The sequence below is a fragment of the Bombus terrestris genome, chromosome 6 (genome assembly GCF_910591885.1).
Source record: "Bombus terrestris chromosome 6, iyBomTerr1.2, whole genome shotgun sequence".
NCBI classification, from domain to species: domain Eukaryota; kingdom Metazoa; phylum Arthropoda; class Insecta; order Hymenoptera; family Apidae; genus Bombus; species Bombus terrestris.
This window is the reverse complement of record NC_063274.1, coordinates 19,026,038-19,098,126: the sequence shown is the minus strand read 5'-3', so window position 1 is coordinate 19,098,126 and position 72,089 is coordinate 19,026,038.

Below are 72,089 nucleotides of genomic sequence, written 5' to 3'. Positions count from 1 at the left end.
TATCGTAATACTACATAACGTTGTACGTTATATCGTTATAGTATATAACGTTATACGTTATATCGATATAGTATATAACGTTATACGTTATAACGATATAGTTTCTAACGTTTTACGTTATATCGATATAGTATATAACGTTATACGTTATATCGATATAGTATATAACGTTAAACGTTATATCTATATAGTATATAACGTTATACGTTATATCGTTATAGTACATAACGTTATACGTTATATCGTTATCGTATATAACGTTATACGTTATATCGCTATCGTATATAACATTATACGTTATATCGTTATAGTATATAACGTTTTACGTTATATCGTTATGGTATATAACGTTATGCGTTATATCGTTATCGTATATAACGTTATACGTTATATCGATATAGTATATAACGTTAAACGTTATATCGATATAGTATATAACGTAATACGTTATATCGTAATACTACATAACGTTATACGTTATATCGTAATACTACATAACGTTATACGTTATATCGTTATAGTATATAACGTTTTACGTTATATCGTTATCGTATATAACGTTATGCGTTATATCGTTATCGTATATAACGTTATACGTTATATCGATATCGTATATAACGTTTTACGTTATACCGTTATAGTATATAACGTTATACGTTATATCGTTATAGTACATAACGTTATACGTTATATCGTTATAGTACATAATGTAATACGATATATCGTTATCGTATATAACGTTTTACGTTATATCGTTATAGTTCATAACGTTATACGTTATATCGTAATACTACATAACGTTATACGTTATATCGTAATACTACATAACGTTATACGTTATATCGTTATCGTATATAACGTTATACGTTATATCGTTATAGCATATCACGTTATACGTTATAACGATATAGCTTATAACGTTATACGTTATATCGTTATCGTATATAACGTTTTACGTTATATCGTTATAGTATATAACGTTATACATTATATCCATATAGTATATAACGTTATACGTTATAACGATATAGTTTATAACGTTATACGTTATATCGTTATCGTATATAACGTTATACGTTATATCGTTATCGTATATAACGTTATACGTTATATCGCTATCGTATATAACATTATACGTTATATCGTTATAGTATATAACGTTTTACGTTATATCGTTATGGTATATAACGTTATGCGTTATATCGTTATCGTATATAACGTTATACGTTATATCGATATAGTATATAACGTTAAACGTTATATCGATATAGTATATAACGTTATACGTTATATCGTAATACTACATAACGTTATACGTTATATCGTAATACTACATAACGTTATACGTTATATCGTTATAGTATATAACGTTTTACGTTATATCGTTATCGTATATACCGTTATGCGTTATATCGTTATCGTATATAACGTTATACGTTATATCGATATCGTATATAACGTTTTACGTTATACCGTTATAGTATATAACGTTATACGTTATATCGTTATAGTACATAACGTTATACGTTATATCGTTATAGTACATAATGTTATACGATATATCGTTATCGTATATAACGTTTTACGTTATATCGTTATAGTACATAACGTTATACGTTATATCGTTATCGTATATAACGTTATACGTTATATCGCTATCGTATATAACGTTATACGTTATATCGTTATAGCATATCACGTTATACGTTATAACGATATAGCTTATAACGTTATACGTTATATCGTTATCGTATATAACGTTTTACGTTATATCGTTATAGTATATAACGTTATACATTATATCCATATAGTATATAACGTTATACGTTATAACGATATAGTTTATAACGTTATACGTTATATCGTTATCGTATATAACGTTATACGTTATATCGTTATCGTATATAACGTTTTACGTTATATCGTAATACTACATAACGTTGTACGTTATATCGTTATAGTATATAACGTTATACGTTATATCGATATAGTATATAACGTTATACGTTATATCGCTATCGTATATAACATTATACGTTATATCGTTATAGTATATAACGTTATACGTTATATCGTTATAGTACATAACGTTATACGTTATATCGTTATCGTATATAACGTTATACGTTATATCGCTATCGTATATAACGTTATACGTTATATCGTTATCGTATATAACGTTATACGTTATATCGATATAGTATATAACGTTATACGTTATATCGATATAGTATATAACGTTAAACGTTATATCGATATAGTATATAACGTTATACGTTATATCGTTATAGTACATAACGTTATACGTTATATCGTTATCGTATATAACGTTATACGTTATATCGCTATCGTATATAACGTTATACGTTATATCGTTATAGTATATAACGTTTTACGTTATATCGTTATGGTATATAACGTTATGCGTTATATCGTTATCGTATATAACGTTATACGTTATATCGATATAGTATATAACGTTAAACGTTATATCGATATAGTATATAACGTTATACGTTATATCGTTATAGTACATAACGTTATACGTTATATCGTTATCGTATATAACGTTATACGTTATATCGCTATCGTATATAACGTTATCCGTTATATCGTTATCGTATATAACGTTTTACGTTATATCGTTATGGTATATAACGTTATGCGTTATATCGTTATCGTATATAACGTTATACGTTATATCGATATAGTATATAACGTTAAACGTTATATCGATATAGTATATAACGTTATACGTTATATCGTAATACTACATAACGTTATACGTTATATCGTAATACTACATAACGTTATACGTTATATCGTTATAGTATATAACGTTATACGTTATATCGATATAGTATAGAACGTTAAACGTTATATCGTTATAGTATATAACGTTATACGTTATATCGATATAGTATATAACGTTATACGTTATATCGCTATCGTATATAACATTATACGTTATATCGTTATAGTATATAACGTTATACGTTATATCGTTATAGTACATAACGTTATACGTTATATCGTTATCGTATATAACGTTATACGTTATATCGCTATCGTATATAACATTATACGTTATATCGTTATAGTATATAACGTTTTACGTTATATCGTTATGGTATATAACGTTATGCGTTATATCGTTATCGTATATAACGTTATACGTTATATCGATATAGTATATAACGTTAAACGTTATATCGATATAGTATATAACGTTATACGTTATATCGTAATACTACATAACGTTATACGTTATATCGTAATACTACATAACGTTATACGTTATATCGTAATACTACATAACGTTATACGTTATATCGTTATAGTATATAACGTTTTACGTTATATCGTTATCGTATATAACGTTATGCGTTATATCGTTATCGTATATAACGTTATACGTTATATCGATATCGTATATAACGTTTTACGTTATACCGTTATAGTATATAACGTTATACGTTATATCGTTATAGTACATAACGTTATACGTTATATCGTTATAGTACATAATGTTATACGATATATCGTTATCGTATATAACGTTTTACGTTATATCGTTATAGTTCATAACGTTATACGTTATATCGATATAGTATATAACGTTAAACGTTATATCGATATAGTATATAACGTTATACGTTATATCGATATAGTATATAACGTTAAACGTTATATCGATATAGTATATAACGTTATACGTTATATCGTAATACTACATAACGTTATACGTTATATCGTAATACTACATAACGTTATACGTTATATCGTTATAGTATATAACGTTTTACGTTATATCGTTATCGTATATAACGTTATGCGTTATATCGTTATCGTATATAACGTTATACGTTATATCGATATCGTATATAACGTTTTACGTTATACCGTTATAGTATATAACGTTATACGTTATATCGTTATAGTACATAACGTTATACGTTATATCGTTATAGTACATAATGTTATACGATATATCGTTATCGTATATAACGTTTTACGTTATATCGTTATAGTTCATAACGTTATACGTTATATCGATATAGTATATAACGTTAAACGTTATATCGATATAGTATATAACGTTATACGTTATATCGTTATCGTATATAACGTTATACGTTATATCGATATCGTATATAACGTTTTACGTTATATCGTTATAGTACATAATGTTATACGATATATCGTTATCGTATATAACGTTTTACGTTATATCGTTATAGTTCATAACGTTATACGTTATATCGATATAGTATATAACGTTATACGTTATATCGTTATCGTATATAACGTTATACGTTATATCGCTATCGTATATAACGTTATCCGTTATATCGTTATCGTATATAACGTTTTACGTTATATCGTTATAGTTCATAACGTTATACGTTATATCGATATAGTATATAACGTTAAACGTTATATCGTTATCGTATATAACGTTATACGTTATATCGCTATCGTATATAACATTATACGTTATATCGTTATAGTATATAACGTTTTACGTTATATCGTTATGGTATATAACGTTATGCGTTATATCGTTATCGTATATAACGTTATACGTTATATCGATATAGTATATAACGTTAAACGTTATATCGATATAGTATATAACGTTATACGTTATATCGTAATACTACATAACGTTATACGTTATATCGTAATACTACATAACGTTATACGTTATATCGTTATAGTATATAACGTTATACGTTATATCGATATAGTATAGAACGTTAAACGTTATATCGATATAGTATATAACGTTATACGTTATATCGTTATAGTACGTAACGTTATACGTTATATCGTTATCGTATATAACGTTATACGTTATATCGCTATCGTATATAACGTTATACGTTATATCGTTATAGTATATAACGTTATACGTTATATGGATATAGCATATAACGTTATACGTTATATCGTAATACTACATAACGTTATACGTTATATCGTAATACTACATAACGTTATACGTTATATCGTAATACTACATAACGTTATACGTTATATCGTAATACTACATAACGTTATACGTTATATCGTAATACTACATAACGTTGTACGTTATATCGTTATAGTATATAACGTTATACGTTATATCGATATAGTATATAACGTTATACGTTATATCGCTATCGTATATAACATTATACGTTATATCGTTATAGTATATAACGTTATACGTTATATCGTTATAGTACATAACGTTATACGTTATATCGTTATCGTATATAACGTTATACGTTATATCGCTATCGTATATAACATTATACGTTATATCGTTATAGTATATAACGTTTTACGTTATATCGTTATGGTATATAACGTTATGCGTTATATCGTTATCGTATATAACGTTATACGTTATATCGATATAGTATATAACGTTAAACGTTATATCGATATAGTATATAACGTTATACGTTATATCGTAATACTACATAACGTTATACGTTATATCGTAATACTACATAACGTTATACGTTATATCGTTATAGTATATAACGTTTTACGTTATATCGTTATCGTATATAACGTTATGCGTTATATCGTTATCGTATATAACGTTATACGTTATATCGATATCGTATATAACGTTTTACGTTATACCGTTATAGTATATAACGTTATACGTTATATCGTTATAGTACATAACGTTATACGTTATATCGTTATAGTACATAATGTTATACGATATATCGTTATCGTATATAACGTTTTACGTTATATCGTTATAGTTCATAACGTTATACGTTATATCGATATAGTATATAACGTTAAACGTTATATCGATATAGTATATAACGTTATACGTTATATCGCTATAGTACATAACGTTATACGTTATATCGTTATCGTATATAACGTTATACGTTATATCGCTATCGTATATAACGTTATACGTTATATCGTTATAGTATATAACGTTTTACGTTATATCGTTATGGTATATAACGTTATGCGTTATATCGTTATCGTATATAACGTTATACGTTATATCGATATAGTATATAACGTTAAACGTTATATCGATATAGTATATAACGTTATACGTTATATCGTTAAAGTACATAACGTTATACGTTATATCGTTATAGTACATAACGTTATACGTTATATGGATATAGCATATAACGTTATACGTTATATCGTTATACTATATAACGTTATACGTTATATCGTAATACTACATAACGTTATACGTTATATCGTTATCGTATATAACGTTATACGTTATATCGTTATACTATATAACGTTATACGTTATATCGATATAGTATATAACGTTATACGTTATATGGATAGAGCATATAACGTTATACGTTATAACGATATAGTTTATAACGTTATACGTTACATCGTTATCGTATATAACGTTATACGTTATATCGTTATCGTATATAACGTTTTACGTTATATCGTTATAGTATATAACGTTTTACGTTATATCGTTATGGTATATAACGTTATGCGTTATATCGTAATACTACATAACGTTATACGTTATAACGATATAGTTTATAACGTTATACGTTATATCGTTATCGTATATAACGTTATACGTTATATCGTTATAGTACATAATGTTATACGATATATCGTTATCGTATATAACGTTTTACGTTATATCGCTATCGTATATAACGTTTTACGTTATATCGTTATAGTATATAACGTTTTACGTTATATCGTTATGGTATATAACGTTATGCGTTATATCGTAATACTACATAACGTTATACGTTATAACGATATAGTTTATAACGTTATACGTTATATCGTTATCGTATATAACGTTATACGTTATATCGCTATCGTATATAACATTATACGTTATATCGTTATAGTATATAACGTTTTACGTTATATCGTTATGGTATATAACGTTATGCGTTATTTCGTTATCGTATATAACGTTATACGTTATATCGATATAGTATATAACGTTAAACGTTATATCGATATAGTATATAACGTTATACGTTATATCGTAATACTACATAACGTTATACGTTATATCGTAATACTACATAACGTTATACGTTATATCGTTATAGTATATAACGTTATACGTTATATCGATATAGTATAGAACGTTAAACGTTATATCGATATAGTATATAACGTTATACGTTATATCGTTATAGTACGTAACGTTATACGTTATATCGTTATCGTATATAACATTATACGTTATATCGCTATCGTATATAACGTTATACGTTATATCGTTATCGTATATAACGTTATACGGTATATCGTTATAGTATATAACGTTATACGTTATATCGTAATACTACATAACGTTATACGTTATATCGTAATACTACATAACGTTATACGTTATAACGATATAGTTTATAACGTTATACGTTATATCGTTATCGTATATAACGTTATACGTTATATCGTTATAGTACATAATGTTATACGATATATCGTTATCGTATATAACGTTTTACGTTATATCGTTATAGTACATAATGTTATACGATATATCGTTATCGTATATAACGTTTTACGTTATATCGTTATAGTTCATAACGTTATACGTTATATCGTTATCGTATATAACGTTATACGTTATATGGATATAGCATATAACGTTATACGTTATATCGTAATACTACATAACGTTATACGTTATATCGTAATACTACATAACGTTATACGTTATATCGTAATACTACATAACGTTATACGTTATATCGTAATACTACATAACGTTATACGTTATATAGTTATAGTATATAACGTTATACGTTATATCGATATAGTATATAACGTTATACGTTATAACGATATAGTTTATAACGTTTTACGTTATATCGATATAGTATATAACGTTATACGTTATATCGATATAGTATATAACGTTAAACGTTATATCGATATAGTATATAACGTTATACGTTATATCGTTATAGTACATAACGTTATACGTTATATCGTTATCGTATATAACGTTATACGTTATATCGCTATCGTATATAACGTTATCCGTTATATCGTAATACTACATAACGTTATACGTTATATCGTAATACTACATAACGTTATACGTTATATCGTAATACTACATAACGTTGTACGTTATATCGTTATGGTATATAACGTTATACGTTATATGGATATAGCATATAACGTTATACGTTATATCGTTATACTATATAACGTTATACGTTAGATCGTAATACTACATAACGTTATACGTTATATCGTTATACTATATAACGTTATACGTTATATCGTTACAGTATATAACGTTATACGTTATATCGTTATAGCATATAACGTTATACGTTATATCGATATAGTATATAACGTTATACGTTATATGGATAGAGCATATAACGTTATACGTTATAACGATATAGTTTATAACGTTATACGTTACATCGTTATCGTATATAACGTTATACGTTATATCGTTATCGTATATAACGTTTTACGTTATATCGTTATAGTATATAACGTTTTACGTTATATCGTTATGGTATATAACGTTATGCGTTATATCGTTATCGTATATAACGTTATACGTTATATCGTTATCGTATATAACGTTATGCGTTATATCGTTATCGTATATAACGTTATACGTTATATCGTTATCGTATATAACGTTTTACGTTATATCGTTATAGTATATAACGTTTTACGTTATATCGTTATGGTATATAACGTTATGCGTTATATCGTTATAGTATATAACGTTATACGTTATATCGATATAGTATATAACGTTATACGTTATAGCGATATAGTTTATAACGTTTTACGTTATATCGATATAGTATATAACGTTATACGTTATATCGATATAGTATATAACGTTAAACGTTATATCTATATAGTATATAACGTTATACGTTATATCGTTATAGTACATAACGTTATACGTTATATCGATATAGTATATAACGTTAAACGTTATATCGATATAGTATATAACGTTATACGTTATATCGTAATACTACATAACGTTATACGTTATATCGTAATACTACATAACGTTATACGTTATATCGTTATAGTATATAACGTTATACGTTATATCGATATAGTATAGAACGTTAAACGTTATATCGATATAGTATATAACGTTATACGTTATATCGTTATAGTACGTAACGTTATACGTTATATCGTTATCGTATATAACGTTATACGTTATATCGCTATCGTACATAACGTTATACGTTATATCGTTATCGTATATAACGTTATACGGTATATCGTTATAGTATATAACGTTATACGTTATATCGTAATACTACATAACGTTATACGTTATATCGTAATACTACATAACGTTATACGTTATAACGATATAGTTTATAACGTTATACGTTATATCGTTATCGTATATAACGTTATACGTTATATCGTTATAGTACATAATGTTATACGATATATCGTTATCGTATATAACGTTTTACGTTATATCGTTATAGTACATAATGTTATACGATATATCGTTATCGTATATAACGTTTTACGTTATATCGTTATAGTTCATAACGTTATACGTTATATCGTTATCGTATATAACGTTATACGTTATATGGATATAGCATATAACGTTATACGTTATATCGTAATACTACATAACGTTATACGTTATATCGTAATACTACATAACGTTATACGTTATATCGTAATACTACATAACGTTATACGTTATATCGTTATCGTATATAACGTTATACGTTATATCGTAATACTACATAACGTTATACGTTATATCGTAATACTACATAACGTTATACGTTATATCGTTATAGTATATAACGTTATACGTTATATCGATATAGTATATAACGTTATACGTTATAACGATATAGTTTATAACGTTATACGTTATATCGATATCGTATATAACGTTATACGTTATATCGATATAGTATATAACGTTAAACGTTATATCGATATAGTATATAACGTTATACGTTATATCGTTATAGTACATAACGTTATACGTTATATCGTTATCATATATAACGTTATACGTTATATCGCTATCGTATATAACGTTATACGTTATATCGTTATAGTATATAACGTTTTACGTTATATCGTTATGGTATATAACGTTATGCGTTATATCGTTATCGTATATAACGTTATACGTTATATCGATATAGTATATAACGTTAAACGTTATATCGATATAGTATATAACGTTATACGTTATATCGTAATACTACATAACGTTATACGTTATATCGTAATACTACATAACGTTATACGTTATATCGTTATAGTATATAACGTTATACGTTATATCGATATAGTATATAACGTTGAACGTTATATCGATATAGTATATAACGTTATACGTTATATCGTTATAGTACGTAACGTTATACGTTATATCGTTATCGTATATAACGTTATACGTTATATCGCTATCGTATATAACGTTATACGTTATATCGTTATCGTATATAACGTTATACGGTATATCGTTATAGTATATAACGTTATACGTTATATCGTAATACTACATAACGTTATACGTTATATCGTAATACTACATAACGTTATACGTTATAACGATATAGTTTATAACGTTATACGTTATATCGTTATCGTATATAACGTTATACGTTATATCGTTATAGTACATAATGTTATACGATATATCGTTATCGTATATAACGTTTTACGTTATATCGTTATAGTACATAATGTTATACGATATATCGTTATCGTATATAACGTTTTACGTTATATCGTTATAGTACATAATGTTATACGATATATCGTTATCGTATATAACGTTTTACGTTATATCGTTATGGTATATAATGTTATGCGCTATATCGTTATCGTATATAACGTTATACGTCATATCGTAATACTACATAACGTTATACGTTATATCGTAATACTACATAACGTTATACGTTATATCGTAATACTACATAACGTTATACGTTATATCGTTATAGTATATAACGTTATACGTTATATCGATATAGTATATAACGTTATACGTTATAACGATATAGTTTATAACGTTTTACGTTATATCGATATAGTATATAACGTTATACGTTATATCGATATAGTATATAACGTTAAACGTTATATCGATATAGTATATAACGTTATACGTTATATCGTTATAGTACATAACGTTATACGTTATATCGTTATCATATATAACGTTATACGTTATATCGCTATCGTATATAACGTTATACGTTATATCGTTATAGTATATAACGTTTTACGTTATATCGTTATGGTATATAACGTTATGCGTTATATCGTTATCGTATATAACGTTATACGTTATATCGATATAGTATATAACGTTGAACGTTATATCGATATAGTATATAACGTTATACGTTATATCGCTATCGTATATAACATTATACGTTATATCGTTATAGTATATAACGTTTTACGTTATATCGTTATGGTATATAACGTTATGCGTTATATCGTTATCGTATATAACGTTATACGTTATATCGATATAGTATATAACGTTAAACGTTATATCGATATAGTATATAACGTTATACGTTATATCGTAATACTACATAACGTTATACGTTATATCGTAATACTACATAACGTTATACGTTATATCGTTATAGTATATAACGTTATACGTTATATCGATATAGTATAGAACGTTAAACGTTATATCGATATAGTATATAACGTTATACGTTATATCGTTATAGTACGTAACGTTATACGTTATATCGTTATCGTATATAACGTTATACGTTATATCGCTATCGTATATAACGTTATACGTTATATCGTTATCGTATATAACGTTATACGGTATATCGTTATAGTATATAACGTTATACGTTATATCGTAATACTACATAACGTTATACGTTATATCGTAATACTACATAACGTTATACGTTATAACGATATAGTTTATAACGTTATACGTTATATCGTTATCGTATATAACGTTATACGTTATATCGTTATAGTACATAATGTTATACGATATATCGTTATCGTATATAACGTTTTACGTTATATCGTTATAGTACATAATGTTATACGATATATCGTTATCGTATATAACGTTTTACGTTATATCGTTATAGTACATAATGTTATACGATATATCGTTATCGTATATAACGTTTTACGTTATATCGTTATGGTATATAATGTTATGCGCTATATCGTTATCGTATATAACGTTATACGTCATATCGTAATACTACATAACGTTATACGTTATATCGTAATACTACATAACGTTATACGTTATATCGTTATAGTATATAACGTTTTACGTTATATCGTTATGGTATATAACGTTATGCGTTATATCGCTATCGTATATAACGTTATACGTTATATCGTTATCGTATATAACGTTATACGTTATATCGATATCGTATATAACGTATAACGTTATATCGATATCGTATATAACGTTTTACGTTATATCGTTAGAGTATATAACGTTATACGTTATATCGTTATAGTACATAACGATATACGTTATATCGTTATGGTATATAATGTTATGCGTTATATCGTTATCGTATATAACGTTATACGTCATATCGTAATACTACATTACGTTATACGTTATATCGTAATACTACATAACGTTATACGTTATATCGTTACAGTATATAACGTTTTACGTTATATCGTTATCGTATATAACGTTATGCGTTATATCGTTATCGTATATAACGTTATACGTTATATCGATATCGTATATAACGTTTTACGTTATACCGTTATAGTATATAACGTTATACGTTATATCGTTATAGTACATAACGTTATACGTTATATCGTTATAGTACATAATGTTATACGATATATCGTTATCGTATATAACGTTTTACGTTATATCGTTATAGTTCATAACGTTATACGTTATATCGATATAGTATATAACGTTAAACGTTATATCGATATAGTATATAACGTTATACGTTATATCGCTATAGTACATAACGTTATACGTTATATCGTTATCGTATATAACGTTATACGTTATATCGATATCGTATATAACGTTTTACGTTATACCGTTATAGTATATAACGTTATACGTTATATCGTTATAGTACATAACGTTTTACGTTATATCGTTATAGTTCATAACGTTATACGTTATATCGATATAGTATATAACGTTAAACGTTATATCGATATAGTATATAACGTTATACGTTATATCGCTATAGTACATAACGTTATACGTTATATCGTTATCGTATATAACGTTTTACGTTATATCGTAATACTACATAACGTTAAACGTTATATCGTTATCGTATATAACGTTTTACGTTATATCGTTATGGTATATAATGTTATGCGCTATATCGTTATCGTATATAACGTTATACGTCATATCGTAATACTACATAACGTTATACGTTATATCGTAATACTACATAACGTTATACGTTATATCGTTATAGTATATAACGTTTTACGTTATATCGTTATGGTATATAACGTTATGCGTTATATCGCTATCGTATATAACGTTATACGTTATATCGTTATCGTATATAACGTTATACGTTATATCGATATCGTATATAACGTTTTACGTTATATCGATATCGTATATAACGTTTTACGTTATATCGTTAGAGTATATAACGTTATACGTTATATCGTTATAGTACATAACGATATACGTTATATCGTTATGGTATATAATGTTATGCGTTATATCGTTATCGTATATAACGTTATACGTCATATCGTAATACTACATTACGTTATACGTTATATCGTAATACTACATAACGTTATACGTTATATCGTTACAGTATATAACGTTTTACGTTATATCGTTATCGTATATAACGTTATGCGTTATATCGTTATCGTATATAACGTTATACGTTATATCGATATCGTATATAACGTTTTACGTTATACCGTTATAGTATATAACGTTATACGTTATATCGTTATAGTACATAACGTTATACGTTATATCGTTATAGTACATAATGTTATACGATATATCGTTATCGTATATAACGTTTTACGTTATATCGTTATAGTTCATAACGTTATACGTTATATCGATATAGTATATAACGTTATACGTTATATCGTTATAGTATATAACGTTATACGTTATATCGATATAGTATAGAACGTTAAACGTTATATCGATATAGTATATAACGTTATACGTTATATCGTTATAGTACGTAACGTTATACGTTATATCGTTATCGTATATAACGTTATACGTTATATCGCTATCGTACATAACGTTATACGTTATATCGTTATCGTATATAACGTTATACGGTATATCGTTATAGTATATAACGTTATACGTTATATCGTAATACTACATAACGTTATACGTTATATCGTAATACTACATAACGTTATACGTTATAACGATATAGTTTATAACGTTATACGTTATATCGTTATCGTATATAACGTTATACGTTATATCGTTATAGTACATAATGTTATACGATATATCGTTATCGTATATAACGTTTTACGTTATATCGTTATAGTACATAATGTTATACGATATATCGTTATCGTATATAACGTTTTACGTTATATCGTTATAGTTCATAACGTTATACGTTATATCGTTATCGTATATAACGTTATACGTTATATGGATATAGCATATAACGTTATACGTTATATCGTAATACTACATAACGTTATACGTTATATCGTAATACTACATAACGTTATACGTTATATCGTAATACTACATAACGTTATACGTTATATCGTTATCGTATATAACGTTATACGTTATATCGTAATACTACATAACGTTATACGTTATATCGTAATACTACATAACGTTATACGTTATATCGTTATAGTATATAACGTTATACGTTATATCGATATAGTATATAACGTTATACGTTATAACGATATAGTTTATAACGTTTTACGTTATATCGATATAGTATATAACGTTATACGTTATATCGATATAGTATATAACGTTAAACGTTATATCGATATAGTATATAACGTTATACGTTATATCGTTATAGTACATAACGTTATACGTTATATCGTTATCATATATAACGTTATACGTTATATCGCTATCGTATATAACGTTATACGTTATATCGTTATAGTATATAACGTTTTACGTTATATCGTTATGGTATATAACGTTATGCGTTATATCGTTATCGTATATAACGTTATACGTTATATCGATATAGTATATAACGTTAAACGTTATATCGATATAGTATATAACGTTATACGTTATATCGTAATACTACATAACGTTATACGTTATATCGTAATACTACATAACGTTATACGTTATATCGTTATAGTATATAACGTTATACGTTATATCGATATAGTATATAACGTTGAACGTTATATCGATATAGTATATAACGTTATACGTTATATCGTTATAGTACGTAACGTTATACGTTATATCGTTATCGTATATAACGTTATACGTTATATCGCTATCGTATATAACGTTATACGTTATATCGTTATCGTATATAACGTTATACGGTATATCGTTATAGTATATAACGTTATACGTTATATCGTAATACTACATAACGTTATACGTTATATCGTAATACTACATAACGTTATACGTTATAACGATATAGTTTATAACGTTATACGTTATATCGTTATCGTATATAACGTTATACGTTATATCGTTATAGTACATAATGTTATACGATATATCGTTATCGTATATAACGTTTTACGTTATATCGTTATAGTACATAATGTTATACGATATATCGTTATCGTATATAACGTTTTACGTTATATCGTTATAGTACATAATGTTATACGATATATCGTTATCGTATATAACGTTTTACGTTATATCGTTATGGTATATAATGTTATGCGCTATATCGTTATCGTATATAACGTTATACGTCATATCGTAATACTACATAACGTTATACGTTATATCGTAATACTACATAACGTTATACGTTATATCGTAATACTACATAACGTTATACGTTATATCGTTATAGTATATAACGTTATACGTTATATCGATATAGTATATAACGTTATACGTTATAACGATATAGTTTATAACGTTTTACGTTATATCGATATAGTATATAACGTTATACGTTATATCGATATAGTATATAACGTTAAACGTTATATCGATATAGTATATAACGTTATACGTTATATCGTTATAGTACATAACGTTATACGTTATATCGTTATCATATATAACGTTATACGTTATATCGCTATCGTATATAACGTTATACGTTATATCGTTATAGTATATAACGTTTTACGTTATATCGTTATGGTATATAACGTTATGCGTTATATCGTTATCGTATATAACGTTATACGTTATATCGATATAGTATATAACGTTGAACGTTATATCGATATAGTATATAACGTTATACGTTATATCGCTATCGTATATAACATTATACGTTATATCGTTATAGTATATAACGTTTTACGTTATATCGTTATGGTATATAACGTTATGCGTTATATCGTTATCGTATATAACGTTATACGTTATATCGATATAGTATATAACGTTAAACGTTATATCGATATAGTATATAACGTTATACGTTATATCGTAATACTACATAACGTTATACGTTATATCGTAATACTACATAACGTTATACGTTATATCGTTATAGTATATAACGTTATACGTTATATCGATATAGTATAGAACGTTAAACGTTATATCGATATAGTATATAACGTTATACGTTATATCGTTATAGTACGTAACGTTATACGTTATATCGTTATCGTATATAACGTTATACGTTATATCGCTATCGTATATAACGTTATACGTTATATCGTTATCGTATATAACGTTATACGGTATATCGTTATAGTATATAACGTTATACGTTATATCGTAATACTACATAACGTTATACGTTATATCGTAATACTACATAACGTTATACGTTATAACGATATAGTTTATAACGTTATACGTTATATCGTTATCGTATATAACGTTATACGTTATATCGTTATAGTACATAATGTTATACGATATATCGTTATCGTATATAACGTTTTACGTTATATCGTTATAGTACATAATGTTATACGATATATCGTTATCGTATATAACGTTTTACGTTATATCGTTATAGTACATAATGTTATACGATATATCGTTATCGTATATAACGTTTTACGTTATATCGTTATGGTATATAATGTTATGCGCTATATCGTTATCGTATATAACGTTATACGTCATATCGTAATACTACATAACGTTATACGTTATATCGTAATACTACATAACGTTATACGTTATATCGTTATAGTATATAACGTTTTACGTTATATCGTTATGGTATATAACGTTATGCGTTATATCGCTATCGTATATAACGTTATACGTTATATCGTTATCGTATATAACGTTATACGTTATATCGATATCGTATATAACGTTTTACGTTATATCGATATCGTATATAACGTTTTACGTTATATCGTTAGAGTATATAACGTTATACGTTATATCGTTATAGTACATAACGATATACGTTATATCGTTATGGTATATAATGTTATGCGTTATATCGTTATCGTATATAACGTTATACGTCATATCGTAATACTACATTACGTTATACGTTATATCGTAATACTACATAACGTTATACGTTATATCGTTACAGTATATAACGTTTTACGTTATATCGTTATCGTATATAACGTTATGCGTTATATCGTTATCGTATATAACGTTATACGTTATATCGATATCGTATATAACGTTTTACGTTATACCGTTATAGTATATAACGTTATACGTTATATCGTTATAGTACATAACGTTATACGTTATATCGTTATAGTACATAATGTTATACGATATATCGTTATCGTATATAACGTTTTACGTTATATCGTTATAGTTCATAACGTTATACGTTATATCGATATAGTATATAACGTTAAACGTTATATCGATATAGTATATAACGTTATACGTTATATCGCTATAGTACATAACGTTATACGTTATATCGTTATCGTATATAACGTTATACGTTATATCGCTATCGTATATAACGTTATACGTTATATCGTTATAGTATATAACGTTTTACGTTATATCGTTATGGTATATAACGTTATGCGTTATATCGTTATCGTATATAACGTTATACGTTATATCGATATCGTATATAACGTTTTACGTTATATCGTTATAGTATATAACGTTATACGTTATATCGTTATAGTACATAACGTTATACGTTATATCGTTATCGTATATAACGTTATACGTTATATCGCTATCGTATATCACGTTATCCGTTATATCGTTATCGTATATAACGTTAAACGTTATATCGTTATAGTACATAACGTTATACGTTATATCGTTATAGTATATAACGTTATACGTTATATGGATATAGCATATAACGTTATACGTTATATCGTAATACTACATAACGTTATACGTTATATCGTAATACTACATAACGTTATACGTTATATCGTAATACTACATAACGTTATACGTTATATCGTAATACTACATAACGTTATACGTTATATCGTTATCGTATATAACGTTATACGTTATATCGTTATAGCATATCACGTTATACGTTATAACGATATAGCTTATAACGTTATACGTTATATCGTTATCGTATATAACGTTTTACGTTATATCGTTATAGTATATAACGTTATACATTATATCCATATAGTATATAACGTTATACGTTATAACGATATAGTTTATAACGTTATACGTTATATCGTTATCGTATATAACGTTATACGTTATATCGTTATCGTATATAACGTTTTACGTTATATCGTTATAGTATATAACGTTTTACGTTATATCGTTATGGTATATAATGTTATGCGTTATATCGTTATCGTATATAACGTTATACGTTATATCGTAATACTACATAACGTTATACGTTATATCGTAATACTACATAACGTTATACGTTATATCGTTATCGTATATAACGTTATACGTTATATCGCTATCGTATATAACGTTATACGTTATATCGTAATACTACATAACGTTATACGTTATATCGTTATCGTATATAACGTTATACGTTATATCGATATAGTATATAACGTTATACGTTATATCGTTATAGTATATAACGTTTTACGTTATATCGTTATGGTATATAACGTTATACGTTATATCGCTATCGTATATAACGTTATCCGTTATATCGTTATCGTATATAACGTTATACGTTATATCGTTATAGTACATAACGTTATACGTTATATCGTTATAGTATATAACGTTATACGTTATATGGATATAGCATATAACGTTATACGTTATATCGTAATACTACATAACGTTATACGTTATATCGTAATACTACATAACGTTATACGTTATATCGTAATACTACATAACGTTATACGTTATATCGTAATACTACATAACGTTGTACGTTATATCGTTATAGTATATAACGTTATACGTTATATCGATATAGTATATAACGTTATACGTTATAACGATATAGTTTCTAACGTTTTACGTTATATCGATATAGTATATAACGTTATACGTTATATCGATATAGTATATAACGTTAAACGTTATATCTATATAGTATATAACGTTATACGTTATATACTATAGTACATAACGTTATACGTTATATCGTTATCGTATATAACGTTATACGTTATATCGCTATCGTATATAACATTATACGTTATATCGTTATAGTATATAACGTTTTACGTTATATCGTTATGGTATATAACGTTATGCGTTATATCGTTATCGTATATAACGTTATACGTTATATCGATATAGTATATAACGTTAAACGTTATATCGATATAGTATATAACGTTATACGTTATATCGTAATACTACATAACGTTATACGTTATATCGTAATACTACATAACGTTATACGTTATATCGTTATAGTATATAACGTTATACGTTATATCGATATAGTATAGAACGTTAAACGTTATATCGATATAGTATATAACGTTATACGTTATATCGTTATAGTACGTAACGTTATACGTTATATCGTTATCGTATATAACGTTATACGTTATATCGCTATCGTATATAACGTTATACGTTATATCGTTATCGTATATAACGTTATACGGTATATCGTTATAGTATATAACGTTATACGTTATATCGTAATACTACATAACGTTATACGTTATATCGTAATACTACATAACGTTATACGTTATAACGATATAGTTTATAACGTTATACGTTATATCGTTATCGTATATAACGTTATACGTTATATCGTTATAGTACATAATGTTATACGATATATCGTTATCGTATATAACGTTTTACGTTATATCGTTATAGTACATAATGTTATACGATATATCGTTATCGTATATAACGTTTTACGTTATATCGTTATAGTTCATAACGTTATACGTTATATCGTTATCGTATATAACGTTATACGTTATATGGATATAGCATATAACGTTATACGTTATATCGTAATACTACATAACGTTATACGTTATATCGTAATACTACATAACGTTATACGTTATATCGTAATACTACATAACGTTATACGTTATATCGTAATACTACATAACGTTATACGTTATATCGTTATAGTATATAACGTTATACGTTATATCGATATAGTATATAACGTTATACGTTATAACGATATAGTTTATAACGTTTTACGTTATATCGATATAGTATATAACGTTATACGTTATATCGATATAGTATATAACGTTAAACGTTATATCGATATAGTATATAACGTTATACGTTATATCGTTATAGTACATAACGTTATACGTTATATCGTTATCGTATATAACGTTATACGTTATATCGCTATCGTATATAACGTTATCCGTTATATCGTAATACTACATAACGTTATACGTTATATCGTAATACTACATAACGTTATACGTTACATCGTAATACTACATAACGTTGTACGTTATATCGTTATAGTATATAACGTTATACGTTATATGGATATAGCATATAACGTTATACGTTATATCGTTATACTATATAACGTTATACGTTATATCGTAATACTACATAACGTTATACGTTATATCGTTATCGTATATAACGTTATACGTTATATCGTTATACTACATAACGTTATACGTTATATCGTTACAGTATATAACGTTATACGTTATATGGATATAGCATATAACGTTATACGTTATATCGTTATACTATATAACGTTATACGTTATATCGTAATACTACATAACGTTATACGTTATATCGTTATCGTATATAACGTTATACGTTATATCGTTATACTACATAACGTTATACGTTATATCGTTATCGTATATAACGTTATACGTTATATGGATATAGCATATAACGTTATACGTTATATCGTAATACTACATAACGTTATACGTTATATCGTAATACTACATAACGTTATACGTTATATCGTAATACTACATAACGTTATACGTTATATCGTTATCGTATATAACGTTATACGTTATATGGATATAGCATATAACGTTATACGTTATATCGTAATACTACATAACGTTATACGTTATATCGTAATACTACATAACGTTATACGTTATATCGTAATACTACATAACGTTATACGTTATATCGTAATACTACATAACGTTATACGTTATATCGTTATCGTATATAACGTTATACGTTATATCGTAATACTACATAACGTTATACGTTATATCGTAATACTACATAACGTTATACGTTATATCGTTATAGTATATAACGTTATACGTTATATCGATATAGTATATAACGTTATACGTTATAACGATATAGTTTATAACGTTTTACGTTATATCGATATAGTATATAACGTTATACGTTATATCGATATAGTATATAACGTTAAACGTTATATCGATATAGTATATAACGTTATACGTTATATCGTTATAGTACATAACGTTATACGTTATATCGTTATCATATATAACGTTATACGTTATATCGCTATCGTATATAACGTTATACGTTATATCGTTATAGTATATAACGTTTTACGTTATATCGTTATGGTATATAACGTTATGCGTTATATCGTTATCGTATATAACGTTATACGTTATATCGATATAGTATATAACGTTAAACGTTATATCGATATAGTATATAACGTTATACGTTATATCGTAATACTACATAACGTTATACGTTATATCGTAATACTACATAACGTTATACGTTATATCGTTATAGTACATAACGTTATACGTTATATCGTTATCATATATAACGTTATACGTTATATCGCTATCGTATATAACGTTATACGTTATATCGTTATAGTATATAACGTTTTACGTTATATCGATATAGTATATAACGTTATACGTTATATCGTTATAGTACGTAACGTTATACGTTATATCGTTATCGTATATAACGTTATACGTTATATCGCTATGGTATATAACGTTATGCGTTATATCGTTATCGTATATAACGTTTTACGTTATATCGTTATAGTACATAATGTTATACGATATATCGTTATAGTACATAATGTTATACGATATATCGTTATCGTATATAACGTTTTACGTTATATCGTTATAGTACATAATGTTATACGATATATCGTTATCGTATATAACGTTTTACGTTATATCGTTATGGTATATAATGTTATGCGCTATATCGTTATCGTATATAACGTTATACGTCATATCGTAATACTACATAACGTTATACGTTATATCGTAATACTACATAACGTTATACGTTATATCGTTATAGTATATAACGTTTTACGTTATATCGTTATGGTATATAACGTTATGCGTTATATCGCTATCGTATATAACGTTATACGTTATATCGTTATCGTATATAACGTTATACGTTATATCGATATCGTATATAACGTTTTACGTTATATCGATATCGTATATAACGTTTTACGTTATATCGTTAGAGTATATAACGTTATACGTTATATCGTTATAGTACATAACGATATACGTTATATCGTTATGGTATATAATGTTATGCGTTATATCGTTATCGTATATAACGTTATACGTCATATCGTAATACTACATAACGTTATACGTTATATCGTAATACTACATAACGTTATACGTTATATCGTTACAGTATATAACGTTTTACGTTATATCGTTATCGTATATAACGTTATGCGTTATATCGTTATCGTATATAACGTTATACGTTATATCGATATCGTATATAACGTTTTACGTTATACCGTTATAGTATATAACGTTATACGTTATATCGTTATAGTACATAACGTTATACGTTATATCGTTATAGTACATAATGTTATACGATATATCGTTATCGTATATAACGTTTTACGTTATATCGTTATAGTATATAACGTTATACGTTATATGGATATAGCATATAACGTTATACGTTATATCGTAATACTACATAACGTTATACGTTATATCGTAATACTACATAACGTTATACGTTATATCGTAATACTACATAACGTTATACGTTATATCGTAATACTACATAACGTTATACGTTATATCGTTATAGCATATCACGTTATACGTTATAACGATATAGCTTATAACGTTATACGTTATATCGTTATCGTATATAACGTTATGCGTTATATCGTTATAGCATATCACGTTATACGTTATAACGATATAGCTTATAACGTTATACGTTATATCGTTATCGTATATAACGTTATACGTTATATCGTTATCGTATATAACGTTATACGTTATATCGTTATCGTATATAACGTTTTACGTTATATCGTTATAGTATATAACGTTTTACGTTATATCGTTATGGTATATAATGTTATGCGTTATATCGTTATCGTATATAACGTTATACGTTATATCGTAACACTACATAACGTTATACGTTATATCGTAATACTACATAACGTTATACGTTATATCGTTATAGTATATAACGTTTTACGTTATATCGTTATGGTATATAACGTTATGCGTTATATCGTTATAGTACATAACGTTATACGTTATATCGTTATCGTATATAACGTTATACGTTATATCGCTATCGTATATAACGTTATACGTTATATCGTTATAGTATATAACGTTTTACGTTATATCGTTATGGTATATAACGTTATGCGTTATATCGTTATCGTATATAACGTTATACGTTATATCGATATAGTATATAACGTTAAACGTTATATCGATATAGTATATAACGTTATACGTTATATCGTTATCGTATATAACGTTATGCGTTATATCGTTATCGTATATAACGTTATACGTTATATCGATATCGTATATAACGTTTTACGTTATACCGTTATAGTATATAACGTTATACGTTATATCGTTATAGTACATAACGTTATACGTTATATCGTTATAGTACATAATGTTATACGATATATCGCTATCGTATATAACGTTATCCGTTATATCGTAATACTACATAACGTTATACGTTATATCGTAATACTACATAACGTTATACGTTACATCGTAATACTACATAACGTTGTACGTTATATCGTTATAGTATATAACGTTATACGTTATATGGATATAGCATATAACGTTATACGTTATATCGTTATACTATATAACGTTATACGTTATATCGTAATACTACATAACGTTATACGTTATATCGTTATCGTATATAACGTTATACGTTATATCGTTATACTACATAACGTTATACGTTATATCGTTACAGTATATAACGTTATACGTTATATCGTTATAGCATATAACGTTATACGTTATATCGATATAGTATATAACGTTATACGTTATATGGATAGAGCATATAACGTTATACGTTATAACGATATAGTTTATAACGTTATACGTTACATCGTTATCGTATATAACGTTATACGTTATATCGTTATCGTATATAACGTTTTACGTTATATCGTTATAGTATATAACGATATAACGTTTTACGTTATATCGTTATAGTATACAACGTTTTACGTTATATCGTTATGGTATATAACGTTATGCGTTATATCGTTATCGTATATAACGTTATACGTTATATCGTAATACTACATAACGTTATACGTTATATCGTTATAGTACATAACGTTATACGTTATATCGTTATCGTATATAACGTTATACGTTATATCGCTATCGTATATAACATTATACGTTATATCGTTATAGTATATAACGTTTTACGTTATATCGTTATGGTATATAACGTTATGCGTTATATCGTTATCGTATATAACGTTATACGTTATATCGATATAGTATATAACGTTAAACGTTATATCGATATAGTATATAACGTTATACGTTATATCGTAATACTACATAACGTTCTACGTTATATCGTAATACTACATAACGTTATACGTTATATCGTTATAGTATATAACGTTATACGTTATATCGATATAGTATATAACGTTAAACGTTATATCGATATAGTATATAACGTTATACGTTATATCGTTATAGTACGTAACGTTATACGTTATATCGTTATCGTATATAACGTTATACGTTATATCGCTATCGTATATAACGTTATACGTTATATCGTTATCGTATATAACGTTATACGGTATATCGTTATAGTATATAACGTTATACGTTATATCGTAATACTACATAACGTTATACGTTATATCGTAATACTACATAACGTTATACGTTATAACGATATAGTTTATAACGTTATACGTTATATCGTTATCCTATATAACGTTATACGTTATATCGTTATAGTACATAATGTTATACGATATATCGTTATCGTATATAACGTTTTACGTTATATCGTTATAGTACATAATGTTATACGATATATCGTTATCGTATATAACGTTTTACGTTATATCGTTATAGTTCATAACGTTATACGTTATATCGTTATCGTATATAACGTTATACGTTATATCGTTATAGTTCATAACGTTATACGTTATATCGTTATCGTATATAACGTTATACGTTATATGGATATAGCATATAACGTTATACGTTATATCGTAATACTACATAACGTTATACGTTATATCGTAATACTACATAACGTTATACGTTATATCGTAATACTACATAACGTTATACGTTATATCGTTATCGTATATAACGTTATACGTTATATGGAAATAGCATATAACGTTATACGTTATATCGTAATACTACATAACGTTATACGTTATATCGTAATACTACATAACGTTATACGTTATATCGTAATACTACATAACGTTATACGTTATATCGTAATACTACATAACGTTATACGTTATATCGTTATCGTATATAACGTTATACGTTATATCGTAATACTACATAACGTTATACGTTATATCGTAATACTACATAACGTTATACGTTATATCGTTATAGTATATAACGTTATACGTTATATCGATATAGTATATAACGTTATACGTTATAACGATATAGTTTATAACGTTTTACGTTATATCGATATAGTATATAACGTTATACGTTATATCGATATAGTATATAACGTTAAACGTTATATCGATATAGTATATAACGTTATACGTTATATCGTTATAGTACATAACGTTATACGTTATATCGTTATCATATATAACGTTATACGTTATATCGCTATCGTATATAACGTTATACGTTATATCGTTATAGTATATAACGTTTTACGTTATATCGTTATGGTATATAACGTTATGCGTTATATCGTTATCGTATATAACGTAATACGTTATATCGATATAGTATATAACGTTAAACGTTATATCGATATAGTATATAACGTTATACGTTATATCGTAATACTACATAACGTTATACGTTATATCGTAATACTACATAACGTTATACGTTATATCGTTATAGTATATAACGTTATACGTTATATCGATATAGTATATAACGTTGAACGTTATATCGATATAGTATATAACGTTATACGTTATATCGTTATAGTACATAATGTTATACGATATATCGTTATCGTATATAACGTTTTACGTTATATCGTTATCGTATATAACGTTTTACGTTATATCGTTATAGTACATAATGTTATACGATATATCGTTATAGTACATAATGTTATACGATATATCGTTATCGTATATAACGTTTTACGTTATATCGTTATAGTACATAATGTTATACGATATATCGTTATCGTATATAACGTTTTACGTTATATCGTTATGGTATATAATGTTATGCGCTATATCGTTATCGTATATAACGTTATACGTCATATCGTAATACTACATAACGTTATACGTTATATCGTAATACTACATAACGTTATACGTTATATCGTTATAGTATATAACGTTTTACGTTATATCGTTATGGTATATAACGTTATGCGTTATATCGCTATCGTATATAACGTTATACGTTATATCGTTATCGTATATAACGTTATACGTTATATCGATATCGTATATAACGTTTTACGTTATATCGATATCGTATATAACGTTTTACGTTATATCGTTAGAGTATATAACGTTATACGTTATATCGTTATAGTACATAACGATATACGTTATATCGTTATGGTATATAATGTTATGCGTTATATCGTTATCGTATATAACGTTATACGTCATATCGTAATACTACATAACGTTATACGTTATATCGTAATACTACATAACGTTATACGTTATATCGTTACAGTATATAACGTTTTACGTTATATCGTTATCGTATATAACGTTATGCGTTATATCGTTATCGTATATAACGTTATACGTTATATCGATATCGTATATAACGTTTTACGTTATACCGTTATAGTATATAACGTTATACGTTATATCGTTATAGTACATAACGTTATACGTTATATCGTTATAGTACATAATGTTATACGATATATCGTTATCGTATATAACGTTTTACGTTATATCGTTATAGTATATAACGTTATACGTTATATGGATATAGCATATAACGTTATACGTTATATCGTAATACTACATAACGTTATACGTTATATCGTAATACTACATAACGTTATACGTTATATCGTAATACTACATAACGTTATACGTTATATCGTAATACTACATAACGTTATACGTTATATCGTTATCGTATATAACGTTATACGTTATATCGTTATAGCATATCACGTTATACGTTATAACGATATAGCTTATAACGTTATACGTTATATCGTTATCGTATATAACGTTTTACGTTATATCGTTATAGTATATAACGTTATACATTATATCCATATAGTATATAACGTTATACGTTATAACGATATAGTTTATAACGTTATACGTTATATCGTTATCGTATATAACGTTATACGTTATATCGTTATCGTATATAACGTTTTACGTTATATCGTTATAGTATATAACGTTTTACGTTATATCGTTATGGTATATAATGTTATGCGTTATATCGTTATCGTATATAACGTTATACGTTATATCGTAATACTACATAACGTTATACGTTATATCGTAATACTACATAACGTTATACGTTATATCGTTATAGTATATAACGTTTTACGTTATATCGTTATGGTATATAACGTTATGCGTTATATCGCTATCGTATGTAACGTTATACGTTATATCGTTATCGTATATAACGTTATACGTTATATCGATATAGTATATAACGTTATACGTTATATCGATATAGTATATAACGTTAAACGTTATATCGATATAGTATATAACGTTATACGTTATATCGTTATAGTACATAACGTTATACGTTATATCGTTATCGTATATAACGTTATACGTTATATCGCTATCGTATATAACGTTATACGTTATATCGTTATAGTATATAACGTTTTACGTTATATCGTTATGGTATATAACGTTATGCGTTATATCGTTATCGTATATAACGTTATACGTTATATCGATATAGTATATAACGTTAAACGTTATATCGATATAGTATATAACGTTATACGTTATATCGTTATAGTACATAACGTTATACGTTATATCGTTATCGTATATAACGTTATACGTTATATCGCTATCGTATATAACGTTATCCGTTATATCGTTATCGTATATAACGTTATACGTTATATCGTTATAGTACATAACGTTATACGTTATATCGTTATCATATATAACGTTATACGTTATATCGCTATCGTATATAACGTTATACGTTATATCGTTATAGTATATAACGTTTTACGTTATATCGTTATGGTATATAACGTTATGCGTTATATCGTTATCGTATATAACGTTATACGTTATATCGATATAGTATATAACGTTAAACGTTATATCGATATAGTATATAACGTTATACGTTATATCGTAATACTACATAACGTTATACGTTATATCGTAATACTACATAACGTTATACGTTATATCGTTATAGTATATAACGTTATACGTTATATCGATATAGTATATAACGTTGAACGTTATATCGATATAGTATATAACGTTATACGTTATATCGTTATAGTACGTAACGTTATACGTTATATCGTTATCGTATATAACGTTATACGTTATATCGCTATGGTATATAACGTTATGCGTTATATCGTTATCGTATATAACGTTTTACGTTATATCGTTATAGTACATAATGTTATACGATATATCGTTATAGTACATAATGTTATACGATATATCGTTATCGTATATAACGTTTTACGTTATATCGTTATAGTACATAATGTTATACGATATATCGTTATCGTATATAACGTTTTACGTTATATCGTTATGGTATATAATGTTATGCGCTATATCGTTATCGTATATAACGTTATACGTCATATCGTAATACTACATAACGTTATACGTTATATCGTAATACTACATAACGTTATACGTTATATCGTTATAGTATATAACGTTTTACGTTATATCGTTATGGTATATAACGTTATGCGTTATATCGCTATCGTATATAACGTTATACGTTATATCGTTATCGTATATAACGTTATACGTTATATCGATATCGTATATAACGTTTTACGTTATATCGATATCGTATATAACGTTTTACGTTATATCGTTAGAGTATATAACGTTATACGTTATATCGTTATAGTACATAACGATATACGTTATATCGTTATGGTATATAATGTTATGCGTTATATCGTTATCGTATATAACGTTATACGTCATATCGTAATACTACATAACGTTATACGTTATATCGTAATACTACATAACGTTATACGTTATATCGTTACAGTATATAACGTTTTACGTTATATCGTTATCGTATATAACGTTATGCGTTATATCGTTATCGTATATAACGTTATACGTTATATCGATATCGTATATAACGTTTTACGTTATACCGTTATAGTATATAACGTTATACGTTATATCGTTATAGTACATAACGTTATACGTTATATCGTTATAGTACATAATGTTATACGATATATCGTTATCGTATATAACGTTTTACGTTATATCGTTATAGTATATAACGTTATACGTTATATGGATATAGCATATAACGTTATACGTTATATCGTAATACTACATAACGTTATACGTTATATCGTTATAGTATATAACGTTTTACGTTATATCGTTATGGTATATAACGTTATGCGTTATATCGCTATCGTATATAACGTTATACGTTATATCGTTATCGTATATAACGTTATACGTTATATCGATATCGTATATAACGTTTTACGTTATATCGATATCGTATATAACGTTTTACGTTATATCGTTATGGTATATAACGTTATGCGTTATATCGCTATCGTATATAACGTTATACGTTATATCGTTATCGTATATAACGTTATACGTTATATCGATATCGTATATAACGTTTTACGTTATATCGATATCGTATATAACGTTTTACGTTATATCGTTAGAGTATATAACGTTATACGTTATATCGTTATAGTACATAACGATATACGTTATATCGTTATGGTATATAATGTTATGCGTTATATCGTTATCGTATATAACGTTATACGTCATATCGTAATACTACATAACGTTATACGTTATATCGTAATACTACATAACGTTATACGTTATATCGTTATCGTATATAACGTTATACGTTATATCGTTATAGCATATCACGTTATACGTTATAACGATATAGCTTATAACGTTATACGTTATATCGTTATCGTATATAACGTTTTACGTTATATCGTTATAGTATATAACGTTATACATTATATCCATATAGTATATAACGTTATACGTTATAACGATATAGTTTATAACGTTATACGTTATATCGTTATCGTATATAACGTTATACGTTATATCGTTATCGTATATAACGTTTTACGTTATATCGTTATAGTATATAACGTTTTACGTTATATCGTTATGGTATATAATGTTATGCGTTATATCGTTATCGTATATAACGTTATACGTTATATCGTAATACTACATAACGTTATACGTTATATCGTAATACTACATAACGTTATACGTTATATCGTTATAGTATATAACGTTTTACGTTATATCGTTATGGTATATAACGTTATGCGTTATATCGCTATCGTATGTAACGTTATACGTTATATCGTTATCGTATATAACGTTATACGTTATATCGATATAGTATATAACGTTATACGTTATATCGATATAGTATATAACGTTAAACGTTATATCGATATAGTATATAACGTTATACGTTATATCGTTATAGTACATAACGTTATACGTTATATCGTTATCGTATATAACGTTATACGTTATATCGCTATCGTATATAACGTTATACGTTATATCGTTATAGTATATAACGTTTTACGTTATATCGTTATGGTATATAACGTTATACGTTATATCGTTATCGTATATAACGTTATACGTTATATCGATATAGTATATAACGTTAAACGTTATATCGATATAGTATATAACGTTATACGTTATATCGTTATAGTACATAACGTTATACGTTATATCGTTATCGTATATAACGTTATACGTTATATCGCTATCGTATATAACGTTATCCGTTATATCGTTATCGTATATAACGTTATACGTTATATCGTTATAGTACATAACGTTATACGTTATATCGTTATAGTATATAACGTTATACGTTATATGGATATAGCATATAACGTTATACGTTATATCGTAATACTACATAACGTTATACGTTATATCGTAATACTACATAACGTTATACGTTATATCGTAATACTACATAACGTTATACGTTATATCGTAATACTACATAACGTTATACGTTATATCGTAATACTACATAACGTTATACGTTATATCGTAATACTACATAACGTTGTACGTTATATCGTTATAGTATATAACGTTATACGTTATATCGATATAGTATATAACGTTATACGTTATAACGATATAGTTTCTAACGTTTTACGTTATATCGATATAGTATATAACGTTATACGTTATATCGATATAGTATATAACGTTAAACGTTATATCTATATAGTATATAACGTTATACGTTATATCGTTATAGTACATAACGTTATACGTTATATCGTTATCGTATATAACGTTATACGTTATATCGCTATCGTATATAACATTATACGTTATATCGTTATAGTATATAACGTTTTACGTTATATCGTTATAGTATATAACGTTATACGTTATATCGATATAGTATATAACGTTATACGTTATAACGATATAGTTTCTAACGTTTTACGTTATATCGATATAGTATATAACGTTATACGTTATATCGTTATAGTACGTAACGTTATACGTTATATCGTTATCGTATATAACGTTATACGTTATATCGCTATCGTATATAACGTTATACGTTATATCGCTATCGTATATAACGTTATACGTTATATCGTTATCGTATATAACGTTATACGGTATATCGTTATAGTATATAACGTTATACGTTATATCGTAATACTACATAACGTTATACGTTATATCGTAATACTACATAACGTTATACGTTATAACGATATAGTTTATAACGTTATACGTTATATCGTTATCGTATATAACGTTATACGTTATATCGTTATAGTACATAATGTTATACGATATATCGTTATCGTATATAACGTTTTACGTTATATCGTTATAGTACATAATGTTATACGATATATCGTTATCGTATATAACGTTTTACGTTATATCGTTATAGTTCATAACGTTATACGTTATATCGTTATCGTATATAACGTTATACGTTATATGGATATAGCATATAACGTTATACGTTATATCGTAATACTACATAACGTTATACGTTATATCGTAATACTACATAACGTTATACGTTATATCGTAATACTACATAACGTTATACGTTATATCGTTATCGTATATAACGTTATACGTTATATCGTAATACTACATAACGTTATACGTTATATCGTAATACTACATAACGTTATACGTTATATCGTTATAGTATATAACGTTATACGTTATATCGATATAGTATATAACGTTATACGTTATAACGATATAGTTTATAACGTTTTACGTTATATCGATATAGTATATAACGTTATACGTTATATCGATATAGTATATAACGTTAAACGTTATATCGATATAGTATAAAACGTTATACGTTATATCGTTATAGTACATAACGTTATACGTTATATCGTTATCGTATATAACGTTATACGTTATATCGCTATCGTATATAGCGTTATCCGTTATATCGTAATACTACATAACGTTATACGTTATATCGTAATACTACATAACGTTATACGTTATATCGTAATACTACATAACGTTGTACGTTATATCGTTATAGTATATAACGTTATACGTTATATGGATATAGCATATAACGTTATACGTTATATCGTTATACTATATAACGTTATACGTTATACCGTAATACTACATAACGTTATACGTTATATCGTTATCGTATATAACGTTATACGTTATATCGTTATACTACATAACGTTATACGTTATATCGTTACAGTATATAACGTTATACGTTATATCGTTATAGCATATAACGTTATACGTTATATCGATATAGTATATAACGTTATACGTTATATGGATAGAGCATATAACGTTATACGGTATAACGATATAGTTTATAACGTTATACGTTACATCGTTATCGTATATAACGTTATACGTTATATCGTTATCGTATATAACGTTTTACGTTATATCGTTATAGTATATAACGATATAACGTTTTACGTTATATCGTTATAGTATATAACGTTTTACGTTATATCGTTATGGTATATAACGTTATGCGTTATATCGTTATCGTATATAACGTTATACGTTATATCGTAATACTACATAACGTTATACGTTATATCGTAATACTACATAACGTTATACGTTATATCGTAATACTACATAACGTTGTACGTTATATCGTTATAGTATATAACGTTATACGTTATATCGATATAGTATATAACGTTATACGTTATAACGATATAGTTTATAACGTTTTACGTTATATCGATATAGTATATAACGTTATACGTTATATCGATATAGTATATAACGTTAAACGTTATATCTATATAGTATAAACGTTATACGTTATATCGTTATAGTACATAACGTTATACGTTATATCGTAATACTACATAACGTTATACGTTATATCGTAATACTACATAACGTTATACGTTATATCGTTATAGTATATAACGTTATACGTTATATCGATATAGTATATAACGTTGAACGTTATATCGATATAGTATATAACGTTATACGTTATATCGTTATAGTACGTAACGTTATACGTTATATCGTTATCGTATATAACGTTATACGTTATATCGCTATCGTATATAACGTTATACGTTATATCGTTATCGTATATAACGTTATACGGTATATCGTTATAGTATATAACGTTATACGTTATATCGTAATACTACATAACGTTATACGTTATATCGTAATACTACATAACGTTATACGTTATAACGATATAGTTTATAACGTTATACGTTATATCGTTATCGTATATAACGTTATACGTTATATCGTTATAGTACATAATGTTATACGTTATATCGTTATCGTATATAACGTTATACGTTATATCGATATCGTATATAACGTTTTACGTTATATCGATATCGTATATAACGTTTTACGTTATATCGTTAGAGTATATAACGTTATACGTTATATCGTTATAGTACATAACGATATACGTTATATCGTTATGGTATATAATGTTATGCGCTATATCGTTATCGTATATAACGTTATACGTCATATCGTAATACTACATAACGTTATACGTTATATCGTAATACTACATAACGTTATACGTTATATCGTTATAGTATATAACGTTTTACGTTATATCGTTATGGTATATAACGTTATGCGTTATATCGCTATCGTATATAACGTTATACGTTATATCGTTATCGTATATAACGTTATACGTTATATCGATATCGTATATAACGTTTTACGTTATATCGATATCGTATATAACGCTTTACGTTATATCGATATCGTATATAACGTTTTACGTTATATCGTTAGAGTATATAATGTTATGCGTTATATCGTTATGGTATATAATGTTATGCGTTATATCGTTATCGTATATAACGTTATACGTCATATCGTAATACTACATAACGTTATACGTTATATCGTAATACTACATAACGTTATACGTTATATCGTTATAGTATATAACGTTTTACGTTATATCGTTATCGTATATAACGTTATGCGTTATATCGTTATCGTATATAACGTTATACGTTATATCGATATCGTATATAACGTTTTACGTTATACCGTTATAGTATATAACGTTATACGTTATATCGTTATAGTACATAACGTTATACGTTATATCGTTATAGTACATAATGTTATACGATATATCGTTATCGTATATAACGTTTTACGTTATATCGTTATGGTATATAACGTTATGCGTTATATCGTTATCGTATATAACGTTATACGTTATATCGATATCGTATATAACGTTTTACGTTATATCGTTATAGTATATAACGTTATACGTTATATCGTTATAGTACATAACGTTATACGTTATATCGTTATCGTATATAACGTTATACGTTATATCGCTATCGTATATCACGTTATCCGTTATATCGTTATCGTATATAACGTTATACGTTATATCGTTATAGTACATAACGTTATACGTTATATCGTTATAGTATATAACGTTATACGTTATATGGATATAGCATATAACGTTATACGTTATATCGTAATACTACATAACGTTATACGTTATATCGTAATACTACATAACGTTATACGTTATATCGTAATACTACATAACGTTATACGTTATATCGTAATACTACATAACGTTATACGTTATATCGTTATCGTATATAACGTTATACGTTATATCGTAATACTACATAACGTTATACGTTATATCGTAATACTACATAACGTTATACGTTATATCGTAATACTACATAACGTTGTACGTTATATCGTTATAGTATATAACGTTATACGTTATATGGATATAGCATATAACGTTATACGTTATATCGTTATCGTATATAACGTTATACGTTATATCGCTATCGTATATAACGTTATCCGTTATATCGTAATACTACATAACGTTATACGTTATATCGTAATACTACATAACGTTATACGTTATATCGTAATACTACATAACGTTGTACGTTATATCGTTATAGTATATAACGTTATACGTTATATGGATATAGCATATAACGTTATACGTTATATCGTTATACTATATAACGTTATACGTTATACCGTAATACTACATAACGTTATACGTTATATCGTTATCGTATATAACGTTATACGTTATATCGTTATACTACATAACGTTATACGTTATATCGTTACAGTATATAACGTTATACGTTATATCGTTATAGCATATAACGTTATACGTTATATCGATATAGTATATAACGTTATACGTTATATGGATAGAGCATATAACGTTATACGTTATAACGATATAGTTTATAACGTTATACGTTACATCGTTATCGTATATAACGTTATACGTTATATCGTTATCGTATATAACGTTTTACGTTATATCGTTATAGTATATAACGATATAACGTATAACGTTATATCGTTATAGTATATAACGTTTTACGTTATATCGTTATGGTATATAACGTTATGCGTTATATCGTTATCGTATATAACGTTATACGTTATATCGTAATACTACATAACGTTATACGTTATATCGTAATACTACATAACGTTATACGTTATATCGTAATACTACATAACGTTGTACGTTATATCGTTATAGTATATAACGTTATACGTTATATCGATATAGTATATAACGTTATACGTTATAACGATATAGTTTATAACGTTTTACGTTATATCGATATAGTATATAACGTTATACGTTATATCGATATAGTATATAACGTTAAACGTTATATCTATATAGTATAAACGTTATACGTTATATCGTTATAGTACATAACGTTATACGTTATATCGTAATACTACATAACGTTATACGTTATATCGTAATACTACATAACGTTATACGTTATATCGTTATAGTATATAACGTTATACGTTATATCGATATAGTATATAACGTTGAACGTTATATCGATATAGTATATAACGTTATACGTTATATCGTTATAGTACGTAACGTTATACGTTATATCGTTATCGTATATAACGTTATACGTTATATCGCTATCGTATATAACGTTATACGTTATATCGTTATCGTATATAACGTTATACGGTATATCGTTATAGTATATAACGTTATACGTTATATCGTAATACTACATAACGTTATACGTTATATCGTAATACTACATAACGTTATACGTTATAACGATATAGTTTATAACGTTATACGTTATATCGTTATCGTATATAACGTTATACGTTATATCGTTATAGTACATAATGTTATACGTTATATCGTTATCGTATATAACGTTATACGTTATATCGATATCGTATATAACGTTTTACGTTATATCGATATCGTATATAACGTTTTACGTTATATCGTTAGAGTATATAACGTTATACGTTATATCGTTATAGTACATAACGATATACGTTATATCGTTATGGTATATAATGTTATGCGCTATATCGTTATCGTATATAACGTTATACGTCATATCGTAATACTACATAACGTTATACGTTATATCGTAATACTACATAACGTTATACGTTATATCGTTATAGTATATAACGTTTTACGTTATATCGTTATGGTATATAACGTTATGCGTGATATCGCTATCGTATATAACGTTATACGTTATATCGTTATCGTATATAACGTTATACGTTATATCGATATCGTATATAACGTTTTACGTTATATCGATATCGTATATAACGCTTTACGTTATATCGATATCGTATATAACGTTTTACGTTATATCGTTAGAGTATATAACGTTATACGTTATATCGTTATGGTATATAATGTTATGCGTTATATCGTTATCGTATATAACGTTATACGTCATATCGTAATACTACATAACGTTATACGTTATATCGTAATACTACATAACGTTATACGTTATATCGTTATAGTATATAACGTTTTACGTTATATCGTTATCGTATATAACGTTATGCGTTATATCGTTATCGTATATAACGTTATACGTTATATCGATATCGTATATAACGTTTTACGTTATACCGTTATAGTATATAACGTTATACGTTATATCGTTATAGTACATAACGTTATACGTTATATCGTTATAGTACATAATGTTATACGATATATCGTTATCGTATATAACGTTTTACGTTATATCGTTATAGTTCATAACGTTATACGTTATATCGATATAGTATATAACGTTAAACGTTATATCGATATAGTATATAACGTTATACGTTATATCGCTATAGTACATAACGTTATACGTTATATCGTTATCGTATATAACGTTATGCGTTATATCGTTATCGTATATAACGTTATACGTTATATCGATATCGTATATAACGTTTTACGTTATACCGTTATAGTATATAACGTTATACGTTATATCGTTATAGTACATAACGTTATACGTTATATCGTTATAGTACATAATGTTATACGATATATCGTTATCGTATATAACGTTTTACGTTATATCGTTATAGTTCATAACGTTATACGTTATATCGATATAGTATATAACGTTAAACGTTATATCGATATAGTATATAACGTTATACGTTATATCGCTATAGTACATAACGTTATACGTTATATCGTTATCGTATATAACGTTATACGTTATATCGCTATCGTATATAACGTTATACGTTATATCGTTATAGTATATAACGTTTTACGTTATATCGTTATGGTATATAACGTTATGCGTTATATCGTTATCGTATATAACGTTATACGTTATATCGATATCGTATATAACGTTTTACGTTATATCGTTATAGTATATAACGTTATACGTTATATCGTTATAGTACATAACGTTATACGTTATATCGTTATCGTATATAACGTTATACGTTATATCGCTATCGTATATCACGTTATCCGTTATATCGTTATCGTATATAACGTTATACGTTATATCGTTATAGTACATAACGTTATACGTTATATCGTTATAGTATATAACGTTATACGTTATATGGATATAGCATATAACGTTATACGTTATATCGTAATACTACATAACGTTATACGTTATATCGTAATACTACATAACGTTATACGTTATATCGTAATACTACATAACGTTATACGTTATATCGTAATACTACATAACGTTATACGTTATATCGTTATCGTATATAACGTTATACGTTATATCGTTATAGCATATCACGTTATACGTTATAACGATATAGCTTATAACGTTATACGTTATATCGTTATCGTATATAACGTTTTACGTTATATCGTTATAGTATATAACGTTATACATTATATCCATATAGTATATAACGTCATACGTTATAACGATATAGTTTATAACGTTATACGTTATATCGTTATCGTATATAACGTTATACGTTATATCGTTATCGTATATAACGTTTTACGTTATATCGTTATAGTATATAACGTTTTACGTTATATCGTTATGGTATATAATGTTATGCGTTATATCGTTATCGTATATAACGTTATACGTTATATCGTAATACTACATAACGTTATACGTTATATCGTTATAGTATATAACGTTATACGTTATATGGATATAGCATATAACGTTATACGTTATATCGTAATACTACATAACGTTATACGTTATATCGTAATACTACATAACGTTATACGTTATATCGTAATACTACATAACGTTATACGTTATATCGTAATACTACATAACGTTATACGTTATATCGTTATCGTATATAACGTTATACGTTATATCGTTATCGTATATAACGTTATACGTTATATCGTTATAGCATATCACGTTATACGTTATAACGATATAGCTTATAACGTTATACGTTATATCGTTATCGTATATAACGTTTTACGTTATATCGTTATAGTATATAACGTTATACATTATATCCATATAGTATATAACGTTATACGTTATAACGATATAGTTTATAACGTTATACGTTATATCGTTATCGTATATAACGTTATACGTTATATCGTTATCGTATATAACGTTTTACGTTATATCGTTATAGTATATAACGTTTTACGTTATATCGTTATGGTATATAATGTTATGCGTTATATCGTTATCGTATATAACGTTATACGTTATATCGTAATACTACATAACGTTATACGTTATATCGTAATACTACATAACGTTATACGTTATATCGTTATAGTATATAACGTTTTACGTTATATCGTTATGGTATATAACGTTATACGTTATATCGCTATCGTATATAACGTTATACGTTATATCGTTATAGTATATAACGTTTTACGTTATATCGTTATGGTATATAACGTTATGCGTTATATCGTTATCGTATATAACGTTATACGTTATATCGATATAGTATATAACGTTAAACGTTATATCGATATAGTATATAACGTTATACGTTATATCGTTATAGTACATAACGTTATACGTTATATCGTTATCGTATATAACGTTATACGTTATATCGCTATCGTATATAACGTTATCCGTTATATCGTTATCGTATATAACGTTATACGTTATATCGTTATAGTACATAACGTTATACGTTATATCGTTATAGTATATAACGTTATACGTTATATGGATATAGCATATAACGTTATACGTTATATCGTAATACTACATAACGTTATACGTTATATCGTAATACTACATAACGTTATACGTTATATCGTAATACTACATAACGTTATACGTTATATCGTAATACTACATAACGTTATACGTTATATCGTTATCGTATATAACGTTATACGTTATATCGTTATACTATATAACGTTATACGTTATATCGTTACAGTATATAACGTTATACGTTATATCGTTATAGCATATAACGTTATACGTTATATCGATATAGTATATAACGTTATACGTTATATGGATATAGCATATAACGTTATACGTTATAACGATATAGTTTATAACGTTATACGTTACATCGTTATCGTATATAACGTTATACGTTATATCGTTATCGTATATAACGTTTTACGTTATATCGTTATAGTATATAACGTTTTACGTTATATCGTTATGGTATATAACGTTATGCGTTATATCGTTATCGTATATAACGTTATACGTTATATCGTAATACTACATAACGTTATACGTTATATCGTAATACTACATAACGTTATACGTTATATCGTTATAGTATATAACGTTATACGTTATATCGTTATAGTACATAACGTTATACGTTATATCGTTATCGTATATAACGTTATACGTTATATCGCTATCGTATATAACATTATACGTTATATCGTTATAGTATATAACGTTTTACGTTATATCGTTATGGTATATAACGTTATGCGTTATATCGTTATCGTATATAACGTTATACGTTATATCGATATAGTATATAACGTTAAACGTTATATCGATATAGTATATAACGTTATACGTTATATCGTAATACTACATAACGTTATACGTTATATCGTAATACTACATAACGTTATACGTTATATCGTTATAGTATATAACGTTATACGTTATATCGATATAGTATAGAACGTTAAACGTTATATCGATATAGTATATAACGTTATACGTTATATCGTTATAGTACGTAACGTTATACGTTATATCGTTATCGTATATAACGTTATACGTTATATCGCTATCGTATATAACGTTATACGTTATATCGTTATCGTATATAACGTTATACGGTATATCGTTATAGTATATAACGTTATACGTTATATCGTAATACTACATAACGTTATACGTTATATCGTAATACTACATAACGTTATACGTTATAACGATATAGTTTATAACGTTATACGTTATATCGTTATCGTATATAACGTTATACGTTATATCGTTATAGTACATAATGTTATACGATATATCGTTATCGTATATAACGTTTTACGTTATATCGTTATAGTACATAATGTTATACGATATATCGTTATCGTATATAACGTTTTACGTTATATCGTTATAGTTCATAACGTTATACGTTATATCGTTATCGTATATAACGTTATACGTTATATGGATATAGCATATAACGTTATACGTTATATCGTAATACTACATAACGTTATACGTTATATCGTAATACTACATAACGTTATACGTTATATCGTAATACTACATAACGTTATACGTTATATCGTTATCGTATATAACGTTATACGTTATATCGTAATACTACATAACGTTATACGTTATATCGTAATACTACATAACGTTATACGTTATATCGTTATGGTATATAACGTTATACGTTATATCGATATAGTATATAACGTTATACGTTATAACGATATAGTTTATAACGTTTTACGTTATATCGATATAGTATATAACGTTATACGTTATATCGATATAGTATATAACGTTAAACGTTATATCGATATAGTATAAAACGTTATACGTTATATCGTTATAGTACATAACGTTATACGTTATATCGTTATCGTATATAACGTTATACGTTATATCGCTATCGTATATAACGTTATCCGTTATATCGTAATACTACATAACGTTATACGTTATATCGTAATACTACATAACGTTATACGTTATATCGTTACAGTATATAACGTTATACGTTATATCGTTATAGCATATAACGTTATACGTTATATCGATATAGTATATAACGTTATACGTTATATGGATAGAGCATATAACGTTATACGTTATAACGATATAGTTTATAACGTTATACGTTACATCGTTATCGTATATAACGTTATACGTTATATCGTTATCGTATATAACGTTTTACGTTATATCGTTATAGTATATAACGATATAACGTATAACGTTATATCGTTATAGTATATAACGTTTTACGTTATATCGTTATGGTATATAACGTTATGCGTTATATCGTTATCGTATATAACGTTATACGTTATATCGTAATACTACATAACGTTATACGTTATATCGTTATCGTATATAACGTTATACGTTATATCGTAATACTACATAACGTTATACGTTATATCGTAATACTACATAACGTTATACGTTATATCGTTATAGTATATAACGTTATACGTTATATGGATATAGCATATAACGTTATACGTTATATCGTTATACTATATAACGTTATACGTTATACCGTAATACTACATAACGTTATACGTTATATCGTTATCGTATATAACGTTATACGTTATATCGTTATACTACATAACGTTATACGTTATATCGTTACAGTATATAACGTTATACGTTATATCGTTATAGCATATAACGTTATACGTTATATCGATATAGTATATAACGTTATACGTTATATGGATAGAGCATATAACGTTATACGTTATAACGATATAGTTTATAACGTTATACGTTACATCGTTATCGTATATAACGTTTTACGTTATATCGTTATAGTATATAACGTTATACGTTATATCGATATAGTATATAACGTTATACGTTATAACGATATAGTTTATAACGTTTTACGTTATATCGATATAGTATATAACGTTATACGTTATATCGATATAGTATATAACGTTAAACGTTATATCTATATAGTATAAACGTTATACGTTATATCGTTATAGTACATAACGTTATACGTTATATCGTTATCGTATATAACGTTATACGTTATATCGCTATCGTATATAACATTATACGTTATATCGTTATAGTATATAACGTTTTACGTTATATCGTTATGGTATATAACGTTATGCGTTATATCGTTATCGTATATAACGTTATACGTTATATCGATATAGTATATAACGTTAAACGTTATATCGATATAGTATATAACGTTATACGTTATATCGTAATACTACATAACGTTATACGTTATATCGTAATACTACATAACGTTATACGTTATATCGTTATAGTATATAACGTTATACGTTATATCGATATAGTATAGAACGTTAAACGTTATATCGCTATCGTATATAACGTTATACGTTATATCGTTATAGTATATAACGTTTTACGTTATATCGTTATGGTATATAACGTTATGCGTTATATCGTTATCGTATATAACGTTATACGTTATATCGATATAGTATATAACGTTAAACGTTATATCGATATAGTATATAACGTTATACGTTATATCGTTATAGTACATAACGTTATACGTTATATCGTTATCGTATATAACGTTATACGTTATATCGCTATCGTATATAACGTTATCCGTTATATCGTTATCGTATATAACGTTATACGTTATATCGTTATAGTACATAACGTTATACGTTATATCGTTATAGTATATAACGTTATACGTTATATCGATATAGTATATAACGTTAAACGTTATATCGATATAGTATATAACGTTATACGTTATATCGTTATAGTACATAACGTTATACGTTATATCGTTATCATATATAACGTTATACGTTATATCGCTATCGTATATAACGTTATACGTTATATCGTTATAGTATATAACGTTTTACGTTATATCGTTATGGTATATAACGTTATGCGTTATATCGTTATCGTATATAACGTTATACGTTATATCGATATAGTATATAACGTTAAACGTTATATCGATATAGTATATAACGTTATACGTTATATCGTAATACTACATAACGTTATACGTTATATCGTAATACTACATAACGTTATACGTTATATCGTTATAGTATATAACGTTATACGTTATATCGATATAGTATATAACGTTGAACGTTATATCGATATAGTATATAACGTTATACGTTATATCGTTATAGTACGTAACGTTATACGTTATATCGTTATCGTATATAACGTTATACGTTATATCGTTATGGTATATAACGTTATGCGTTATATCGTTATCGTATATAACGTTTTACGTTATATCGTTATAGTACATAATGTTATACGATATATCGTTATAGTACATAATGTTATACGATATATCGTTATCGTATATAACGTTTTACGTTATATCGTTATAGTACATAATGTTATACGATATATCGTTATCGTATATAACGTTTTACGTTATATCGTTATGGTATATAATGTTATGCGCTATATCGTTATCGTATATAACGTTATACGTCATATCGTAATACTACATAACGTTATACGTTATATCGTAATACTACATAACGTTATACGTTATATCGTTATAGTATATAACGTTTTACGTTATATCGTTATGGTATATAACGTTATGCGTTATATCGCTATCGTATATAACGTTATACGTTATATCGTTATCGTATATAACGTTATACGTTATATCGATATCGTATATAACGTTTTACGTTATATCGATATCGTATATAACGTTTTACGTTATATCGTTAGAGTATATAACGTTATACGTTATATCGTTATAGTACATAACGATATACGTTATATCGTTATGGTATATAATGTTATGCGTTATATCGTTATCGTATATAACGTTATACGTCATATCGTAATACTACATAACGTTATACGTTATATCGTAATACTACATAACGTTATACGTTATATCGTTACAGTATATAACGTTTTACGTTATATCGTTATCGTATATAACGTTATGCGTTATATCGTTATCGTATATAACGTTATACGTTATATCGATATCGTATATAACGTTTTACGTTATACCGTTATAGTATATAACGTTATACGTTATATCGTTATAGTACATAACGTTATACGTTATATCGTTATAGTACATAATGTTATACGATATATCGTTATCGTATATAACGTTTTACGTTATATCGTTATAGTATATAACGTTATACGTTATATGGATATAGCATATAACGTTATACGTTATATCGTAATACTACATAACGTTATACGTTATATCGTAATACTACATAACGTTATACGTTATATCGTAATACTACATAACGTTATACGTTATATCGTTATCGTATATAACGTTATACGTTATATCGTTATAGCATATCACGTTATACGTTATAACGATATAGCTTATAACGTTATACGTTATATCGTTATCGTATATAACGTTTTACGTTATATCGTTATAGTATATAACGTTATACATTATATCCATATAGTATATAACGTTATACGTTATAACGATATAGTTTATAACGTTATACGTTATATCGTTATCGTATATAACGTTATACGTTATATCGTTATCGTATATAACGTTTTACGTTATATCGTTATAGTATATAACGTTTTACGTTATATCGTTATGGTATATAATGTTATGCGTTATATCGTTATCGTATATAACGTTATACGTTATATCGTAATACTACATAACGTTATACGTTATATCGTAATACTACATAACGTTATACGTTATATCGTTATAGTATATAACGTTTTACGTTATATCGTTATGGTATATAACGTTATGCGTTATATCGCTATCGTATGTAACGTTATACGTTATATCGTTATCGTATATAACGTTATACGTTATATCGATATAGTATATAACGTTATACGTTATATCGATATAGTATATAACGTTAAACGTTATATCGATATAGTATATAACGTTATACGTTATATCGTTATAGTACATAACGTTATACGTTATATCGTTATCGTATATAACGTTATACGTTATATCGCTATCGTATATAACGTTATACGTTATATCGTTATAGTATATAACGTTTTACGTTATATCGTTATGGTATATAACGTTATGCGTTATATCGTTATCGTATATAACGTTATACGTTATATCGATATAGTATATAACGTTAAACGTTATTTCGATATAGTATATAACGTTATACGTTATATCGTTATAGTACATAACGTTATACGTTATATCGTTATCGTATATAACGTTATACGTTATATCGCTATCGTATATAACGTTATCCGTTATATCGTTATCGTATATAACGTTATACGTTATATCGTTATAGTACATAACGTTATACGTTATATCGTTATAGTATATAACGTTATACGTTATATGGATATAGCATATAACGTTATACGTTATATCGTAATACTACATAACGTTATACGTTATATCGTAATACTACATAACGTTATACGTTATATCGTAATACTACATAACGTTATACGTTATATCGTAATACTACATAACGTTATACGTTATATCGTAATACTACATAACGTTATACGTTATATCGTAATACTACATAACGTTGTACGTTATATCGTTATAGTATATAACGTTATACGTTATATCGATATAGTATATAACGTTATACGTTATAACGATATAGTTTCTAACGTTTTACGTTATATCGATATAGTATATAACGTTATACGTTATATCGATATAGTATATAACGTTAAACGTTATATCTATATAGTATATAACGTTATACGTTATATCGTTATAGTACATAACGTTATACGTTATATCGTTATCGTATATAACGTTATACGTTATATCGCTATCGTATATAACATTATACGTTATATCGTTATAGTATATAACGTTTTACGTTATATCGTTATAGTATATAACGTTATACGTTATATCGATATAGTATATAACGTTATACGTTATAACGATATAGTTTCTAACGTTTTACGTTATATCGATATAGTATATAACGTTATACGTTATATCGTTATAGTACGTAACGTTATACGTTATATCGTTATCGTATATAACGTTATACGTTATATCGCTATCGTATATAACGTTATACGTTATATCGCTATCGTATATAACGTTATACGTTATATCGTTATCGTATATAACGTTATACGGTATATCGTTATAGTATATAACGTTATACGTTATATCGTAATACTACATAACGTTATACGTTATATCGTAATACTACATAACGTTATACGTTATAACGATATAGTTTATAACGTTATACGTTATATCGTTATCGTATATAACGTTATACGTTATATCGTTATAGTACATAATGTTATACGATATATCGTTATCGTATATAACGTTTTACGTTATATCGTTATAGTACATAATGTTATACGATATATCGTTATCGTATATAACGTATTACGTTATATCGTTATAGTTCATAACGTTATACGTTATATCGTTATCGTATATAACGTTATACGTTATATGGATATAGCATATAACGTTATACGTTATATCGTAATACTACATAACGTTATACGTTATATCGTAATACTACATAACGTTATACGTTATATCGTAATACTACATAACGTTATACGTTATATCGTTATCGTATATAACGTTATACGTTATATCGTAATACTACATAACGTTATACGTTATATCGTAATACTACATAACGTTATACGTTATATCGTTATAGTATATAACGTTATACGTTATATCGATATAGTATATAACGTTATACGTTATAACGATATAGTTTATAACGTTTTACGTTATATCGATATAGTATATAACGTTATACGTTATATCGATATAGTATATAACGTTAAACGTTATATCGATATAGTATAAAACGTTATACGTTATATCGTTATAGTACATAACGTTATACGTTATATCGTTATCGTATATAACGTTATACGTTATATCGCTATCGTATATAACGTTATCCGTTATATCGTAATACTACATAACGTTATACGTTATATCGTAATACTACATAACGTTATACGTTATATCGTAATACTACATAACGTTGTACGTTATATCGTTATAGTATATAACGTTATACGTTATATGGATATAGCATATAACGTTATACGTTATATCGTTATACTATATAACGTTATACGTTATACCGTAATACTACATAACGTTATACGTTATATCGTTATCGTATATAACGTTATACGTTATATCGTTATACTACATAACGTTATACGTTATATCGTTACAGTATATAACGTTATACGTTATATCGTTATAGCATATAACGTTATACGTTATATCGATATAGTATATAACGTTATACGTTATATGGATAGAGCATATAACGTTATACGTTATAACGATATAGTTTATAACGTTATACGTTACATCGTTATCGTATATAACGTTATACGTTATATCGTTATCGTATATAACGTTTTACGTTATATCCTTATACGATATAACGATATAACGTATAACGTTATATCGTTATAGTATATAACGTTTTACGTTATATCGTTATGGTATATAACGTTATGCGTTATATCGTTATCGTATATAACGTTATACGTTATATCGTAATACTACATAACGTTATACGTTATATCGTAATACTACATAACGTTATACGTTATATCGTAATACTACATAACGTTGTACGTTATATCGTTATAGTATATAACGTTATACGTTATATCGATATAGTATATAACGTTATACGTTATAACGATATAGTTTATAACGTTTTACGTTATATCGATATAGTATATAACGTTATACGTTATATCGATATAGTATATAACGTTAAACGTTATATCTATATAGTATAAACGTTATACGTTATATCGTTATAGTACATAACGTTATACGTTATATCGTAATACTACATAACGTTATACGTTATATCGTAATACTACATAACGTTATACGTTATATCGTTATAGTATATAACGTTATACGTTATATCGATATAGTATATAACGTTGAACGTTATATCGATATAGTATATAACGTTATACGTTATATCGTTATAGTACGTAACGTTATACGTTATATCGTTATCGTATATAACGTTATACGTTATATCGCTATCGTATATAACGTTATACGTTATATCGTTATCGTATATAACGTTATACGGTATATCGTTATAGTATATAACGTTATACGTTATATCGTAATACTACATAACGTTATACGTTATATCGTAATACTACATAACGTTATACGTTATAACGATATAGTTTATAACGTTATACGTTATATCGTTATCGTATATAACGTTATACGTTATATCGTTATAGTACATAATGTTATACGTTATATCGTTATCGTATATAACGTTATACGTTATATCGATATCGTATATAACGTTTTACGTTATATCGATATCGTATATAACGTTTTACGTTATATCGATATCGTATATAACGTTTTACGTTATATCGTTAGAGTATATAACGTTATACGTTATATCGTTATAGTACATAACGATATACGTTATATCGTTATGGTATATAATGTTATGCGCTATATCGTTATCGTATATAACGTTATACGTCATATCGTAATACTACATAACGTTATACGTTATATCGTAATACTACATAACGTTATACGTTATATCGTTATAGTATATAACGTTTTACGTTATATCGTTATGGTATATAACGTTATGCGTTATATCGCTATCGTATATAACGTTATACGTTATATCGTTATCGTATATAACGTTATACGTTATATCGATATCGTATATAACGTTTTACGTTATATCGATATCGTATATAACGCTTTACGTTATATCGATATCGTATATAACGTTTTACGTTATATCGTTAGAGTATATAACGTTATACGTTATATCGTTATGGTATATAATGTTATGCGTTATATCGTTATCGTATATAACGTTATACGTCATATCGTAATACTACATAACGTTATACGTTATATCGTAATACTACATAACGTTATACGTTATATCGTTATAGTATATAACGTTTTACGTTATATCGTTATCGTATATAACGTTATGCGTTATATCGTTATCGTATATAACGTTATACGTTATATCGATATCGTATATAACGTTTTACGTTATACCGTTATAGTATATAACGTTATACGTTATATCGTTATAGTACATAACGTTATACGTTATATCGTTATAGTACATAATGTTATACGATATATCGTTATCGTATATAACGTTTTACGTTATATCGTTATAGTTCATAACGTTATACGTTATATCGATATAGTATATAACGTTAAACGTTATATCGATATAGTATATAACGTTATACGTTATATCGCTATAGTACATAACGTTATACGTTATATCGTTATCGTATATAACGTTATGCGTTATATCGTTATCGTATATAACGTTATACGTTATATCGATATCGTATATAACGTTTTACGTTATACCGTTATAGTATATAACGTTATACGTTATATCGTTATAGTACATAACGTTATACGTTATATCGTTATAGTACATAATGTTATACGATATATCGTTATCGTATATAACGTTTTACGTTATATCGTTATAGTTCATAACGTTATACGTTATATCGATATAGTATATAACGTTAAACGTTATATCGATATAGTATATAACGTTATACGTTATATCGCTATAGTACATAACGTTATACGTTATATCGTTATCGTATATAACGTTATACGTTATATCGCTATCGTATATAACGTTATACGTTATATCGTTATAGTATATAACGTTTTACGTTATATCGTTATGGTATATAACGTTATGCGTTATATCGTTATCGTATATAACGTTATACGTTATATCGATATCGTATATAACGTTTTACGTTATATCGTTATAGTATATAACGTTATACGTTATATCGTTATAGTACATAACGTTATACGTTATATCGTTATCGTATATAACGTTATACGTTATATCGCTATCGTATATCACGTTATCCGTTATATCGTTATCGTATATAACGTTATACGTTATATCGTTATAGTACATAACGTTATACGTTATATCGTTATAGTATATAACGTTATACGTTATATGGATATAGCATATAACGTTATACGTTATATCGTAATACTACATAACGTTATACGTTATATCGTAATACTACATAACGTTATACGTTATATCGTAATACTACATAACGTTATACGTTATATCGTAATACTACATAACGTTATACGTTATATCGTTATCGTATATAACGTTATACGTTATATCGTTATAGCATATCACGTTATACGTTATAACGATATAGCTTATAACGTTATACGTTATATCGTTATCGTATATAACGTTTTACGTTATATCGTTATAGTATATAACGTTATACATTATATCCATATAGTATATAACGTCATACGTTATAACGATATAGTTTATAACGTTATACGTTATATCGTTATCGTATATAACGTTATACGTTATATCGTTATCGTATATAACGTTTTACGTTATATCGTTATAGTATATAACGTTTTACGTTATATCGTTATGGTATATAATGTTATGCGTTATATCGTTATCGTATATAACGTTATACGTTATATCGTAATACTACATAACGTTATACGTTATATCGTTATAGTATATAACGTTATACGTTATATGGATATAGCATATAACGTTATACGTTATATCGTAATACTACATAACGTTATACGTTATATCGTAATACTACATAACGTTATACGTTATATCGTAATACTACATAACGTTATACGTTATATCGTAATACTACATAACGTTATACGTTATATCGTTATCGTATATAACGTTATACGTTATATCGTTATCGTATATAACGTTATACGTTATATCGTTATAGCATATCACGTTATACGTTATAACGATATAGCTTATAACGTTATACGTTATATCGTTATCGTATATAACGTTTTACTTTATATCGTTATAGTATATAACGTTATACATTATATCCATATAGTATATAACGTTATACGTTATAACGATATAGTTTATAACGTTATACGTTATATCGTTATCGTATATAACGTTATACGTTATATCGTTATCGTATATAACGTTTTACGTTATATCGTTATAGTATATAACGTTTTACGTTATATCGTTATGGTATATAATGTTATGCGTTATATCGTTATCGTATATAACGTTATACGTTATATCGTAATACTACATAACGTTATACGTTATATCGTAATACTACATAACGTTATACGTTATATCGTTATAGTATATAACGTTTTACGTTATATCGTTATGGTATATAACGTTATACGTTATATCGCTATCGTATATAACGTTATACGTTATATCGTTATAGTATATAACGTTTTACGTTATATCGTTATGGTATATAACGTTATGCGTTATATCGTTATCGTATATAACGTTATACGTTATATCGATATAGTATATAACGTTAAACGTTATATCGATATAGTATATAACGTTATACGTTATATCGTTATAGTACATAACGTTATACGTTATATCGTTATCGTATATAACGTTATACGTTATATCGCTATCGTATATAACGTTATCCTTTATATCGTTATCGTATATAACGTTATACGTTATATCGTTATAGTACATAACGTTATACGTTATATCGTTATAGTATATAACGTTATACGTTATATGGATATAGCATATAACGTTATACGTTATATCGTAATACTACATAACGTTATACGTTATATCGTAATACTACATAACGTTATACGTTATATCGTAATACTACATAACGTTATACGTTATATCGTAATACTACATAACGTTATACGTTATATCGTTATCGTATATAACGTTATACGTTATATCGTTATACTATATAACGTTATACGTTATATCGTTACAGTATATAACGTTATACGTTATATCGTTATAGCATATAACGTTATACGTTATATCGATATAGTATATAACGTTATACGTTATATGGATATAGCATATAACGTTATACGTTATAACGATATAGTTTATAACGTTATACGTTACATCGTTATCGTATATAACGTTATACGTTATATCGTTATCGTATATAACGTTTTACGTTATATCGTTATAGTATATAACGTTTTACGTTATATCGTTATGGTATATAACGTTATGCGTTATATCGTTATCGTATATAACGTTATACGTTATATCGTAATACTACATAACGTTATACGTTATATCGTAATACTACATAACGTTATACGTTATATCGTTATAGTATATAACGTTATACGTTATATCGTTATAGTACATAACGTTATACGTTATATCGTTATCGTATATAACGTTATACGTTATATCGCTATCGTATATAACATTATACGTTATATCGTTATAGTATATAACGTTTTACGTTATATCGTTATGGTATATAACGTTATGCGTTATATCGTTATCGTATATAACGTTATACGTTATATCGATATAGTATATAACGTTAAACGTTATATCGATATAGTATATAACGTTATACGTTATATCGTAATACTACATAACGTTATACGTTATATCGTAATACTACATAACGTTATACGTTATATCGTTATAGTATATAACGTTATACGTTATATCGATATAGTATAGAACGTTAAACGTTATATCGATATAGTATATAACGTTATACGTTATATCGTTATAGTACGTAACGTTATACGTTATATCGTTATCGTATATAACGTTATACGTTATATCGCTATCGTATATAACGTTATACGTTATATCGTTATCGTATATAACGTTATACGGTATATCGTTATAGTATATAACGTTATACGTTATATCGTAATACTACATAACGTTATACGTTATATCGTAATACTACATAACGTTATACGTTATAACGATATAGTTTATAACGTTATACGTTATATCGTTATCGTATATAACGTTATACGTTATATCGTTATAGTACATAATGTTATACGATATATCGTTATCGTATATAACGTTTTACGTTATATCGTTATAGTACATAATTTTATACGATATATCGTTATCGTATATAACGTTTTACGTTATATCGTTATAGTTCATAACGTTATACGTTATATCGTTATCGTATATAACGTTATACGTTATATGGATATAGCATATAACGTTATACGTTATATCGTAATACTACATAACGTTATACGTTATATCGTAATACTACATAACGTTATACGTTATATCGTAATACTACATAACGTTATACGTTATATCGTTATCGTATATAACGTTATACGTTATATCGTAATACTACATAACGTTATACGTTATATCGTAATACTACATAACGTTATACGTTATATCGTTATAGTATATAACGTTATACGTTATATCGATATAGTATATAACGTTATACGTTATAACGATATAGTTTATAACGTTTTACGTTATATCGATATAGTATATAACGTTATACGTTATATCGATATAGTATATAACGTTAAACGTTATATCGATATAGTATAAAACGTTATACGTTATATCGTTATAGTACATAACGTTATACGTTATATCGTTATCGTATATAACGTTATACGTTATATCGCTATCGTATATAACGTTATCCGTTATATCGTAATACTACATAACGTTATACGTTATATCGTAATACTACATAACGTTATACGTTATATCGTTACAGTATATAACGTTATACGTTATATCGTTATAGCATATAACGTTATACGTTATATCGATATAGTATATAACGTTATACGTTATATGGATAGAGCATATAACGTTATACGTTATAACGATATAGTTTATAACGTTATACGTTACATCGTTATCGTATATAACGTTATACGTTATATCGTTATCGTATATAACGTTTTACGTTATATCGTTATAGTATATAACGATATAACGTTTTACGTTATATCGTTATAGTATATAACGTTTTACGTTATATCGTTATGGTATATAACGTTATGCGTTATATCGTTATCGTATATAACGTTATACGTTATATCGTAATACTACATAACGTTATACGTTATATCGTTATCGTATATAACGTTATACGTTATATCGTAATACTACATAACGTTATACGTTATATCGTAATACTACATAACGTTATACGTTATATCGTTATAGTATATAACGTTATACGTTATATGGATATAGCATATAACGTTATACGTTATATCGTTATACTATATAACGTTATACGTTATACCGTAATACTACATAACGTTATACGTTATATCGTTATCGTATATAACGTTATACGTTATATCGTTATACTACATAACGTTATACGTTATATCGTTACAGTATATAACGTTATACGTTATATCGTTATAGCATATAACGTTATACGTTATATCGATATAGTATATAACGTTATACGTTATATGGATAGAGCATATAACGTTATACGTTATAACGATATAGTTTATAACGTTATACGTTACATCGTTATCGTATATAACGTTTTACGTTATATCGTTATAGTATATAACGTTATACGTTATATCGATATAGTATATAACGTTATACGTTATAACGATATAGTTTATAACGTTTTACGTTATATCGATATAGTATATAACGTTATACGTTATATCGATATAGTATATAACGTTAAACGTTATATCTATATAGTATAAACGTTATACGTTATATCGTTATAGTACATAACGTTATACGTTATATCGTTATCGTATATAACGTTATACGTTATATCGCTATCGTATATAACATTATACGTTATATCGTTATAGTATATAACGTTTTACGTTATATCGTTATGGTATATAACGTTATGCGTTATATCGTTATCGTATATAACGTTATACGTTATATCGATATAGTATATAACGTTAAACGTTATATCGATATAGTATATAACGTTATACGTTATATCGTAATACTACATAACGTTATACGTTATATCGTAATACTACATAACGTTATACGTTATATCGTTATAGTATATAACGTTATACGTTATATCGATATAGTATAGAACGTTAAACGTTATATCGATATAGTATATAACGTTATACGTTATATCGTTATAGTACGTAACGTTATACGTTATATCGTTATCGTATATAACGTTATACGTTATATCGCTATCGTATATAACGTTATACGTTATATCGTTATCGTATATAACGTTATACGGTATATCGTTATAGTATATAACGTTATACGTTATATCGTAATACTACATAACGTTATACGTTATATCGTAATACTACATAACGTTATACGTTATATCGTTATCCTATATAACGTTATACGTTATATCGTTATAGTACATAATGTTATACGATATATCGTTATCGTATATAACGTATAACGTTATATCGTTATAGTACATAATGTTATACGATATATCGTTATCGTATATAACGTTTTACGTTATATCGTTATAGTTCATAACGTTATACGTTATATCGTTATCGTATATAACGTTATACGTTATATCGTTATAGCATATAACGTTATACGTTATATCGTTATCGTATATAACGTTATACGTTATATCGTTATAGCATATAACGTTATACGTTATATCGTAATACTACATAACGTTATACGTTATATCGTAATACTACATAACGTTATACGTTATATCGTAATACTACATAACGTTATACGTTATATCGTTATCGTATATAACGTTATACGTTATATGGATATAGCATATAACGTTATACGTTATATCGTAATACTACATAACGTTATACGTTATGTCGTAATACTACATAACGTTATACGTTATATCGTAATACTACATAACGTTATACGTTATATCGTAATACTACATAACGTTATACGTTATATCGTTATCGTATATAACGTTATACGTTATATCGTAATACTACATAACGTTATACGTTATATCGTAATACTACATAACGTTATACGTTATATCGTTATAGTATATAACGTTATACGTTATATCGATATAGTATATAACGTTATACGTTATAACGATATAGTTTATAACGTTTTACGTTTTCGATATAGTATATAACGTTATACGTTATATCGATATAGTATATAACGTTAAACGTTATATCGATATAGTATATAACGTTATACGTTATATCGTTATAGTACATAACGTTATACGTTATATCGTTATCATATATAACGTTATACGTTATATCGCTATCGTATATAACGTTATACGTTATATCGTTATAGTATATAACGTTTTACGTTATATCGTTATGGTATATAACGTTATGCGTTATATCGTTATCGTATATAACGTTATACGTTATATCGATATAGTATATAACGTTAAACGTTATATCGATATAGTATATAACGTTATACGTTATAACGATATAGTTTATAACGTTTTACGTTATATCGATATAGTATATAACGTTATACGTTATATCGATATAGTATATAACGTTAAACGTTATATCGATATAGTATATAACGTTATACGTTATATCGTTATAGTACATAACGTTATACGTTATATCGTTATCGTATATAACGTTATACGTTATATCGCTATCGTATATAACATTATACGTTATATCGTTATAGTATATAACGTTTTACGTTATATCGTTATGGTATATAACGTTATGCGTTATATCGTTATCGTATATAACGTTATACGTTATATCGATATAGTATATAACGTTAAACGTTATATCGATATAGTATATAACGTTATACGTTATATCGTAATACTACATAACGTTATACGTTATATCGTAATACTACATAACGTTATACGTTATATCGTTATAGTATATAACGTTATACGTTATATCGATATAGTATAGAACGTTAAACGTTATATCGATATAGTATATAACGTTATACGTTATATCGTTATAGTACGTAACGTTATACGTTATATCGTTATCGTATATAACGTTATACGTTATATCGCTATCGTATATAACGTTATACGTTATATCGTTATCGTATATAACGTTATACGGTATATCGTTATAGTATATAACGTTATACGTTATATCGTAATACTACATAACGTTATACGTTATATCGTAATACTACATAACGTTATACGTTATATCGTTATCCTATATAACGTTATACGTTATATCGTTATAGTACATAATGTTATACGATATATCGTTATCGTATATAACGTTTTACGTTATATCGTTATAGTACATAATGTTATACGATATATCGTTATCGTATATAACGTTTTACGTTATATCGTTATAGTTCATAACGTTATACGTTATATCGTTATCGTATATAACGTTATACGTTATATCGTTATAGTACATAACGTTATACGTTATATCGTTATCGTATATAACGTTATACGTTATATGGATATAGCATATAACGTTATACGTTATATCGTAATACTACATAACGTTATACGTTATATCGTAATACTACATAACGTTATACGTTATATCGTAATACTACATAACGTTATACGTTATATCGTTATCGTATATAACGTTATACGTTATATGGATATAGCATATAACGTTATACGTTATATCGTAATACTACATAACGTTATACGTTATGTCGTAATACTACATAACGTTATACGTTATATCGTAATACTACATAACGTTATACGTTATATCGTAATACTACATAACGTTATACGTTATATCGTTTTCGTTATATCGTTATCGTATATAACGTTATACGTTATATCGTAATACTACATAACGTTATACGTTATATCGTAATACTACATAACGTTATACGTTATATCGTTATAGTATATAACGTTATACGTTATATCGATATAGTATATAACGTTATACGTTATAACGATATAGTTTATAACGTTTTACGTTTTCGATATAGTATATAACGTTATACGTTATATCGATATAGTATATAACGTTAAACGTTATATCGATATAGTATATAACGTTATACGTTATATCGTTATAGTACATAACGTTATACGTTATATCGTTATCATATATAACGTTATACGTTATATCGCTATCGTATATAACGTTATACGTTATATCGTTATAGTATATAACGTTTTACGTTATATCGTTATGGTATATAACGTTATGCGTTATATCGTTATCGTATATAACGTTATACGTTATATCGATATAGTATATAACGTTAAACGTTATATCGATATAGTATATAACGTTATACGTTATATCGTAATACTACATAACGTTATACGTTATATCGTAATACTACATAACGTTATACGTTATATCGTTATAGTATATAACGTTATACGTTATATCGATATAGTATATAACGTTGAACGTTATATCGATATAGTATATAACGTTATACGTTATATCGTTATAGTACGTAACGTTATACGTTATATCGTTATCGTATATAACGTTATACGTTATATCGCTATCGTATATAACGTTATACGTTATATCGTTATCGTATATAACGTTATACGGTATATCGTTATAGTATATAACGTTATACGTTATATCGTAATACTACATAACGTTATACGTTATATCGTAATACTACATAACGTTATACGTTATAACGATATAGTTTATAACGTTATACGTTATAACGATATAGTTTATAACGTTATACGTTATATCGTTATCGTATATAACGTTATACGTTATATCGTTATAGTACATAATGTTATACGTTATATCGTTATCGTATATAACGTTACACGTTATATCGATATCGTATATAACGTTTTACGTTATATCGATATCGTATATAACGTTTTACGTTATATCGTTAGAGTATATAACGTTATACGTTATATCGTTATAGTACATAACGATATACGTTATATCGTTATGGTATATAATGTTATGCGCTATATCGTTATCGTATATAACGTTATACGTCATATCGTAATACTACATAACGTTATACGTTATATCGTAATACTACATAACGTTATACGTTATATCGTTATAGTATATAACGTTTTACGTTATATCGTTATGGTATATAACGTTATGCGTTATATCGCTATCGTATATAACGTTATACGTTATATCGTTATCGTATATAACGTTATACGTTATATCGATATCGTATATAACGTTTTACGTTATATCGATATCGTATATAACGTTTTACGTTATATCGATATCGTATATAACGTTTTACGTTATATCGTTAGAGTATATAACGTTATACGTTATATCGTTATGGTATATAATGTTATGCGTTATATCGTTATCGTATATAACGTTATACGTCATATCGTAATACTACATAACGTTATACGTTATATCGTAATACTACATAACGTTATACGTTATATCGTTATAGTATATAACGTTTTACGTTATATCGTTATCGTATATAACGTTATGCGTTATATCGTTATCGTATATAACGTTATACGTTATATCGATATCGTATATAACGTTTTACGTTATACCGTTATAGTATATAACGTTATACGTTATATCGTTATAGTACATAACGTTATACGTTATATCGTTATAGTACATAATGTTATACGATATATCGTTATCGTATATAACGTTTTACGTTATATCGTTATAGTTCATAACGTTATACGTTATATCGATATAGTATATAACGTTAAACGTTATATCGATATAGTATATAACGTTATACGTTATATCGCTATAGTACATAACGTTATACGTTATATCGTTATCGTATATAACGTTATACGTTATATCGCTATCGTATATCACGTTATCCGTTATATCGTTATCGTATATAACGTTATACGTTATATCGTTATAGTACATAACGTTATACGTTATATCGTTATAGTATATAACGTTATACGTTATATGGATATAGCATATAACGTTATACGTTATATCGTAATACTACATAACGTTATACGTTATATCGTAATACTACATAACGTTATACGTTATATCGTAATACTACATAACGTTATACGTTATATCGTAATACTACATAACGTTATACGTTATATCGTAATACTACATAACGTTATACGTTATATCGTTATCGTATATAACGTTATACGTTATATCGTTATAGCATATCACGTTATACGTTATAACGATATAGCTTATAACGTTATACGTTATATCGTTATCGTATATAACGTTTTACGTTATATCGTTATAGTATATAACGTTATACATTATATCCATATAGTATATAACGTCATACGTTATAACGATATAGTTTATAACGTTATACGTTATATCGTTATCGTATATAACGTTATACGTTATATCGTTATTGTATATAACGTTTTACGTTATATCGTTATAGTATATAACGTTTTACGTTATATCGTTATGGTATATAATGTTATGCGTTATATCGTTATCGTATATAACGTTATACGTTATATCGTAATACTACATAACGTTATACGTTATATCGTAATACTACATAACGTTATACGTTATATCGATATAGTATATAACGTTATCCGTTATATCGTTATCGTATATAACGTTATACGTTATATCGTTATAGTACATAACGTTATACGTTATATCGTTATAGTATATAACGTTATACGTTATATGGATATAGCATATAACGTTATACGTTATATCGTAATACTACATAACGTTATACGTTATATCGTAATACTACATAACGTTATACGTTATATCGTAATACTACATAACGTTATACGTTATATCGTTATCGTATATAACGTTATACGTTATATCGTTATACTATATAACGTTATACGTTATATCGTTACAGTATATAACGTTATACGTTATATCGTTATAGCATATAACGTTATACGTTATATCGATATAGTATATAACGTTATACGTTATATGGATATAGCATATAACGTTATACGTTATAACGATATAGTTTATAACGTTATACGTTACATCGTTATCGTATATAACGTTATACGTTATATCGTTATCGTATATAACGTTTTACGTTATATCGTTATAGTATATAACGTTTTACGTTATATCGTTATGGTATATAACGTTATGCGTTATATCGTTATCGTATATAACGTTATACGTTATATCGTAATACTACATAACGTTATACGTTATATCGTAATACTACATAACGTTATACGTTATATCGTTATAGTATATAACGTTATACGTTATATCGATATAGTATATAACGTTATACGTTATAACGATATTGTTTATAACGTTTTACGTTATATCGATATAGTATATAACGTTATACGTTATATCGATATAGTTTATAACGTTAAACGTTATATCTATATAGTATATAACGTTATACGTTATATCGTTATAGTACATAACGTTATACGTTATATCGTTATCGTATATAACGTTATACGTTATATCGCTATCGTATATAACATTATACGTTATATCGTTATAGTATATAACGTTTTACGTTATATCGTTATGGTATATAACGTTATGCGTTATATCGTTATCGTATATAACGTTATACGTTATATCGATATAGTATATAACGTTAAACGTTATATCGATATAGTATATAACGTTATACGTTATATCGTAATACTACATAACGTTATACGTTATATCGTAATACTACATAACGTTATACGTTATATCGTTATAGTATATAACGTTATACGTTATATCGATATAGTATAGAACGTTAAACGTTATATCGATATAGTATATAACGTTATACGTTATATCGTTATAGTACGTAACGTTATACGTTATATCGTTATCGTATATAACGTTATACGTTATATCGCTATCGTATATAACGTTATACGTTATATCGTTATCGTATATAACGTTATACGGTATATCGTTATAGTATATAACGTTATACGTTATATCGTAATACTACATAACGTTATACGTTATATCGTAATACTACATAACGTTATACGTTATAACGATATAGTTTATAACGTTATACGTTATATCGTTATCGTATATAACGTTATACGTTATATCGTTATAGTACATAATGTTATACGATATATCGTTATCGTATATAACGTTATACGTTATATCGCTATCGTATATAACATTATACGTTATATCGTTATAGTATATAACGTTTTACGTTATATCGTTATGGTATATAACGTTATGCGTTATATCGTTATCGTATATAACGTTATACGTTATATCGATATAGTATATAACGTTAAACGTTATATCGATATAGTATATAACGTTATACGTTATATCGTAATACTACATAACGTTATACGTTATATCGTAATACTACATAACGTTATACGTTATATCGTTATAGTATATAACGTTATACGTTATATCGATATAGTATAGAACGTTAAACGTTATATCGATATAGTATATAACGTTATACGTTATATCGTTATAGTACGTAACGTTATACGTTATATCGTTATCGTATATAACGTTATACGTTATATCGTTATAGTATATAACGTTTTACGTTATATCGTTATGGTATATAACGTTATACGTTATATCGTAATACTACATAACGTTATACGTTATATCGTAATACTACATAACGTTATACGTTATATCGTAATACTACATAACGTTATACGTTATATCGTTATCGTATATAACGTTATACGTTATATCGTTATAGCATATCACGTTATACGTTATAACGATATAGCTTATAACGTTATACGTTATATCGTTATCGTATATAACGTTTTACGTTATATCGTTATAGTATATAACGTTATACATTATATCCATATAGTATATAACGTTATACGTTATAACGATATAGTTTTTAACGTTATACGTTATATCGTTATCGTATATAACGTTATACGTTATATCGTTATAGTACATAACGTTATACATTATATCGTTATCGTATATAACGTTATACATTATATCGATATAGTATATAACGTTATACGTTATAACGATATAGTTTATAACGTTATACGTTATATCGTTATCGTATATAACGTTATACATTATATCGATATAGTATATAACGTTTTACGTTATATCGTTATGGTATATAATGTTATGCGTTATATCGTTATCGTATATAACGTTATACGTTTTATCGTAATACTACATAACGTTATACGTTATATCGTAATACTACATAACGTTATACGTTATATTGTTATAGTATATAACGTTTTACGGTATATCGTTATGGTATATAACGTTATGCGTTATATCGCTATCGTATATAACGTTATACGTTATATCGTTATCGTATATAACGTTATACGTTATATCGATATAGTATATAACGTTATACGTTATATCGATATAGTATATAACGTTAAACGTTATATCGATATAGTATATAACGTTATACGTTATATCGTTATAGTACATAACGTTATACGTTATATCGTTATCGTATATAACGTTATACGTTATATCATTATCGTATATAACGTTATACGTTATATCGTTATAGTATATAACGTTTTACGTTATATCGTTATGGTATATAACGTTATACGGTATATCGTTATCGTATAGAACGTTATACGTTATATCGCTATCGTATATAACGTTATCCTTTATATCGTTATCGTATATAACGTTATACGTTATATCGTTATAGTACATAACGTTATACGTTATATCGTTATCGTATATAACGTTATACGTTATATCGCTATCGTATATAACGTTATCCGTTATATCGTTATCGTATATAACGTTATACGTTATATCGTTATAGTACATAACGTTATACGTTATATCGTTATAGTATATAACGTTATACGTTATATGGATATAGCATATAACGTTATACGTTATATCGTAATACTACATAACGTTATACGTTATATCGTAATACTACATAACGTTATACGTTATATCGTAATACTACAAAACGTTATACGTTATATCGTAATACTACATAACGTTATACGTTATATCGTTATCGTATATAACGTTATACGTTATATCGTTATAGTATATAACGTTATACGTTATATCGTTACAGTATATAACGTTATACGTTATATCGTTATAGCATATAACGTTATACGTTATATCGATATAGTATATAACGTTATACGTTATATGGATATAGCATATAACGTTATACGTTATAACGATATAGTTTATAACGTTATACGTTATATCGTTATCGAATATAACGTTATACGTTATATCGTTATAGTACATAACGTTATACGTTATATCGTTATCGTATATAACGTTATACGTTATATCGTTATCGTATATAACGTTTTACGTTATATCGTTCTAGTATATAACGTTTTACGTTATATCGTTATGGTATATAACGTTATGCGTTATATCGTTATCGTATATAACGTTATACGTTATATCGTAATACTACATAACGTTATACGTTATATCGTTATAGTATATAACGTTATACGTTATATCGTTATAGTATATAACGTTATGCGTTATATCGATATAGTATATAACGTTATACGTTATAACGATATAGTTTATAACGTTTTACGTTATATCGATATAGTATATAACGTTATACGTTATAACGATATAGTTTATAACGTTATACGTTATATCGTTGTCGTATATAACGTTTTACGTTATATCGTTCTAGTATATAACGTTATGCGTTATATCGCTATCGTATATAACGTTATACGTTATATCGTTATCGTATATAACGTTATACGTTATATCGTTATCGTATATAACGTTATACGTTATATCGATATAGTATATAACGTTAAACGTTATATCGATATAGTATATAACATTATACGTTATATCGTAATACTACATAACGTTATACGTTATATCGTAATACTACATTACGTTATACATTATATCGATATAGTATATAACGTTATACGTTTTAACGATATAGTTTATAACGTTATACGTTATATCGTTATCGTATACAACGTTATACGTTATATCGTTATAGTACATAACGTTATACGTTATATCGTTATAGTACATAACGTTATACGTTATATCGTTATAGTATATAACGTTATACGTTATATGGATATAGCACATAACGTTATACGTTATATCGTTATAGTATATAACGTTATACGTTATATCGTTATCGTATATAACGTTATACGTTATATCGTTATAGCATATCACGTTATACGTTATAACGATATAACTTATAACGTTATACGTTATATCGTTATCGTATATAACGTTTTACGTTATATCGTTATAGTATATAACGTTATACATTATATCCATATAGTATATAACGTTATACGTTATAACGATATAGCTTTTAACGTTATACGTTATATCGTTGTCGTATATAACGTTATACGTTATATCGTTATAGTATATAACGTTCTACGTTATAACGATATAGTTTATAACGTTATACGTTATATCGTAATACTACATAACGTTATACGTTATATCGTTATCGTATATAACGTTATACGTTATATCGTTATAGTATATAACGTTATACGTTATATCGTTACAGTATATAACGTTATACGTTATATCGTTATAGCATATAACGTTATACGTTATATCGTAATACTACATAACGTTATACGTTATATCGTAATACTACATAACGTTATACGTTATATCGTTATAGTACATAACGTTATACGTTATATCGTTATCGTATATAACGTTATACATTATATCGATATAGTATATAACGTTCTACGTTATAACGATATAGTTTATAACGTTATACGTTATATCGTAATACTACATAACGTTATACGTTATATCGTTATCGTATATAACGTTATACGTTATATCGTTATAGTATATAACGTTATACGTTATATCGTTACAGTATATAACGTTATACGTTATATCGTTATAGCATATAACGTTATACGTTATATCGTAATACTACATAACGTTATACGTTATATCGTAATACTACATAACGTTATACGTTATATCGTTATCGTATATAACGTTATACGTTATATCGTTATAGTACATAACGTTATACGTTATATCGTTATCGTATATAACGTTATAAGTTATATCGATATAGTATATAACGTTAAACGTTATATCGATATAGTATATAACGTTATACGTTATATCGTTATCGTATATAACGTTATACGTTATATCGATATAGTATATAACGTTAAACGTTATATCGATATAGTATATAACGTTATACGTTATATCGTAATACTACATAACGTTATACGTTATATCGTAATACTACATAACGTTATACGTTATATCGTAATACTACATAACGTTATACGTTATATCGTAATACTACATAACGTTATACGTTATATCGTTATCGTATATAACGTTATACGTTATATCGTTATAGTATATAACGTTATACGTTATATCGTTACAGTATATAACGTTATACGTTATATGGATATAGCATATAACGTTATACGTTATAACGATATAGTTTATAACGTTATACGATATATCGTTATCGTATATAACGTTATACGTTATATCGTTATCGTATATAACGTTTTACGTTATATCGTTATAGTATATAACGTTTTACGTTATATCGTTATGGTATATAATGTTATGCGTTATATCGTTATCGTATATAACGTTATACGTTATATCGTAATACTACATAACGTTATACGTTATATCGTTATCGTATATAACGTTATACGTTATATCGTTATAGTACATAACGTTATACGTTATATCGTTATCGTATATAACGTTATACGTTATATCGATATAGTATATAACGTTAAACGTTATATCGATATAGTATATAACGTTATACGTTATATCGTAATACTACATAACGTTATACGTTATATCGTAATACTACATAACGTTATACGTTATATCGTAATACTACATAACGTTATACGTTATATCGATATAGTATATAACGTAAAACGTTATATCGATATAGTATATAACGTTATACGTTATATCGTAATACTACATAACGTTATACGTTATATCGTAATACTACATAACGTTATACGTTATATCGTAATACTACATAACGTTATACGTTATATCGTAATACTACATAACGTTATACGTTGTATCGTTATCGTATATAACGTTATACGTTATATCGTTATAGTATATAACGTTATACGTTATATCGTTACAGTATATAACGTTATACGTTATATGGATATAGCATATAACGTTATACGTTATAACGATATAGTTTATAACGTTATACGTTATATCGTTATCGTATATAACGTTATACGTTATATCGTTATCGTATATAACGTTTTACGTTATATCGTTATAGTATATAACGTTTTACGTTATATCGTTATGGTATATAATGTTATGCGTTATATCGTTATCGTATATAACGTTATACGTTATATCGTAATACTACATAACGTTATACGTTATATCGTAATACTACATAACGTTATACGTTATATCGTAATACTACATAACGTTATACGTTATATCGTTATCGTATATAACGTTATACGATATATCGTTATAGTACATAACGTTATACGTTATATCGTTATCGTATATAACGTTATACGTTATATCGATATAGTATATAACGTTAAACGTTATATCGATATAGTATATAACGTTATACCTTATATCGTAATACTACATAACGTTATACGTTATATCGTAATACTACATAACGTTATACGTTATATCGTAATACTACATAACGTTATACGTTATATCGTTATAGTATATAACGTTATACGTTATATCGATATAGTATATAACGTTAAACGTTATATCGATATAGTATATAACGTTATACATTATATCGATATAGTATATAACGTTCTACGTTATAACGATATAGTTTATAACGTTATACGTTATATCGTAATACTACATAACGTTATACGTTATATCGTTATCGTATATAACGTTATACGTTATATCGTTATAGTATATAACGTTATACGTTATATCGTTACAGTATATAACGTTATACGTTATATCGTTATAGCATATAACGTTATACGTTATATCGTAATACTACATAACGTTATACGTTATATCGTAATACTACATAACGTTATACGTTATATCGTTATCGTATATAACGTTATACGTTATATCGTTATAGTACATAACGTTATACGTTATATCGTTATCGTATATAACGTTATAAGTTATATCGATATAGTATATAACGTTAAACGTTATATCGATATAGTATATAACGTTATACGTTATATCGTTATCGTATATAACGTTATACGTTATATCGATATAGTATATAACGTTAAACGTTATATCGATATAGTATATAACGTTATACGTTATATCGTAATACTACATAACGTTATACGTTATATCGTAATACTACATAACGTTATACGTTATATCGTAATACTACATAACGTTATACGTTATATCGTAATACTACATAACGTTATACGTTATATCGTTATCGTATATAACGTTATACGTTATATCGTTATAGTATATAACGTTATACGTTATATCGTTACAGTATATAACGTTATACGTTATATGGATATAGCATATAACGTTATACGTTATAACGATATAGTTTATAACGTTATACGATATATCGTTATCGTATATAACGTTATACGTTATATCGTTATCGTATATAACGTTTTACGTTATATCGTTATAGTATATAACGTTTTACGTTATATCGTTATGGTATATAATGTTATGCGTTATATCGTTATCGTATATAACGTTATACGTTATATCGTAATACTACATAACGTTATACGTTATATCGTTATCGTATATAACGTTATACGTTATATCGTTATAGTACATAACGTTATACGTTATATCGTTATCGTATATAACGTTATACGTTATATCGATATACGATATAACGTATAACGTTATATACGATATAGTATATAACGTTATACGTTATATCGTAATACTACATAACGTTATACGTTATATCGTAATACTACATAACGTTATACGTTATATCGTAATACTACATAACGTTATACGTTATATCGATATAGTATATAACGTTAAACGTTATATCGATATAGTATATAACGTTATACGTTATATCGTAATACTACATAACGTTATACGTTATATCGTAATACTACATAACGTTATACGTTATATCGTAATACTACATAACGTTATACCTTATATCGTAATACTACATAACGTTATACGTTGTATCGTTATCGTATATAACGTTATACGTTATATCGTTATAGTATATAACGTTATACGTTATATCGTTACAGTATATAACGTTATACGTTATATGGATATAGCATATAACGTTATACGTTATAACGATATAGTTTATAACGTTATACGTTATATCGTTATCGTATATAACGTTATACGTTATATCGTTATCGTATATAACGTTTTACGTTATATCGTTATAGTATATAACGTTTTACGTTATATCGTTATGGTATATAATGTTATGCGTTATATCGTTATCGTATATAACGTTATACGTTATATCGTAATACTACATAACGTTATACGTTATATCGTAATACTACATAACGTTATACGTTATATCGTAATACTACATAACGTTATACGTTATATCGTAATACTACATAACGTTATACGTTATATCGTAATACTACATAACGTTATACGTTATAACGATATAGTTTATAACGTTATACGTTATATCGTTATCGTATATAACGTTATACGTTATATCGTTATAGTACATAATGTTATACGATATATCGTTATCGTATATAACGTTTTACGTTATATCGTTACAGTACATAATGTTATACGATATATCGTTATCGTATATAACGTTTTACGTTATATCGTTATAGTATATAACGTTAAACGTTATATCGATATAGTATATAACGTTATACGTTATATCGTTATAGTACATAACGTTATACGTTATAACGATATAGTTTATAACTTTATACGTTATATCGTTATCGTATACAACGTTATACGTTATATCGTTATAGTACATAACGTTATACGTTATATCGT